Source organism: Nicotiana tabacum, chromosome 12 (assembly GCF_000715075.1).
Source record: "Nicotiana tabacum cultivar K326 chromosome 12, ASM71507v2, whole genome shotgun sequence".
Lineage (NCBI taxonomy): Eukaryota > Viridiplantae > Streptophyta > Magnoliopsida > Solanales > Solanaceae > Nicotiana > Nicotiana tabacum.
Genome location: NC_134091.1, coordinates 113,865,907 through 113,937,995, shown reverse-complemented (window position 1 = coordinate 113,937,995; position 72,089 = coordinate 113,865,907). Strand labels below are relative to the sequence as shown.

At 37.9% G+C, this 72,089-nt stretch overlaps 3 protein-coding genes and 1 pseudogene across 3 annotated transcripts; 1 reads left to right on the top strand and 3 right to left on the bottom strand.

The window, feature by feature from the left end:
• Nucleotides 1-18,986: 18,986 nt before the first annotated feature.
• On the bottom strand, nucleotides 18,987-19,601 carry LOC142167337 (uncharacterized). The gene has a single exon (XM_075227499.1). It carries the CDS (start codon nucleotides 19,599-19,601, stop codon nucleotides 18,987-18,989), a length of 615 nt encoding a protein of 204 aa, XP_075083600.1.
• A 464-nt stretch (nucleotides 19,602-20,065) lies between these two features.
• Nucleotides 20,066-20,737, top strand: LOC142167336 (uncharacterized). The gene has a single exon (XM_075227498.1). The coding sequence runs from the start codon at nucleotides 20,066-20,068 to the stop codon at nucleotides 20,735-20,737; it is 672 nt and encodes a 223-aa protein (XP_075083599.1).
• A 4,571-nt stretch (nucleotides 20,738-25,308) lies between these two features.
• Nucleotides 25,309-56,480, bottom strand: LOC142167335 (uncharacterized). The gene is made up of 9 exons (XM_075227497.1): nucleotides 56,421-56,480; nucleotides 52,809-52,846; nucleotides 51,962-52,758; nucleotides 51,354-51,595; nucleotides 51,062-51,248; nucleotides 50,598-50,672; nucleotides 49,969-50,117; nucleotides 48,336-49,915; nucleotides 25,309-25,717 (listed from the first exon to the last, which is right to left on the bottom strand). The coding sequence occupies exons 1-9, from the start codon at nucleotides 56,478-56,480 to the stop codon at nucleotides 25,309-25,311; spliced, it is 3,537 nt and encodes a 1,178-aa protein (XP_075083598.1).
• A 217-nt stretch (nucleotides 56,481-56,697) lies between these two features.
• On the bottom strand, nucleotides 56,698-57,423 carry LOC107800684 (F-box protein PP2-B11-like; annotated as a pseudogene).
• Nucleotides 57,424-72,089: the final 14,666 nt, after the last annotated feature.

The following is a 72,089-nucleotide window of genomic DNA, read 5'->3' as shown; positions in this document are numbered from 1 at the left end:
ATGTACCAAAATATAAATTATTAAAATAACTATTATAATCAGATATAAATTATTTTAATATTTACAGTTATTATACTCATTAATCGACATCAAATTCTAAAAATACTTTCTAAATGACACTTAACATTGCACGTTAGGTATTCAAATTTTAATAATATTTATATAATTTTTCTAAAGTTCTAAACTTCAAAATATGTGGTACACACGTAAAGCGCGTACGCTAAAGCTAGTACTATATTAAAAGAACGAAGATCTTATTGAAATATCGTTCATTTTTTTTACCCTTTTAAAATAGAGTTCACACTCGAAAAATAGTCATTTACTTAATTTATCTACTACTTGAGAATATTAATTAATTTCCTATTATTTAAGAATAGTCATTGAGATATAGTAGGAGTATATCTACTATATACAAAAGTTTAAACCCATCAGGAACCTAGAGGAGACAAAATGGGTATTGTTTAAAAGATTAATTCCTAGGACATCTTTTTTTTCAACGATCCCTAACCCCTCACACCCAAATATATAACAATAAGCAAAACGGTGAATTTGTTATTCTATCTCCCTGTTGTTATTTATTCATTGTATTATGGTAAGGGAGAGTGTTAATACACGAAGGATGATGCCGTGCCTTATTGTGAGTGTTAATGCACGAAGGGTGATGTCGTGCCATATTATGAGTGTTAATGCACGAAGGGTGATATCGTGCCTCGTTATGAGTGTTAATACACGAAGGGTGATGTCGTGCCGTATCTATTGATTTATATTATGAGGCTGAGAGTAAAAGCACGAAGGGTGATGCCGTGCAATTTTCTTCATTGTGTTTAGTTGTTTTTTTTCACTGGTTAAAATCATGTTGATTGTTCTGGTTATCATTTCCGTTGTTTTTCCTATATCATGTGCTCCTTTAGCATGTTCCCCCTCCCAATAGTACATGTTTAGCTGTTACTGTTATTTTCTTGTACATATACTATTATCTGCACAAGTTTATTATGTGGGTGTCTTGTCATAGCCTCGTCACTATTTCGTCGAGGTTAGGCTCGACACTTACCAGTACATGGGGTCGGTGTACTGATACTGCACTCTGCACTTCTTGTGTAGATTTTGGTACCGGTCCTAGCTGATCGTGAGGCTTAGCAGCTTGGATTTGCTGTCAGGAGACCCAAGGTAGATCTGCTGGCATCTGCAGACCTTGGAGTCTCTTTCTAGTTTTATCATTTACTGTTTCCTTACTTCAAAATAGTGTATTTTTCCTTTTCAGACTCTGTTTTTAGTAAATCATAGTAGCTCGTTAGTTGTGACTCCAGATTCGGGTGGTAGTAATTAATGAAGTATTTATATTATTCCGCACTCGATATACTCCATTTTAGCTTATTTGTTCTTATTTACTGAATTGAATAAGGATTGGCATAATAATTCTCTAATGCTGGCTTGCCTAGCAAGTGGAATATTAGGCGCCATCACGATCCCGACGGTGGGAATTCCAGGTCGTGACAGCTTCTGAAAAGCTTTGCAACCTTTAAGAAACAGCCATAGCTGTTGGAACAGGTGGGAACCTTTCTGTTGAAATATTACGGGAAAACAGAAAACGGATTTAAAATAATCCGGAAAAGAAAATGGTCCGGATCGGGTCGCGTCGCGGTTCCTGGGTTAATCCGGATTGAATTTTCGTTAATTAATTAAATAATTGAAAGGAATTTTGTCCAAAAAGATTAATCATTCAATCTTTGACCAAATCCGAAGCCGAAGCCGAGCGAGAGACGACGATGACGGCAGGAGGCTTGCCTTCTTCTTAACCCTTTAAGAGCTAGAAGAAGAGCAATTATATACATACCCATCAAAAGTCTTTTCTTCCTCCAATATGGGACAATGTCCCTTTGCCAAAGAGGGAAACTCAAATATTTCATTTTTCCTCCATTTCCCATTCACCCTCTTTAAACTACACCGAGCTTAAAAGCCCAACAACTCCCCCTTCGCGAACGGGAAGGCCAAACCCCCAGGCCGCAGTCCCTTCTTCGTGAACACGAGCCAAGCTCCGCGATCGCGAAGCACACCAAAGACTATCAATAGCAGCCATCTCAAACATGTTTCGGGTTGTCCGAAACTCACCCGGGACCCCGTTCAATCGTATAACCACCTGAGGCATCATGGGATGCCTGGATTGCTGAATGAAATGGCCTGGGAGGATGGCCTCTACCAAAAGTACCCCTACCTCCAGATGAGGCACCACTGAATGCCCCGGAATGACATGGTATCTTGTCAGACCCTTGACCTCCCTGAGCAAGAACCATTTCCACTCGTCTGGAGACATTGGCAGCGGCCTAAAAAGAAATCTCACTACCAGTCTCCTTAGCCATCTGCAATCTGATAGGCTGAGCAAGTCCGTCAATAAACCTTCTCACCCTCTCTCTCTCTCTCGGTAAGAAGCAGAAGAAGAGCATGACAGGCCAAATCCACAAAACGGGTCTCATACTAAGTAACAGTCATACTGCCCTGCTGGAGACGCTCTAACTGACGATGTTGCTCCTCTCTCGTGTGATAGGGAGTAACTTCTCTAGAAAGAGGTGAGTGAACTGGTCCCAAGTAAGATCAGGCGACCCCGCTGGTCTGGTCAACAAATAATCTCTCCACCATTTCTTGGCAGAACCAGTCATCTAAAATGCAGCAAAATCGACCCCATTGGTCTCCACTATACCCATAATCCGTAGCACCTCATGACAACTGTCAAGATACTCTTGGGCATCCTATGAAGGAGCACCACTAAAGTGAACCGGGAAGAACTTGGTAAACCTGTCCAATCTCCATAAAGTTTCAGAAGACATAACTGACCCATCACCGGTCTGTGCCGTAAAAACCGGCTGAACTACTGCGACTGGATGAGCGACTGGAGTTTGATGTTGGGGAGCCATCTTCTCCGGAGTGTGAGTAGCAAGAGTCTGTGCTCCTCCTCCAGCCTGAGAGACGGCTGGTACCATAGGAAATGCACCAGTCTGGGCTACACTCTCCATAAGGCCCACAAAACAGACCAAAGCGTCCTGGAGCACTAGTGTGGAAATGAACCCCTCCGGAACCTGAGCTAGTCTGACAGGCACAGCCTGAGCTGGAACCTCCTCATCAAACTCTACCTGAGGATCCACCACTGGTGCTGCTGCTCGGGCTCTGGGCTGAGCCCTGCCCCTGCCTCGGCCTCTGGCATGGCCTCGGCCTAGACCTCTGCCCCTCGTAGCAGCTGCCACTGGAGGATCTGGCTACTGCTGGCTGAAGATGCAGTACGTGTTCTCTCCATCTATGAGAGAATTGGAGTAGAAGATTTCAATTAGCATTGTGAGAACAAAATTGCACGACAGAGAGGAATAGAAGTAAAATTTGTTCCTAAACTTCATAGCCTCTGGGAGATAAGTACAGACACCTCCGTACCGATCCCCCAGACTCTACTAAGCTCGCTTGTGAATTGTGAGACCTAGGCAACCTAGTGCTCTGATACCAACATGTCACGAACCGGAATTCCCAACGCCGAGATCGTGATGGCGTCTAACATTCCACTTGCTAGGCAAGCCGACATTAGAGAATTATTAAGCCAATCCTTATTCAATTCAGTAAATAAAAAAAATAAGCTAAAATGGAGTACAACGAGTGTTGAATAATATAAATATTTCATTAATTACTATCACCCGGATCTGGAGTCACAACTCAGGAGCTACTATGATCTACTACAAAAAGAGTATGAAAAGGAAAAATACACTGTTTTGAAGTAAGGAAACAGTATATGATAAAACTAGGAAGAGACTCCAGGGTCTGCGGGCACCAACAGATCTACCTTGGGTCTCCTGACAGCAAATCCATGCTGCTAAGCCTCACGATCAGATAGGACCAGTACCAAAATCTGCACAAAACATGCAGAGTGCAGTATCAGTACAACCGACCCCATGTACTGGTAAGTGTCGAGCCTAACCTCGACGAAGTAGTGACGAGGCTATGAGAAGACACCCATATAATTAACCTGTGCAGATAACAATATATGTATAAGAAAATAACAGTAACAACTAAACATGTACTATTGGGAGGGGGAACATGCTAAAGAAGCACATGATATAGGAAAAACAACGGAAATGATAACCAGAATAGTCAACATGCTTTTAACCAGTTAAAAAAACAACTAACCACAATGAAGAAAATTGCACGGCATCACCCTTCGTGCTTTTACTCTCAGCCTCATAATATAAATCAATGAATATGGCACAACATCACCCTTCGAGCATTAATTCTCATAACGTGGCACGACATTACCCTTCGTGCATTACCACTCATAATATGGCACGACATCACCCTTCGTGCATTAACACTCACAACATGGCACGACATCACCCTTCGTGCATTATCACTAACAATATGGCACGGCATCACCCTTCGTGCATTAACACTCTCCCTTACCATAATACAATGAACAAATAACAACAGGGAGATAGAATAACAAGGACAAGCCTTACTTCAACATTTGGTTCCACAATACCAACCTCAACTTCGAAATCAATACTCAATTATCACCAGAAAATCCGTAAACATGATAAGAACGATCAATTTAACAATACTAATCTAAACATGGATAACATGAACAAAGGAAGATATAATTTGAAGAAACTAAGCACCCACCCGCATGCTTTAACCTGATTATAACGTATAAGTACTCGTCACCTCACATATACGTTGTTCCCCAACATCTAAACATGTAGCATATAGACAAACAAGTCCTATTCCCTCAAGTCAAGGTTAGACACAACACTTACCTCTCTCCAAATGCCACTCAATGCTCAATTATAACTTTTCCTCTAGAATCCACCTCCAAACCACTCGTATATATCCATAAAATACTCAATAGAATCAAATATTGCTAAAGAAATAAATTATAATGCATAAATTTAGATTCCCCAAACTTTCCCCCAACAAGTCAAAAATTAACCCCGGGCCTGCTTGGTCAAAACCCGAGGTTCGGACCACAATCCATTCACCCCCGAGCCTGATTATATAGTTTATTTCGAAATCCGACCTCAATTCGAGGTCTAAATTACAATTATGCAAAAATCCCTAATTCTACCCAAACCCCCCATTTCCACCATGAAAATACTAGAGATTTGGTTTAAAACTCATGAAATGTTATGGGTAATTGAAAGAAAGTAGGTTAGAATCACTTACCAACAAATTGGGGAAAACAATCTTTTAGGAAAATCGCCTCTAGGTCTTCTAGTTTTGAAATTTTTGAAAGAATGGCAAAATCCCGTAATTGGGACTGTTTTAAGTCACTGGCGTCAGGTGTTCATCGCGTTCGCGTGAAACCTGACACGTTCGCGAAGAGCATGTCTCAACTGGCTTACGCGATCGCGAGTAACTCCACCCGTTCGCGAAGGTCTAGCCCGCCTCACCTCCACGTTCGCGAGACTTGTCTCGCGTTCGCGTAGAGTTACCTCAACTCCCCTGCCCCATCTATCTAACGCTACACGTTCGCGTAGAGCAGGCCCCCCAATGCTTTGTGTTCGCGACCAAGGTTTCGCATTCACGTAAAACAAAATCTCCCCCAGCCCATTTTACCCTTCGCGATTGCGGGAGTATATTCGTGACCGCGAAGAGGGAAACACCAGAAACCAGCAGAAGTAAAAACCAACAAACTTTCTAAGTTCAAATAATCTCGTAGCCTATCCAAAACTCACCCGAGCCCTCGGAGCTCTAAACCAAAAGTGCACACAAGTCCAAAAACATCACACGTACTTTCTCGCGTGATCAGACACCAAATCAAATGAAATTTTCAAGAAAACTTTAAAACTTCTATTTTCACAACCGAACGTCCGAATCACGTCAAACTAATTCCATTTCTCACTAAATTTCCCAGACAAGTCATAAATATAATAATGGACCTGTACCGGGCTCCGAAACCAAAATACGAACCCGGTATCAACAAAATCAAACATCAGTAAATTCTTAAAATCATTAAACTTTCAAACTTTTAATTTTTTATCAAAATTCCATATCTCGAGCTAGAGACCTCAGAATTCGATTTCGGGCATACGCCCAGGTCCCAAATTACAATACGTACCTACTGGGACCGTCAAAACACAGATTCAGGTCAATTCACTCAAAACATTGACCAAAGCCAACTCAAATCATTTTCAAAGCAAAATTTCATATTTTTCATAGTTTTTAACATAAAAGCTTTCCGAAAACACGCCCCGACTGTGCACGCAACTCGAGGAGGGTAAAAATGAGATTTTTAAGGCTTCAGACCATAGAATTATGTTTTAAAACATAAGTGACCTATCGGGTCATCACAGAAACAATGCCAAATAGTCTATAAATATGCCTTGAATCTCAGATTCTTTACTTACTAAATTTTCTGATTATCTTCTTCTTGTTCTTCTTCTGCAAAACATTTTCCAGTGTGTTTTACGACTATTGAGTGGTTTAAAGTTCACCCGTAGTTTTGGTACCAATACACTGGTGAGTTGAATCGTTCTATCCTGGGAGGATAATATTCTAGCATCTCGGGTACTTGAGGGGAATAATTTCCTTAAGGACACATTGTGCATTCAGTGGGCTCAATTTATTCCGATATTATTTTTCAGAATTTATTTCGTCAAACTGGTTCTACTAACTTTCTGTTTCTATTTCTATTTCATAAATTTTAATATTTTTATTGTTTATTACATCAATACAGATTGAATAACAATCTTAAGGAAATTAATTTATTGTATTCTGTTTGTGGAGATTAAAACCTGTGTGGTTTTCTACTCCTTCTGAATTTTACTATTATGATTTGAAGATATAAAAACATCATCAGAGTATTGAAATTCAAAAACGATTTGAAGAACATAAAAACTTCATCGTTTTCTGTAAAACAAATATAAAAACTTTGGTTTTTTTAAATTTATTAAATGTACTGTTTATTGTAAATTACAGTATTCTTTACTGTTCTATTTTCTTCCATTAACTGAACTATTCTATTATTGACAGTGAGAAATGGCAATTGATAACGGAAATCCTTCTGCAACTGTTGCGGAAACGACGATTACCTCGTCAAGCCGAACTGTTGTTCTACCAGCCGAGAACCCGGGGAAATTTTGTGGAGCCAACTTCGAATGATGGAAGCGAAGGGTGTTCTTTTGGCTTACCACACTTGGTATGCAAATATTCACTAGTGAAGAACCTCTAGTGCCGGCTTTGGACAAGCCGGATAACGAGAAATTCATGATTGTTGAGGCGTGGAAACAGACAAAATTGCTTTGCAAAGGCCATATCTTAAGCGCTTTAGATGATAACTTGTACAATATGTATAGTGCGATGAATACTTTGAAATAATTATGGGACACACTTGAGAAGAAGTACAAGACTGAAGATGCATGCTTGAAGAAGTTCGTGGTTATCAAGTTTCTGGACTATAAAATGATAGACAACAAAACAGTTGGAACCCATGTTCAGGAGCTTCAACTTATTTTTCACGACCTTATTGTTGAAGGTATGGTTGTGAATGAAGCATTTCAAGTGGCTGCAATGATTGAAAATTTTCCTCCTTCATGGAGAGATTTCAAGAACTATCTTAAGCACAAGCGCAAAGAAATGAAGTTGGAAGATCTTGTGATTCGTCTCTAGATTGAGGAAGACAACAAAATAGCCGAGAAGAAGTCTCATGGAAATTCAACGATCATGGGAGCTAATATCGTTGAGGAGACTGCTCCAAAAAGTAAGAAGAGGAAGAGGTCTTCTGGACAGGCTAAGGAGTAGAATAAAAAGAAATTCAAGGGCAACTGCTACAATTGTGGAAAAGTTGGTCACAAAGCCCCTGATTGTCGTCTCCCGAAAAAGGATAATAAGAAGGGACATGCCAACATAGTGGAGAAGAATGATGATATTGATGATCTATGTGTAATCCTTTCGGAATGCAACCTAGTTAGAAATCTGAAGGAGTGGTGGATTGACTCTGGAGCCACTCAACATGTTTGTGTTGTCAAAGAAGCATTTGCGACTTACTCTACTGCTGGTCCCCAAGAAGAGCTTTCCATGGAAAATACTGCAATAACCAAGATTGAAGGTTATGGGAAGATATTCCTGAGGATGACTTCCGGCAAGGTGTTAACGCTCAACAACGTTCTTTATGTTCCTACTATTAGGAAGAATTTAGTGTCTACTTCTTTACTTGTGAAGAATGGATTCAAATATGTATTTGTTTCTTATAAAGTTGTTGTAAGGAAGAATGAAACGTATGTTGAAAATGGCTACCTCACCGAGGGCCTTTTCAAACTCAATGTAATGGTTGTTGATAGTATCAATAAAATTTCAGCTTCTTCTTATTTATTGGAGTCAAATGATTTATGGCATATTCATTTAGGACATGTCAATTACAAAACCTTGCGGAAGTTAATTAATTTAAAAGTATTACCTAAATTCGAGTGTAATAAATCAAAATGTCAAATATATGTTGAATCTATGTTTGTAAAGCATCCTTATAAGACTGTTGAAAGGAATTCAAATCCTTTAGACTTAATTCATACTGACATTTGTGATATGAAGTCGACACCATCTCGAGGTGGGAAAAAGTATTTTATTACTTTTATTGACGATTCCACTCGATATTGTTATGTTTATATGCTTAATAATAAGGATGAAACAATTGAAGCATTTAAGCAATACAAGAATGAAGTGGAGAATCAATTGAATAAAAAGATCAAAATGATTAGAAGTGATAAGGGTGGAGAATATGAATCTCTGTTTGTGGAAATATGTTCGAAATATGGAAATATCCATCAAACTACTGCACCTTACACACCTCAATCCAATGGAATTGCGGAAAGGAAAAATCGGACATTAAAGGAAATGATGAATTCTTTATTAATAAGTTCCGGATTACCGCAGAGTTTGTGGGGCGAAGCTATCCTTACAGCTAACCGAATACTCAACAGAGTACCCCACAGCAAAACGCAATCTATTCCATATGAAAAATGGAAAGGAAGAAAATCCAACTTGAAATATTTCAAAGTGTGGGGGTGTCTAGCAAAGGTACAAGTTCCTTTACCTAAAAGGGTTAAAATCGGACCAAAAACTGTAGATTGCATTTTCATTGGATATGCAACAAACAGTAAAGCATGTCAGTTTTTGGTTCATAAATCCGATAATCCCGAAATTCATGCTAATATGGTAATGGAATCAGATAATGCTGAATTCTTTGAAAGCATCTATCCGTATAAAACTGAATGCGAGTCGTTAAGTGAAAGACCTAAACGACTCGGGAAGAACTAAAGGAAAATACTCCAAGTGTAGAAGATCCAAGGCATAGCAAACGTCAAAGAACATCTACTTCCTTTGGACCAGATTTTGTGACATTCTTGCTTGAAAATGAGTGTCAAACTTTTAAAGTAGCTATATCATCTTCTGATTCAGCGTTTTGGAAAGAGGCAGTCAATAGTGAGATTCAATCAATTTTGGATAACCATACATCAGAATTGGTTGATCTTCCTCCGGGAAATAAGCCTTTAGGTTCGAAATGGATCTTAAAACGAAAAATGAATGTCGATGGCACTATTGACAAATATAAGGAAAGACTTGTTGTCAAAGGTTATAGACAAAAGGAAGGCCTTGATTACTTTGACACTTACTAGCCAGTAACGAGGATAACATCGATTAGGGTGTTAGTGGCACTAGCGGTCGTGTATGGTCTTGAAATCCATCAAATGGATGTTAAAATAGCTTTCCTAAATGGAAAATTGGAGGAAGAGATCTATATGGAACAACCTGATGGTTTTGTGATTCCTGGTAAATAAAAGAAAGTGTGCAAACTTGTTAAGTCGCTTTATGGAGATAAACAAGCGCCCAAACAATGGCATGCCAAATTTGACCAAACAATGTTGGCAAGTGGGTTTAAAATCAACGAGTGTGACAAAAGTATTTACATTAAAAATACTCCAAGTCATGAAGTCATTGTTTGTTTATATGTTGATGACAAGTTGATAATGAGCAAAACTATGGCAGATATAAATGCTACTAAGCGCATGTTGGCTAGAAAATTCGACATGAAAGACTTAAGAGTTGGTGATGTGATCTTAGGAATCAGAATTCACAAGACTCCACAAGGTCTAGCATTATCACAGACTCACTACATTGAAAAGGTACTTGACAAGTTCAAGTATTTAGATTTCAAAATTGCCAAGACTCCAATTGACGTGAGTTATGCACTTCAAAAGAATGAAGGTGAAAGTGACTCACAACTGGACTATGCAAGAGTATTGGGAAGTTTGATGTATATCATGAATTGTACGCGACCAAATATATCATGTGCTATTATCAAACTGAGTCGGTTTATAAGTAATACCAATCAAATACATTGGATGGCAATGAAACGAGTTTTGGGGTATCTGAAACATACCCAAAATTATGCTTTGCATTATAACAAATATCCCTCAGTGATCGAGGGATATAGTGATGCAAATTGGATCACCGGATCATCTGAAGTTAAATCCACGAGTGGATATGTTTTCACAATTGGGGATGGAGTGGTGTCTTAGAAATCATCCAAACAAACATGCATCGCACGTTCTACAATGGAATCTGAATTCATAGCTTTAGATAAGGCCAGTGAAGAAGCTGAACAGTTCCGGAATTTCTTGGAAGATATTCCATTTTGGCCCAAACCTTTGGCACCTATTTGTATACATTGTGATAGTCAAGCGGCAATAGGCAGGGCAGGGAGCGTTATGTATAACGGAAAATCTCGTCATATACGACGGAGACACAATACCGTTAGACAACTACTCTCTAGTGGTGTTATCACAATTGACTACGTAAAGTCAAGAGATAACGTGTCGGATCCACTTACAAAAGGCCTATCTAGAGAGGCAGTTGAAAGATCATCAAAGGGAATGGGGTTAAGGTCTAGGACAAGTCATCATGGCGGTAACTCTACCTAGCAGACTGGAGATCCCAAGAGCTAGGTTCAAAGAGATCAAACAACGATATGAATGACGGTTCAATATTGTCAAATAACTCAAACCATTCTCGTGATGAAGACAATGTTCAGAAATCATGGTAAAGCATTAAGGCTTTTTGATGAGTCAATAAGGCTTGAAGCTTTTTAATGATTTGCTAACTCTGGCAGGATATGACCAAATAGTGTGTCTATAGGATTACACATTTAGAAATCACCTATGTGAGTGTGAAGTGTAAGCCGCTTCAAGGGGAATGAAGGTAAAGGCCCATTCTCTAAGCACTCATGAAACAGGTGGTGTTCATGGCTGAAACGAACACAACCGTGAGAACCATAGATGATTAAGGGTTAATTGTGTGACTTATGTTGTCTAGGTATACAACAAAACTCGACGGTTCAAAGATATCAAATGTACCGATTGACCGAGTATATCCGATATAAGTTCACTACGGAAAATTCAAAGGGAAACCTACTTATCCAGAAGCAATTAATTCTTGCATGTAAAACACACACGTGTCTGTGCATTCCTTTATTTTATAGCCATTCCCCATTCATGTGGGGGAGTTGTTGGGCTTTTATGCTTTGTGTAGCTTAAAGAGGGTGAATGGGAAATGGAGGAAAAATAAAATATTTGAATTTTCCTCCTTGGCAAAGGGACATTGTCCCATATTGGAGGAAGAAAATATTTTTGATGGGTATATATACAATTTCTCTTCTTCTAGCTCGTAAAGGGTTAAGAAGAAGGCAAGCCTCGTGCCATCATCGTCGTCGCTCACTCGGCTCGGCTCGGCTCGACTCGACTCGGCTTCGGCTTCGGATTCAGATTTGGTTAAAGATTGATTGATTAATCTTTTTGGACAAATTTCCTTTCAATTCTTTAACTAATTTATTTAATTAATTAACAAAAATTCAATCCGGAATTACCAAGTACTCGCGATGCGACGCGACCCGGTCCGGACCGTTTTCTTTCCTGGATTATTTTAAATCCATCTTCTGTTTTCCCGCAATATTTCAATAGAAAAATTTCCACATGTTCCAACAACTATAGTTGTTTCTGAAAGGTTGCAAACCTTTTCAGAAACAATGCCAAATGGTCTATAAATATGTCTTGAATACCAGAATCTTTACTTACTAAATTTTTCGATTATCTTCTTCTTCTTCTACACAATATTTTCCAGTGTGTTTTACGACTATTGAGTGGTTCGAAGTTCACCCGCATTTTTGGTACCAATACACTGGTGAGTTGAATCGTTCTATCATGAGTGGATAATATTCCAGTACCTCGGGTACTTGAGTGGAATCATTTACTTAAGGACACACTGTGCATTCAGTGAGCTCGATTTATTTCTATATTGTTTTTCCAGAATTTATTTCGTCAAACTGGTTCTACTAACTTTCTGTTTCTGTTTCTATTTCAGAAAGTTTAATGTTTTTATTATTTATTACAGCATTACAGATTAAATAATAGGAGTCGCATTCACGGAAGGGGTTGGGTCCTTAGCCTTCGCATTCGCGGAGAAGCTGGTCGCGTTCGCGATGAAGGCGAGGTAGATGGTCTTCGTGATTGCATGACTCTTCGGTTTCGCGATAAAGGATTTCAGGCGATGGATTTGTGTTTCGCGAATGCGAAGGTTGGGTCAATTCGCGAAGGGTATCATTGGCAGGGTTATATCTATAGGAAACATTATAGGAATAAATTATTATTTATTTCCTCTATAGAGAAACCTTTCTTCCAAGTTACACCATAAGAGCCATTAATTAATATCTTTCTTTGATTCTAGATCGAAGACTTATTATGAAATATACTAGCTCTCATGTTTTAAGATTAATTCTCTATAATGGGTCATGTTATCAAAATTCTATATATCAAAGGTATTAGCATAGTTTGATGTCAACTATTTAGCACATCTTTGGATAACTGTAATAGCAAACAATTGAGTGCTTCTACTTGCACCTCTCTAACATAAGAAATCGAATTAAAAGATGGGACCCATCTACTATCATTTATCAAAAATAAAAGAGAGAATTAATTGATTACACGTTCGATAAATGCTCTAATAAAACACGACTGATATTGAACAAGTTTGCTCCTGATTAAAATTTTGGCTTAATATTACCTTCTTGTTAGGAAAAAAAATTATTTTTCTATTGGCTTCATGATTTCAAATTATTCGTGTGCTGAAACGATGGGATGAACAATAATCATCGCTTCTCCACGACGTTTCCTCGTTTTTGATGTTTTAGGGTCATAAAATAGGATTCCGTGATATTTCTAATTTTGCATGTGATAATGTCCATATAATCTTCATAAATTCATGCAATGGGATCTGAATTGCCGAAAATATAATGGGGCCATTAAAAACGACCTAATAAATAATAGTCATCGCTTCTTCATGACTATTCCTCATTTTTTGGCATTTTAGGGCCATAAAATAGGAATCCATGATGATTTTAATTTTTTTGTGTGCTAATGTCCATATCATCGTCATGAATTCGTGTGACGGGCTCCGAATTCTCTAAACTTTTGTGGGCATATTAGAATCGACCTAATGAACTATAGTCATTGCTTCGCTACGACCGTGCACGTTTTTGGCATTTTAGAACAATAAAATAGGAATTCTGGATGATTTCTAATTTTTCGTGTACTAATGTCCATGCAATCTTCATGAATTCGGGCGACGGGCTCCGAATTGCCTAAAATTTTGTGGGCCCATCAAAAACAACCTAATGAACAATACTCATCACTTTGCCATGAATGTTCCTTGATTTTTGACATTTTCGGGCCATAAAACATGAATCTATGACGATTTCCAATTTTTCGTGTGCTAAAGTTCGCGCATCTTCATGAATTCTGGCAACGGGTTTTGAATCGCCTAAAATTTATTGGCCCATCATAAACGACCTAATGAACAATAGTCATAGCTTCGTCATGGTTGTTCCAAGTTTTTTTTAGCATTTTAAGGCCTAAACAATTCAAGATGATTTTTAATTTTTCGTGTTCTAACGTCCACAAAATCTTCATGAATTCGGACGAGGGGCTCTAAATCGCCTAAAGATTTATGGGCCCATATGAAATGACATAATGAATAATGGAAATTTTACCTCCTATAGCAAAGCTTTATACCCTATTTATTGTAAATAAAACCCCTTTTAAAATATTATTTTCGATAGCTACCTTTTAGTTTTTATAGCAAAATATGTATTTTTGGTCACTTCCTACTATTAAGCCATTAAATACGGTGTCTAATATTTTTCTATCTCATTCTTTAAGTTTATTCTCTCCCAAAATCACGCATAGTATCTTATTTCTCTCTCCACGATCTCTCTATCATTCTTTCCTATATGAACCATAAAACTAGTTTCCTCCAACAGACGGCGGGCTTTTTCATGGTTTCCATTGTTATCACTACTCTTCAGCCATGAAAACAATGAATTTTTCCATGATTTCCTGCAAGTTTTCTTAATATCCTTTTCAAAATTGTTCTTTTCAGATTCCACAGGACGTGGAGGCGTGACACCAAAATTTTTCCCTTCTAATTCATGATTTCTTGCTTCTGTCAGGAACTGTGAAATTGTTCAAGTCGTAAATCATCAACACAGATTTTCACCACTCACCACTAAAGTTTGTGCAAGTTTTTTTTAAGCAACTATACCACTCGGCGGCACTTGCCTAGTGGCTAATAGATAAATAAAACTCCAAAATGGGTCCAAAGCTTACAAGATGTCCAAACCAAAGTAGAAGTTGCATGAAGTTACTAGCTATTAAAAAGATAGAAAAGCTAAAATCTAATGAACTAGCTATTACAGCATAATAAGTTGAATGCTTCCTTCTCCTATTAGTGTATGTGAATCCAATTGTCATTGGCAAATACCAAGCAGCACCTATCAAGCTCTCACCAGGTGCCAGGGTATACTGTCCATAGGCTAAAATGAATTCCAAACATCTCCACCACAGAGTTGAAGCCAGCATAGTCTTCCAAGTGTAGCTACTATATGATCTCCATATGTAGTGGACTGATTTTGTCCAAGTATTAATCATGTGTTCACTCATTAAAATTAATGTGTAGAAGAGGAGCCTGGCTTTAGGCAGGCTTTGCAGGGCAAAAGCCAGGCTTGAGCTGGCTTTAGGCAGGCTTTGCGAGGCAAAAGCCAGGCTTGAGGCAAAAGCCAGGCATGAGCTGGCTTTAGGCCGGCTTTGCAAGGTAAAAGCCAGGAATGAGCGGGCTTTAAGCAGGCTTTGCAAGGCAAAGGCCAGGCTTTGAAACTGTGCCTTTTTGCGATCTTGTAAGCTCAGATCCTTCCCTACTAGAAATTTTAATGTAGTCATCATTCTAAACATTGCTAAACCATCCTCAGATTGAGCATGAAAGCATGCTAATAACACTGAGAAATGATTCAACAATCTCTAGAAATACCATATGATGGGTTCAGTATTTTCCTCAGCATTTGGACATATCAAAAGTAGGGTAAATTGTACCATCCCACACCTGCTTATCGCATTTTTCTGTACACTATCAAAGCACCCCGAGAGTGAGCATGGGACCATGCTAATACCATTGGAAAGTACCTTAATAGCATACTGAATGAGACAAAAAAACATACAGGTTTGTGCAGAGTCCAATCCTTTGAAGCCATCAGTCTGGGGTTCTTCTCTTTGCTATCCTAACTCTAAGGTTAGGTGATTGAGATTTGTCTAGATTGATCAACCTCCTCCCTGCACTAGGCAATTCAGAGAATGAATGAAACTCAGATGTACCTGCAAAAGAAAACACAATGTTAGCTATAAAATCCGCCACTGAGTTTCCTTCTCTGAACATATGTTGAAAGATCACATTGAAGTTGTCCTTCATCTCTATAATTTTCTTCACATCCTGTGAAATTACCCAAGGAGGATCACATTCCTCTTCTATCACCTTCTTCATCACCAATGAATCAGTCTCCAATATGAGAGGGTGAAGATCATGCTCCCCACAGTATTCCAACCCTTGAAGAATAGCCTTAGCTTCAGCTACCACATTAGTTGTCACTCCCAGTTCTACTGCCCTAGCATACACCACATCACCTTCATCATCCCTCACACAAAAGCCTAGGAAGCTAGGTCCAGGATAGCCCTTTGAGGCTCCATCAGTATTACATTTGTACCAACCATGAAAAGGAAGTTGCCATATTACTCTTGTAGGGATCAATATAGGTTTATATCCTTCAAAGTATTGAATCATGTCTAGCCATAACAATAGAATATTAGGCATCCAAGCATACCTCACCCTTGCCAGTTGATGCAATGTCCTATTTATCTCATGAATCACCCTATTTTGTGGACACTGAACCCCCATGTTTACCTGCATTTCTACTCCTCCAAAGCTCCCAAGTGATGATAGCTGGTACTGCTTGAAACAATGGCTTTAATTTTGGACAACACTGAGCATACCACCAATGCCTAATAACCTGCTTCAATTGAATCAATGGCACAGTAATTCCAGCTGCCCCCCCATGAACAAGTTCCATACCTTAGAGGCAGTAGGACTTGTGAAAAATATATGCTGAATGGATTCTTCTTGGGGCTGCTGATAACACCAACACCTAGACACCACCATTTGCCCTTGCCTCCTCGACATGTTATCAGGGGCTATTTTCTACCTCCACAATCTCTACAAGAAGAAGGATATCTTGAATGGCAAACCTTTAATCCACATTAACTTGAATTCCTGATTAGAATCAGCCCTATGCCTTAATATTTGCCAAACACTGCTAACACTGAACTTGCTTGAAGGAGTTGGCATCCAGTATGGCCTATCCCAATATCCCTCACTTCCTTCATGATTCACATTTAGCCTTATATGTTCTACAATTTCCTCATTGAAAGTTTTATCTAGCAGTTGATCATCCCATGCTTCCCCTTGCCGCACTTCTGCCACCTCCTGAAGATCTTCATTGACTGGAAAGTCTTCAGGTAATATGTGATACAGTGCACCCAATCCAGTCCAATTTTCATGCCAAATATTAGTCATTCCACTCTGCAATTCCCATACGATCTCATGTTTTACTTCTTTCCTAGCATTCAGGATTTGTCTCCAAACATGAGACCCTCCCCTAAAATGCACCACTATTGGTAGCTCTTTCTTGGAATACTTATTCCTCATGAAATTAGACCACAAAGATTTTGTGGTCCGAAACCTCCACCATAATTTAGCAAACAGTTCCCTTGAGACATCATGTAAGGACCTAAAACCTAGGCCCCCTTCCTCTGTAGGAAGGCATAGATTCTGCCATGAAGCCCAGTGCCTGCTTCTCCCTTCTTCCTTTGTGCTCCAAAAGAACCTAGCAAAAATCTTGTGTAGATGCTCCAGGATGTTGTTTGGTGGATCAAGGACTAATAACATGTGAACTGGCATACTTTGCAACACACTAGAGATGAGTGTTGCCTTTCCTCCAAATGACAGCAACTTTCCTTTCCATGAATGCAATTTAGCCTTCATCTTCTTGATAAGATCCTCATAATAGTCCCTCCTCCTTCTAGTGTAAAAAATAGGACATCCTAGATATGTGAAGGGGAATTTACCTCTTGCAAATCTTGTAATAGCTCCAACAGCCTAAAACAATCCATTAGCAACCTTTGAATGCATGTAGTATGAACTCTTATCGTTGTTGATCATCCGACCTGATATCTTCTCATAGTTCCCCAAAACTGCCATAATCTTGCTCAAGGAGGGAGGATGAGCAGATGCAAATATTATGGTATCATCAGCATATGCCAAGTGGTTTAAAGGATCAGACCACTTAGGTATTCCAAATCCCACAAATGACTTGTCTTCAAAGAGCTTATTCAAAGACCTGGAAAGTACCTCAGCAGCTAGAATGAACAATGCTGGAGATAGGGGATCCCCTTGCTTCACACCCCTTGTAGACTTAAAGAACCCTGAGGACTGTCCATTCACCAATATTGAATACTAGTTATTTGACATCAAGTTCCACACCATGTTGATGAAGTGCTCAGAAAATCCCATCTTCCTTAGCACATGCAAAAAGTACTTCATGAAACCCTATCATAGGCCTTTGACATATCAAGATTGATCACCACATTAGCTGGCTTTCCCCTTAACCTTATGTCAGTGACAATTTCTTGAGCCAATAAGATGTTCTCAAATATACTCCTACCCTTTACATATACGGATTGATTAGGAGATATTAGAGATGGCAGAAAACTCTCCAATCTGTCATGTAACACCCTAGACAAGACCTTGTTAGTGAAGTTGCTCAAACTAATAGGTCTTAAGTCAGAGAAGGTCTCAACTCTAGGTTTCTTGGGCAGCAACACTAGATTGGTGTGACTGATAGATTTAGGCAATACAGCTCCTCCATAGAAGTGTAGCACCATGTTGTGTATATCAGCACCAATAACATCCCAGCATGTTTGATAAAACATGCCATTGAATCCATCAGGACCACTAGCACTCTCCCCACTAAGCTCAAAAATTGTTGCCCTTACTTCTTCAATTGTTGGCAATCTGCTAAGTTTTAAATTCTGATCCATAGTGACCATTGAAGGTACATTATTGAGCAAGGAAAATTCAGAAGCATCACCTTCATTTGTGAACTGTTTTTGATAGAAGTCCACTGCAGTTGCAGCCAATTACTCATGGTCTTCAATCCATACCCCACTGCCACTTTTAATCCTCTTCAGTTGCAATTTCTTTCTTTTGCCATTGGCATGATTGTAAAATAAACTTGTATTCCTATCTCGTTTAGCAAACCAAATCATCCCAACTTTTTGCTTTCAATACTTCTCCTCAATACTCAAGTATTTCTTTAATTCAGATTGAGCCTTTTGAAGCACAATCATATTCTCAATTGTAGGCTCTTCTTCAAACAACATCTCCTTCACCCTAATAATGTCCTCCAAAATAGCCAATTGCTTGAAGATATCACGAAATGTTTCCCTACTCCATTTTGAAAGTGCTTCCTTCACCCTCATGATATTCTGCTTGAACATCAAAAATGGATCCCCTATGAAATCAGCTTCCCAATTCTACCTCACCACATCCATAAATGTAGCATGCTTTGTCCAAAAGTTCAAGAACCTGAAAGGCTTGACAAAATTGGTTGTCTTCTCCCCACATGTCATTAGCAATGGTGCATGATCTAATCCAGTTCTTATTAGATGCTCAACTTCAATAGTTGGCAACATGTTCTGAAATGGCAAATTCACAAAAATCCTATCCAATCTCTTGAATATACACTCAGCATTAGATCTCCCATTCCACCATGTAAATGGACTTCCTTTGTACCATTGCTCAAACAAACCACAAGAGTTTACACAAAATGCATAATCCTCATATTCAGGAGGGTGTACTGGAAGTCCCCCTATTTTCTCATCTTCATGCAATACCACATTGAAATCCCCTCCTACCAACCATGGTAATTCCATATCACTTGCTAAGAAATACAAGTGATCCCACAATTCCAACCTCTCCTTTGCTGAACATTTTGCATAAACAAATGTCATCATCATGTGCTGCCCCAGGTCATGGTGAAACACTCTCATAGTCACATGTTGCTCAGTATCCTCCACTAATTCCCATTCCACCATTGCATCGAAGAACAACCATATTTGCCCATTAATATTTGTATAAGCAGTCTCCATATTCAACCTCCTTCTATATCTATGAATGAGTCCCTTCTTTTCTCTTTACTGCATAAGCTAGGGTTTCCTCTATTGAAACCTTTTGCATGATCTCAGTCTAAGCTTCTAACATGGTATCAGAGCGGGTGAGTAAACTCCGTTCGTTCTCCTCTTTTTTTCGATCCTAACCTAGAAGTCAGATTATGTGGTTTCCGACAAGTTCGAAGAAACCCTAACTTCCGAAGAAGGTTCATTCACTGATGAGATTCCAAAGTATCTGCTGCCATCTATGGTGAAATAGTAGCTGAGGATTTCTTCTACTGTTCATTTCGTTAACTCGTCAAGAGTTTTGCTGCTGATTTGAATTTGTTAAAGCAAAACCGGTATTATCTCCTTCAAGCTTCAATTATTTTGTATTTTCCATCAATCTTAGTCTTATAGCCTTTTATTTCCGTGATTGTGATATTACAATTTGAGTTTTGCTTATGGCTATTGACAAAGTTAATTCATCAGAGGGTTTTCCAACTTTCACCTTAGATTTTTCACATCCTTTCTATGTGCATCCTTCTGATAGTCCCGGTGCTCATTTAGTCTCCCTTCCTTTTGATGGTACTGGTTTTGTGGCTTGGAGGAAGAGCATGCTTGTATCTCTTTCTACCAAAAACAAATTAGAGCTAATTAATGGCCGTCATGATAAACCTACCGAGGATTCTCCTTATTATCCCTATTGGGAAAGGTGTAACGATATGGTGATTTCTTGGATCACAAATTCTTTGTCTAGAGAAATGGCTACCAGTGTCTTAGGGTATGACACTGCTAGAGAAATATGGTTGGATATAAATGAGAGGTTTGGTCAATCAAATGGGTCAAAATTCATTCAAATCCAAAGGGAGATTGGTTCTATCTCCCAAGGAACATCAGACATAGATTCATATTTCACCAGACTACGCAGTCTTTGGGATGCGATGAACACAACTTATGTCGGACATATTTGCTCATGTGGAGCCCTTCCTAAATTCCTAGAGGAACTCAAACTATTCTGGTTCCTTGTTGGGCTAAATGATTCATACTCCAAAGTCAAGATCAGCATTCTTATGATGGCCCCTCTCCCAACTGTCAGCAAAGCCTACTCTATTCTGCAGCATGATGAAAAATAAAGAGAGAAAGCACCTTCTCTAGTTTTTTCTGCTGATTCTGTCTCTTTTTCTGCCTCTGTTGCACCTAACAATGGTCAGAGGTCTTTCAATCAGAGAATTCAATTTGAGACAAAGAGACCTAATCAGTCTGTATCTTTCAAATACTGTAAGAAACCTGGACACACTATTAAAAAGTGCTACAAACTCATGGATTCCCCCCTGATTTCAAGTTCAACAAGAACAAAAGATCAGCCTCTTATGTGCATGCTGATGGTTCTTCCTCTGGACTTCTATCAGCTTCTCCCCAAGGTCCCACAACTCCTGAAATTTCTTCACAAGGCTTCACTCAAGAACAATATCAACACCTTCTGAATTTATTGCAAGAATCTCATATCTACCCTGGGGCCAGCAACAATAACCTGTCTTTTGGAGAAAACACTGCTTATGCCAATTTTGCAGGTTTGTTCTATAGTTCTGTAGTTAACTCTGTGGACTTTCATGCTTGTGCATCATCTCAATTCACCATAGACACTTGGATCTTAGACTCAGGGGCCACTAATCACATGACCTCTCACAAACATTTACTTCACAATTTAACTCCACTAGCTAGACCTTACTTGATAATTTTACCAAATGGATACAAAGTGAAAGTTATCTCCACTGGTTCTCTACACCTTAGATCTGACATAATTCTTCACAATGTTCTTCTTGTTCCCTCTTTCCAATTCAATTTAATTTCCATTTACCATCTCCTTTTACAGTTTAACTGTTATGCAGTTCTTACCATTTCTAAATATTTTTTACAGGGCCCTTCTCTGAAGAGGCCACTGGAAATTGGTATAGTTGATAATGGGGTCTATTTCCTCCATCTTGCTGATGATGTTCAATCTCTTTCTTGTGTTTTACCTTCACCATCTAATGTTTCTAATTCTACTGTTTTTACATGTTCTAGTTCTACTTCTGTTAATGATCCCATTCCCCTAAGTCCCTGTTGTAATTCACACACTCACATCAATAAAACAGACTATTTTTGGCATCAAAGAATGGGTCACATGCCTTATAATAGGATGAAATACATTTCTTTCATTTCTGATAAAATCTCTTCCAAACAGCATTTCATATGTCCTGTTTGTCCCATGGCTAGACAACAAAGACTTCCCTTCCCTGACAATACCATTCACTCTTCATCACCTTTTTAGTTGGTTCACATTGATATTTGGGGCCCCTATCACACCCCAACATATAATGGTTTTAAATATTTTCTAGCTCTAGTAGATGATTACACTAGGGTAAATTGGACACACCTACTCTCTTCTAAAAGCAATGCTTTTTTGTTCTAAAAGCTTTCACCTCTATGGTTCAAACTAAATTTTACACTTCAGTCCAATCTTTCAGGTCTGATAATGCTTTTGAACTAGGAACTAGTTCTGAGTCCAAATCTTTCTTCACTGCTCAAGGTATACTACACTAAACTACCATTCCACACACTCCTCAATAGAATGGCGTTATGGAAAGAAAGCACAAACACCTCTTAAAAACTTCTAGAGCTTTACTTTTCTAATCACATTTACCTACCAAGTATTGGGGTGAATGTGTTCTCACAGCCACATACCTCATCAATAGATTTCCCTCCAATGTTCTCAACAACATATCCCCCTATGAAAAATTTCATGGTCATCCCCCTCACTATGATCATCTTAGATCTTTTGGATGCTTATGATATGCCACCACACCCAAATCTGGAAGAGACAAGTTTCAGACAAGAGCACTGCCTTGTATGTTTCTTGCCTATCCCTGTGGCAAGAAAGGTTACAAGTTGCTAAATCTTTCCACTCATGCTATCCTCTACTCTAGGGATGTTGTATTTCATGAGCATGTATTTCCTTATTCACCTCCTTCTTCAAAAATTTTTCCTTCTTCTCCTACTCCTTTTGTAGATTTACCTAACAAACCTCCTCCTTCCATTTCCCTTCATCCTGTTTTTTCTCATTCTCCTCCCTTTATCACTGATCTTCCTTCTCCTTCTCCACCTGTTATCCCCCCTGCTCCTCATGCTTCTCTCCTATCAGACAATCCTCTAGTATCAGAAATCCTCCACCCCATTTAAGGGATTATGTTTGTCCATCTCTTGCTCTCAAGGCTCCTGCTTCTCTAGCTTCTAAGGTTTCTTCCTCTGTTTTGCACATGCATGAGCCCCTGTTTTATCAACAGGATGCATCTCACCCTGCTTGAAAGGAGGCCATGCTAAAGGAATTTCAAGCTTTAGATGCAAATCACACTTGGGACATTGTTCCCCTTCCCCCTCACAAGAAGCCTATACCTTGTAAATGGGTCTACAGGATCAAACAAAGGTCCGATGGTTCCATTGAAAGGTACAAGACCAAATTAGTGATAAGGGGTGACACTCAAAAAGAAGGCATTGATTACAATGAGACTTTTTCCCCTGTGGTCAAATTCACCACTATTAAGTGCCTTCTTACCATTGCTTCTTTAAGGAATTGGACTGTTTATCAACTAGATGTCAACAATGCCTTTTTACATGGTGATTTCCATGAACAAGTTTATATGAAGATCCCTCCTGGTTTGCACCTTTCTTCTACATCTTCCTCTTCATCTTCCTCATTGGTATGCAAGGTAGGGAAGTCTCTATATGACCTCAAGCAGGCCTCTAGACAGTGGTTTTCTAAGCTGTCTGAGGCCTTGCTCAGTAGAGGCTACATTCTAGCTGGTGATGATGTTTCTGAGCTGGATAATGTCAAGGCTTTCCTTGATGCTCAGTTCAAAATCAAGGACCTTGGCTCTATTCACTATTTTTTGGGCCTGGAAGTCACTAAAGTTGATACTGGTTTTCATATGACTCAACACAAAATTACATCTGATTTACTTTTAGAGTTTCATTGCCAGAATATTTCCTCTGTGGTCACTCCTCTTGATGGTTCTGTCAAACTCTCAACTGATATGGGGGAGCCACTATCTGATCCTAGTACTTATAGGAGGATAGTTGGCAAACTTAATTTTCTACAACACACAAGACCTAACATTGCTTTCTCAGTACAACATCTCAGTCAATTCCTCCAAGCTCCTCAAGTCCCTCACATGCTTGCTTCTATCCATGTTCTAAGATACTTCTCTGCTGCCCCAGCTATGGGTATTCTCCTCTCCCCTGATGCTGACTTTACTCTCAAGGCTTATTCTGATACAGCCTGGGCAGCTTGTGCCATGTCCAGGAAGTCTATCTCTAGTTATTTTATCACTCTTGGTGGCTGCCATATTTCCTGGAAGAGCAAGAAGCAACAAACTGTATCACTATCCTCTGCTGAGGCTGAATATAGAGTCCTTCAACAAGCAGTTGTTGAGGTGTCATGGTTAAATAGATTACTTGTTGATTTTGGTGTTTCTATTACTTATTATGTTCCTGTTTTTTGTGACAACCAGGTTGCTCTACACATTGCTAAGAACCCAGTCTTTCATGAGCACACAAAACACATCGAGATTGACTTCCATTATGTGCGTGACAGTGTTACTTCTGATTTGGTCTCCCTTCATTATGTTGCAAGTGTTGATCAACTAGCCGATATCATGACCAAGCCCCTTACAGACCTCTCTCACAATCATCTACTAGGCAAGCTTAGAGTGTTATCACCCCCAAGCTTTTGGGGGGGGGGGTGTTAAGCAGGTTGGGCCTTAAGTTTGGACTCCCTCAGACCAGGCCCACTGATATCCCAACGGCCCACATAATAATACACAGATATAGCAACTTAGCCCTTCTATTCTTTAGCCATCATTACCTTTGTAAATATAGACACATTGTAACACAAGTATAAATACTTGTATTGCTGGAATAAGAGGTTACGGATGAGTAATGAAACATTTCAATTTGCACAATCTCCTTTTTTCTTTTCTCTTTACTGTATAAGCTAGGGTTTCTCCATTGAAACCTTTTGCATGAGCTCAGTCTGAGCTTCTAACATGGTATCAGAGTGGGTGAGTAAATTCCGTTCGTTCTCCTCTTTCTTCCGATCCTAACCTCGAAGTCAGATTCTGTGGTTTCCGACAAGTTCTCCTCTCCTCGTTCTCCTCTTTTTCCATAAAGTCTTCCGACAAGTAAATTCCTTTTCTCTTTTGTTATATATATATATATATATATATATATATATATATATATATATATATATATATATATACTCCCTCTGTTTTAATTTATGTGAACTTATTTTCTTTTTAGTCCGTGCCAAAAAGAATGACCTCTTTTCTTATTTGGAAAGAATTTACATTTATGCAATGATTTATAGCCGCATAAAATATATGTGCTTCATTCTACACCACAAGTTCAAAAGTCTTCTCTCTTTTCTTAAACTCCGTGCCGAGTCAAATGGGTTCACATAAATTAAAACGGAGGGAGTATTTTTTTTTCCTTACTTTTTATTGATCCAAGGCCGTACACCAACCTAACTAGTAAAAAGGATAGATCATATATAAGATCACATACACTTACAACACGCTCACTCTTATCATAGACAGAGATTTTATTAGAAAATCTGAAAAGACAAACACAACAACATGCAGAATAGAAAGGCTAGAGATCTATCCAATTAATTTGGACGAATGTCGAAGCCCTTAACAATGATGCCAGATTTCGAAGTGGCGTTATTGATTTCCATCAACCTCATTTCGACTTCACCATCCTCTCCTAAGTTGTTGAAAAACTCACCAAGCTTGATTTCTAACCAGCCATCGCTTCGAAGATGTGGAAACCGGCCAAGTTCTCCTGGTAATTCCTTTTTCTTCGAGATGAAAACAGTGGTACCCTCAATGCCTGCGTCCTTTGCCACCTCCTTCACAAATCTTAGCGATGCAATGGATCGTTCAAGTCCACGAGGGTTATCTGTTAACTTGAACACTAAATATACTGCATAACTAGTCATTTGAATAAGATCTTTTGTCTCTATCTTTCCATAAATGTCAAGCCAATTTACGCTACGAAGCTCCGCCACTTCAATACTGTACAAAATGTTGAGATGTAAATAATTAAAATATATATTTCTCTTTTTAAAGAAAAAGAAAAGTTGAAAAAACAAAGAGAAAAAACTGGAAAAAAGGAAAAATATAGATGAATAAATTGTTGTCTTGTTCTTGCTGGTGGATATGAATTAAAGTAGTGCTTAAAGAAGAATGGAACGTTTTTGGGGGTGATATTGTTTGTGAAAATAAAGTGGTGTTGAAGAAATACGCTTAAGGTGGTTATGTGATGTGTTAAAGTGCTTAGGAGGGTGAGTCACTATTCCTAAAATATATCCTACCCGTCCCTTAGCCGGTATTACAACCATGAAAAAGTCCTAATTGATTTTAGATCGACCGAGCCTACATTAGTAGAGATTTACATTAAGGGTAAGCCTATGGTGCTGATTGCATGCGACTTCTTTGTGAGAGTGATAGATTTTCTTTGATATATGTGAGTCCTTAAAGAATATTTGATCACGAGATTCGAATGTGTGGATTCTACTTACTCTCTTTGATTTTGTTGTGAGGGCACATGGTTGCAAGAGAATAGGTAACGTTATTAGGCTTCTCTGTGATGTTGAGTATTCAAGCCTTGAATGCATTGTGACATTGAGTCGGTTTTGAGGCTTGAATTGTTATGAGCACGTTGTCTTTGTTGTGAATATCTTTTAAGAATGACATAAGTAAAGGCAAGTGTAAGTGATTTCATATGCTACTGTTTAATTGTTGCTATCAACCATGTTCTTTGATGTAGTGTACCTCAAATGTATAAATATAAAGTGCTCAAGAATAATGTGAATTGTTAGTTGACTAGAGAACGAGTAACGTTTAAGTGTGGGGTGGTGATGTTCAGCCAAAATATACATATATTTAACTATTATTGCCTTACGTTCTTGTAATTTTAATCATCTTTTGAGTATTAATTATATTTTTTATGCTTAATATTATAATTTAACTGTGTAGGAATAAAACGATGTGAAGATGCAGAGATTTAAGGCAAAATTGAGTAAAATATTGAAGCAAAAGAAAAGAGATAAACTAATAGAGGAAGAAGACAAAGGGGGGGACACCCTTTGGTGTTTATCCCCCCAAGTGGAGACAACAATATACAAGGTAAAGGAATTGAGTTAGGAAGCCAACAATTGAATGATCGCCTAAGTTGAGCGTGAAAACTCATTGGATTCCGACAGGGCTAGCTTAGCGCTTCCCTGGACGCTCGAATCAGGGACTAGAATTATTTCGCATGGGACTTGGTTATTTCGGCTCTACACACTCCCAATTCATATAAAAGGGGGTTTAAACATATTTTGAAAGGGGGGACATTTTTGAGAGCAACTTTTGACACAGGGAGAGCACAGAGCCGTCGTGGAGACCGGGTTTCATATTTCTTCTACCAAACTTATTAATTTTTATGTTTCTTTGTTTGATTTGTTGATTGGATACCATGTCTATGTAGAGCTAAACTTCATGTTCTAGGGTTGTGGTTCTTTCATGACTATTGTTATTCGGATATTGGTTTTGCTTTCTTGATTTATCATATTGGTTTATTTACTCAATCATACGCTTAATTATTTGATTGCTTGATCACAAATTAAATACTATCTACGAATCTAGAATTGAACTCCAAAGTGGGAATTCTAGATTGCATATAGGATTAAGTAGAACAAGTTCTTGAACCCGAGCATTGGGGAACAAATTCGCGGTTAGGATAGACATATACCTAATTGCCTTGCTTGGTTAATGTACATGAATTATAAATGCATTCTTATTAGTTCTAATTCCATAGACATATAGGCGTTAGGTTAGCTTGAATAGGCGAGTAAGAACTCGGCAGATTCTTATGAGAAATATTAACCCAGTCAACCAATAAGCTAAATAAATTAGTTAGTCAATTTAATTAAAAAATACAATAGGAATGTTCGATAGCCCATAACCCTGGATCGTTTTCATGAATTCGGGCGAGGGGCTCTAAATCGCCTAAACATTTATGGGTCCATATGAAATGAAATAATAAATAATAGCCATCACTTCACCATGAATGTTCCTCATTTTTTGTTGTTTTAGGGCCATAAAATAGGAATTCAAGACGATTTTATATTTTTCGTGAGCTAATATCCATGCACCTTCATTAATTTTTGCGACGGGCTCTGAATCGGATAAAATTTTGTGGGTCTATCACAAACAGCCTAATGAACAATATTCATAGTTTCTCCCTGACCATACCTTAATTTTTAGAGTTATAGGGCAATAAAATAGGAATTCAGGGATTTTTAATTTTTCATATGCAATGTCCACGCCATCATCATGAATTCGGGCGATGGGCTATGAATTGCCTAATATTTTTGTGTGCCCATCAAAAAAGATGCAATAAGAAACATTCATTATTTCTCTATGATCGTTCCACATTTTTAGCGTTTTAAGGCCATAAAAAAGGAATTCGGCACGATTTCTGATTATTTGTGTGCTAATGTTCACGCCATCTTCATGAATTCTGACGACGGGTACGGAATCACCTAAAATTGTGTGGGCCAATCAGAAATGACCTAATGAATAATACTCATTGTTTCTCCATGGTCGTTCCTCGTATTTTACCGTTTTATGGCCATAAAAGAGGAATTTAAGATGATTTCCAATTTTCCTGTGCAAATGTCTACAAAATCTTCATGAATCTAGCCGACGGGCTCCGAATCGCCTAAAATTTAGTGGGCCCATAAAAAAGACCTAACGAGCAATAGTCATTACTTTTTCATGATTGTTCTTTATTTTATGGTATTTTAGGACCATAAAACAGGAATCCATCATGACTTTTAATTTTTCGTGCCACTACTCTACCGAGATTAGTGTTGATACTTACTAGGTTTGGTAAATTCACCTACGTGGAATGGTCATATCATATTCTGTGGAGTTGTTACTAACGTCACAATTCCATTTTATAAAAAGCAAATTGCTATTATGCTTTACTTTATTTGGCTCTTGAAACAATATTTCTTGAACATTTTATTGGTAATTAGCACGGATACGATATACGTAGTGGCATGAGGTCTTTGTCGTGAAGTTGTTGTATTTGTTGAGGCACGAGGTCTTTGCCATTCGGTTGTGGTATTTGGTGAGGCACGAGATCTTTGCCGTGTGAGTATTACTTATACTATGGCACGAGGACTTTGCCGTGCGAGTGTGACTTATACTGTGGCACGAGGTCTTTGCCGTGCAAAGGTGATTGATAATTTGGACACGAGGTGTCATATGTATAGGATTCGTAATTTGTGACTTGTGATTTTTGATTACGAGGTCTGGTACCTCAAGGTGATTTTTTTTGTAAATCTTGTGTCGGAACAATTTAATTATTGGAACAGTCATTGTTTTACCTTAATTTCTTTCACTTGTATTTTATCTATGCATTGATTATTTTGTTGTTTTATCACATGATTACTCTTTGTTGTTGAAAATTTATTTTGCTTTCCGTTGTTAGCTTTATTGTGATATTCTGCACATGTTATTTGATTAGTGAGTGTCTTGACATGAACCTCGCCACTACTCTACCGAGATTAGTCTTGGACTTACCAGGTTAGGTAAATTCACCTACATGGAATGCTTATCTCATATTCTGTGGAGTTATTAGTTATTACTAACGTAACAACTCCATTTTGTAAAAAGGAAATTGCTATTATGCTTTACTTTATTTGGCTCTTGATAGAAATTTTCTTGAACATTTTATTGGTAATTAGCACGGATACGATATACGTGGTGGCATAAGGTCTCTTTCGTGCAGTTGTTGTATTTGTTGAGGCACGAGGTCTTTGCCATGCGGTTGTGGTATTTCTTCAGGCACGTGGTCTTTGTCGTGCGAGTGTGACTTATAGTGTGGCACGAGGACTTTGCCGTGTGAGAGTGACTTCTAATGTGGCACGAGGTCTTTGTCGTGCAAAGGTGATTGATAATTTGGACACGAAGTGTCATATGTATAGGATTCGTAAATTGTGACTTGTGATTTTTGCTTATGAGGTCTAGTACCCCAGGGTGATTCTTGTTGTAAATCTTGTGTCCGAACGATTTAATGATTGGAACAGTCATTGTTTTACCTTAATTTCTTTCATTTGTATTTTATCTGTGCATTGAATATTTTGTTGTTTTATCACATGATTACTCTTTGTTGTTGTATATTTATTTTTCTTTTCGTTGTTAGCTTTATTGTGATATTCTGCACATGTCATTTGATTAGTGAGTATCTTGACATGAACCTCGCCACTACTATACCGAGATTAGTCTTGATACTTACTAGGTTTGGTAAATTCACCTACGTGGAATGGTCATCTCATATTCTGTAGAGTTGTTACTAACGTCACAATTCCATTTTATAAAAAGGAAATTGCTATTATGCTTTACTTTATTTGGCTCTTGAAAGAACATTTCTTGAACATTTTATTGGTAATTAGCACGGATACGATATACGTGGTGGCATGAGGTCTTTGTCGTGAAGTTGTTGTATTTGTTGACGCACGAGATCTTTGTCATTCGGTTGTGGTAGTTGTTGAGGCACGAGGTCTTTGCCGTGTGAGTATTACTTATACTATGGCACGAGGACTTTGCCGTGCGAGTGTGACTTATACTGTGGCACGAGGTCTTTGCCGTACGAAGGTGATTGATAATTTGGACACGAGGTGTGATATGTATAGGATTCGTAATTTGTGACTTGTGATTTTTGATTACGAGGTCTGGTACCTCAGGGTGATTTTTTCTGTAAATCTTGTGTCTGAACAATTTAATTATTGGAACAGTCATTGTTTTACATAAATTTCTTTCACTTGTATTTTATCTATGCATTGATTATTTTGTTGTTTTATCACATGATTACTCTTTGTTGTTGTAAATTTATTTTGCTTTCCGTTGTTAGCTTTATTGTGATATTCTGCACATGTTATTTGATTAGTGAGTGTCTTGACATGAACCTCGCCACTACTCTACCGAGATTAGTCTTGGACTTACTAGGTTAGGTAAATTCACCTACACGGAATGCTTATCTCATATTCTGTGGAGTTGTTAGTTGTTACTAACGTAACAACTCCATTTTGTAAAAAGGAAATTGCTATTATGCTTTACTTTATTTGGCTCTTGATATAAATTTTCTTGAACATTTTATTGGTAATTAGCACAGATACGATATACGTGGTGGCATAAGGTCTTTGTCGTGCAGTTGTTGTATTTGCTGAGGCACGAGGTCTTCGCCATCCAGTTGTGGCATTTCTTCAAGCACGTGGTCTTTGTCGTGCGAGTGTGACTTATAGTGTGGCACGAGGACTTTGCCGTGCGAGTGTGACTTCTAATGTGGCACGAGGTCTTTGTCATGCGAAGGTGATTGATAATTTGGACACGAAGTGTCATATGTATAGGATTCGTAATTTGTGACTTGTGATTTTTGCTTATGAGGTCTAGTACCTTAGGGTGATTCTTGTTGTAAATCCTGTGTCCGAACGATTTAATGATTGGAACAGCCATTGTTTTACCTTAATTTCTTTCATTTGTATTTTATCTGTGCATTGAATATTTTGTTGTTTTATCACATGATTACTCTTCGTTGTTGTATATTTATTTTTCTTTTCGTTGTTAGCTTTATTGTGATATTCTGCACATGTTATTTGATTAGTGAGTGTCTTGACATGAACCTCGCCATTACTCTACCGAGATTAGTCTTGATACTTACTAGGTTTGGTAAATTCACCTACGTGGAATGGTCATCTCATATTCTGTGGAGTTGTTACTAACGTGACAATTCCATTTTATAAAAAGGAAATTGCTATTATGCTTTACTTTACTTGGCTCTTGAAAGAACATTTCTTGAACATTTTATTGGTAATTAGCACGGATACGATATACGTGGTGGCATGAGGTCTCTGTCGTGAAGTTGTTGTATTTGTCGAGGCACGAGGTCTTTGCCATTCGGTTGTGGTATTTGGTCAGGCACGAGGTCTTTGCCGTGCAAGTATTACTTATACTGTGGCACGAGGACTTTGCCGTACGTGTGTGACTTTTACTGTGGTATGAGGTCTTTGTCGTGCGAAGGTGATTGATAATTTGGACACGAGGTGTCATATGTATAGGATTCTTAATTTGTGACTTGTGATTTTTGATTGCGAGGTCTGGTACCTCTGGGTGATTCTTGTTGTAAATCTTGTATCGGAACAATTTAATTATTGGAACAGTCTTTGTTTTACCTTAATTTCTTTCACTTGTATTTTATCTATGCATTGATTAATTATTTTGTTGTTTTATCACATGATTACTCTTTGTTGTTGTAAATTTATTTTGCTTTCCGTTGTTAGCTTTATTGTGATATTCTGCACATGTTATTTGATTAGTGTGTGTCTTGACATGAACCTCGCCACTACTCTACCGAGATTAGTCTTGGACTTACTAGGTTAGGTAAATTCACTTACATGGAATGCTTATCTGATATTATGTGGAGTTGTTAGTTGTTACTAACGTAAAAACTCCATTTTGTAAAAAGGAAATTGCTATTATGCTTTACTTTATTTGGCTCTTGATAGAAATTTTCTTGAACATTTTATTGGTAATTAGCACGGGTACGATATACGTGGTGGCATAAGGTCTTTATTGCGCAGTTGTTGTATTTGCTGAGGTACGAGGTCTTTGGCATGCGGTTGTGGTATTTCTTCAGGCACGTGGTCTTTGTCGTGTGAGTGTGACTTATAGTGTGGCACGAGGACTTTACTGTGCGAGTGTGACTTCTACTGTGGCATGAGGTCTTTGCCGTGCGAAGATGATTGATAATTTGGACACGAGGTGTCATATGTATATGATTCGTAATTTATGACTTGTGATTTTTGCATATGAGGTCTAGTACCTCAGCGTAATTCTTGTTGTAAATCTTGTGTCCGAACGATTTAATGATTGGAACAGTCATTGTTTTACCTTAATTTCTTTGACTTGTATTTTATCTGTTCATTAAATATTTTGTTGTTTTATCACATGATTACACTTTTGTTGTTGTATATTTATTTTTCTTTTCATCGTTAGCTTTATTCTGATATTCTGCACATGTTATTTGATTCGTGAGTGTCTTGACATGAACCTCGCCACTACTCTACCGAGATTAGTCTTGACACTTACTAGGTTTGGTAAATTCACCTACGTGGAATGGTCAACTCATATTCTGTGGAGTTGTTACTAACGTCACAATTCCATTTTATAAAAAGGAAATTGCTATTATTCTTTACTTTATTTGGCTCTTGAAAGAAAATCTCTTGAACATTTTAGTGGTAATTAGCACGGATACGATATACGTGGTGGCATGAGGTCTTTGTCATGAAGTTGTTGTATTTGTCGAGGCACGAGGTCTTTGCCATTCGGTTGTGGTATTTGGTCAGGCACGAGGTCTTTGCCGTGCGAGTATTACTTATACTATGGCACGAGGACTTTGCCGTGCGAGTGTGACTTCTACTGTGGCACGAGGTCTTTGCCGTGCGAAGGTGATTGATAATTTGGACCCGAGGTGTCATATGTATAGGATTCGTAATTTGTGACTTGTGATTTTTGCTTAGGAGGTCTAGTACCTCCGGGCGATTCTTGTTGTAAATCTTGTGCCCGAACGATTTAATGATTGGAACAGTTATTGTTTTACCTTAATTTCTTTCACTTGTATTTTATCTGTGCATTAAATATTTTGTTGTTTTATCACATGATTACTCTTTGTTGTTGTATATTTATTTTTCTTTTCGTTGTTAGCTTTATTGTGATATTCTGTACATGTTATTTGATTAGTGAGTGTCTTGACATGAACCTCGCCACTATTCTACCGAGATTAGTCTTGGACTTACTAGGTTAGGTAAATTCACCTACATGGAATGCTTATCTCATATTCTGCGGAGTTTTCAGTTGTTACTAACGTAACAACTCCATTTTGTAAAAAGGAAATTGCTATTATGCTTTACTTTATTTTGCTCTTAATGGAAATTTTCTTGAACATTCTATTGGTAATTAGCACGGATACGATATACGTGGTGGCATAAGGTCTTTGTCGTGCTGTTATTGTATTTGCTGAGGCACGAGGTCTTTGCCATGCGGTTGTGGTATTTCTTCAGGCACGTGGTCTTTGTCGTGCGAGTGTGACTTATAGTGTGGCACGAGGACTTTGCCGTGCGAGTGTGACTTCTAATGTGGCACGAGGTCTTTGTCGTGCGAAGGTGATTGATAATTTGGACACGAAGTGTCATATGTATAGGATTCGTAATTTGTGGCTTGTGATTTTTGCTTATGAGGTCTAGTACCTCAGGGTGATTCTTGTTGTAAATCTTGTGTCCGAACAATTTAATGATTGGAACAGTCATTGTTTTACCTTAATTTCTTTCACTTGTATTTTATCTGTGCATTAAATATTTTGTTGTTTTATCACATGATTACTCTTTGTTGTTGTATATTTATTTTTCTTTTCGTTGTTAGCTTTATTGTGATATTCTGCACATGTTATTTGATTAGTGAGTGTCTTGACATGAACCTCGCCACTATTCTACCGAGATTAGTCTTGGACTTACTAGGTTAGGTAAATTCACCTACATGGAATGCTTTATCTCATATTCTGCGGAGTTTTCAGTTGTTACTAACGTAACAACTCCATTTTGTAAAAAGGAAATTGCTATTATGCTTTACTTTATTTGGCTCTTAATAGAAATTTTCTTGAACATTTTATTGGTAATTAGCACGGATACGATATACGTGGTGGCATAAGGTCTTTGTCGTGCTGTTGTTGTATTTGCTGAGGCACGAGGTCTTTGCCATGCGGTTGTGGTATTTCTTCAGGCACGTGGTCTTTGTCGTGCGAGTATTACTTATACTATGGCACGAGGACTTTGCCGTACGAGTGTGACTTTTACTGTGGCATGAGGTCTTTTTCTTGCGAAGGTGATTGATAATTTGGACCCGAGGTGTCATATGTATAGGATTCGTAATTTGTGACTTGTGATTTTTGCTTATGAGGTCTAGTACCTCAGGGCGATTCTTGTTGTAAATCTTGTGTCCGAACGATTTAATGATTGGAACAGTTATTGTTTTACCTTAATTTCTTTCACTTGTATTTTATCTGTGCATTAAATATTTTGTTGTTTTATCACACGATTACTCTTTGTTGTTGTATATTTATTTTTCTTTTCGTTGTTAGCTTTATTGTGATATTCTGCACATGTTATTTGATAAGTGAGTGTCTTGACATGAACCTCGCCACTATTCTACCGAGATTAGTCTTGGACTTACTAGGTTAGGTAAATTCACCTACATGGAATGCTTATCTCATATTCTGCGGAGTTTTCAGTTGTTACTAACGTAACAACTCCATTTTGTAAAAAGGAAATTGCTATTATGCTTTACTTTATTTGGCTCTTAATAGAAATTTTCTTGAACATTTTATTGGTAATTAGCACGGATACGATATACGTGGTGGCATAAGGTCTTTGTCGTGCTGTTGTTGTATTTGCTGAGGCACGAGGTCTTTGCCATGCGGTTGTGGTATTTCTTCAGGCACGTGGTCTTTGTCGTGCGAGTGTGACTTATAGTGTGGCACGAGGACTTTGCCGTGCGAGTGTGACTTCTAATGTGGCACGAGGTATTTGTCGTGCGAGTATTACTTATACTATGGCACAGGGACTTTGCCGTACGAGTGTGACTTTTACTGTGGCATGAGGTCTTTTTCGTGCGAAGGTGATTGATAATTTGGACACGAGGTGTCATATGTATAGGATTCTTAATTTGTGACTTGTGATTTTTGATTACGAGGTCTGGTGCCTCAGGCTGATTCTTGATGTAAATCTTGTGTCGGAACAATTTAATTATTGGAACAGTCATTGTTTTACCTTAATTTCTTTCACTTGTATTTTATCTATGCATTGATTATTTTGTTGTTTTATCACATGATCACTCTTTGTTGTTGTAAATTTATTTTGCTTTCCGTTGTTAGCTTTATTGTGATATTCTGCACATGTTATTTGATTTAGTGAGTGTCTTGACATGAACCTCGCCACTACTCTACCGAGATTAGTCTTGGACTTACGAGGTTAGGTAAATTCACCTACATGGAATGCTTATCTCATATTCTGTGGAGTTGTTAGTTGTTACTAACATAACAACTACATTTTGTAAAAAGGAAATTGCTATTATGCTTTACTTTATTTGGCTCTTGATAGAAATTTTCTTGAACATTTTATTGGTAATTAGCACGGATACGATATACGTGGTGGCATAAGTTCTTTGTCGTGCAGTTGTTGTATTTGCTGAGGCACGAGGTCTTTGCCCTGCGGTTGTGGTATTTCTTCAGGCACGTGGGCTTTGTCGTGCGAGTGTGACTTATAGTGTGGCACAAGGACTTTGCCGTGCGAGTGTGTCTTCTAATGTGGCACGAGGTCTTTGTCGTGCGAAGGTGATTGATAATTTGGACACGAAGTGTCATATGTATAGGATTCGTAATTTGAGACTTGTGATTTTTGCTTATGAGGTCTAGTACCTTAGGGTGATTCTTGTTTTAAATCCTGTGTCCGAACGATTTAATGATTGGAACAGCCATTGTTTTACCTTAATTTCTTTCATTTGTATTTTATCTGTGCATTGAATATTTTGTGGTTTTATCACATGATTACTCTTCATTGTTGTATATTTATTTTTCTTTTCGTTGTTAGCTTTATTGTGATATTCTGCACATGTTATTTGATTAGTGAGTGTCTTGATATGAACCTCGCCATTACTCTACCGAGATTAGTCTTGATACTTACTAGGTTTGGTAAATTCACCTACGTGGAATGGTCATCTCATATTCTGTGGAGTTGTTACTAACGTGACAATTCCATTTTATAAAAAGGAAATTGCTATTATGCTTTACTTTATTTGGCTCTTGAAAGAACATTTCTTGAACATTTTATTGGTAATTAGCACGGATACGATATACGTGGTGACATGAGGTCTTTGTCATGAAGTTGTTGTATTAGTCGAGGCACGAGGTCTTTGCCATTCGGTTGTGGTATTTGGTCAGGTACGAGGTCTTTGCCGTGCGAGTATTACTTATACTATGGCACGAGGACTTTGCCGTGCGAGTGTGACTTCTATTGTGGCACGAGGTCTTTGCCGTGCGAAGGTGATTGATAATTTGGAACACGAGGTGTCATATGTATAGGATTCGTAATTTGTGACTTGTGATTTTTGCTTATGAGGTCTAGTTCCTCAGGGTGATTCTTGTTGTAAATCTTGTGTCCGAACGATTTAATGATTGGAACAGTTATTGTTTTACCTTAATTTCTTTCACTTGTATTTTATCTGTGCATTAAATATTTTGGTTTTTTATCACATGATTACTCTTTGTTGTTGTATATTTATTTTTCTTTTCGTTGTTAGCTTTATTGTGATATTCTGCACATGTTATTTGATTAGTGAGTGTCCTGACATGAACCTCGCCACTACTCTACCGAGATTAGTCTTGGACTTACTAGGTTAGGTAAATTCACCTACATGGAATGCTTATCTCATATTATGTGGAGTTGTTAGTTGTTACTAACGTAACAACTCCATTTTGTAAAAAGGAAATTGCTATTATGCATTACTTTATTTGGCTCTTGATAGAAATTTTCTTGAACATTTTATTGGTAATTAGCACGGATACGATATACGTGGTGGCATAAGGTCTTTATTGCGCAGTTGTTGTATTTGTTGAGGCACGAGGTCTTCGGCATGCGGTTGTGGTATTTCTTCAGGCACGTGGTCTTTGTCGTGTGAGTGTGACTTATAGTGTGGCACGAGGACTTTGCTGTGCGAGTGTGACTTCTACTGTGGCACGAGGTCTTTGCCGTGCGAAGGTGATTGATAATTTGGACACGAGGTGTCATATGTATAGGATTCGTAATTTATGACTTGTGATTTTTGCTTATGAGGTCTAGTACCTCAGGGAGATTCTTGTTGTAAATCTTGTGTCCGAACGATTTAATGATTGGAACAGTCATTGTTTTACCTTATTTTCTTTGACTTGTATTTTATTTGTTCATTAAATATTTTGTTGTTTTATCACATGATTACTCTTTTGTTGTTGTATATTTATTTTTCTTTTCATTGTTAGCTTTGTTTTGATATTCTGCACATGTTATTTGATTAGTGAGTGTCTTGTCATGAACCTCGCCACTACTCTACCGAGATTAGTCTTTATACTTACTAGGTTTGGTAAATTCACCTACGTGGAATGGTCAACTCATATTCCGTGGAGTTGTTACTTACGTCACAATTCCATTTTATAAAAAGGAAATTGCTATTATTCTTTACTTTATTTGGCTCTTGTAAGAACATCTCTTGAACATTTTAGTGGTAATTAGCACGGATACGATATACGTGGTGACATGAGGTCTTTGTCGTGAAGTTGTTGTATTTGTCGAGGCACGAGGTCTTTGCCATTCGGTTGTGGTATTTGGTCCGGCACGAGGTCTTTGCCGTGCGAGTATTACTTATACTATGGCACGAGGACTTTGCCGTGCGAGTGTGACTTCTACTGTGGCACGAGGTCTTTGCCGTGCGAAGGTGATTGATAATTTGGACACGAGGTGTCATATGTATAGGATTCGTAATTTGTGACTTGTGATTTTTGCTTATGAGGTCTAGTACCTCAGGGTGATTCTTGTTGTAAATCTTGTGTCCGAACGATTTAATGATTGGAACAGTTATTGTTTTACCTTAATTTCATTCACTTGTATTTTATCTGTGCATTAAATATTTTGTTGTTTTATCACATGATTACTCTTTGTTGTTGTATAGTTATTTTTCTTTTCGTTGTTAGCTTTATTGTGATATTCTGCACATGTTATTTGATTAGTGAGTGTCTTGACATGAACCTCGCCACTACTCTACCGAGATTAGTCTTGGACTTACTAGGTTAGGTAAATTCACCTACATGGAATGCTTATCTCATATTCTGTGGAGTTGTTAGTTGTTACTAACGTAACAACTCCATTTTGTAAAAAGGAAATTGCTATTATGCTTTACTTTATTTGGATCTTGATAGAAATTTTCTTGAACATTGTATTGGTAATTAGCACGGATACGATATACGTGGTGGCATAAGGTCTTTGTCGTGCAGTTGTTGTATTTGCTGAGGCACGAGGACTTTGCCATGGGGTTGTGGTATTTCTTCAGGCACGTGGTCTTTGTCGTGCGAGTGTGACTTATAGTGTGGCACGAGGACTTTGCCGTGCGAGTGTGACTTCTAATGTGGCACGAGGTCTTTGTCGTGCGAAGGTGATTGATAATTTGGACACGAAGTGTCATATGTATAGGATTCGTAATTTGTGACTTGTGATTTTTGCTTATGAGGTCTAGCACCTCAGGGTGATTCTTATTGTAAATCTTGTGTCCGAACAATTTAATGATTGGAACAGCCATTGTTTTACCTTAATTTCATTCACTTATATTTTATCTGTGCATTGAATATTTTGTTGTTTTATCACATGATTACTCTTTGTTGTTGTATATTTATTTTTCTTTTCGTTGTTAGCTTAATTGTGAGATTCTGCACATGTTATTTGATTAGTGAGTGTCTTGACATGAACCTCGCCATTACTCTACCGAGATTAGTCTTGATACTTACTAGGTTTGGTAAATTCACCTACGTGGAATACTTATCTCAAGTTCTGCGGAGTTGTTACTAACGTCACAATTCCATTTTATAAAAAGGAAATTGCTATTATGCTTTACTTTATTTGGCTCTTGAAAGAACATTTTATTGTTAATTAGCACGGATACGATATACGTGGTGGCATGAGGTCCTTGTCGTGAAGTTGTTGTATTTGTCGAGGCACGAGGTATTTGCCATTCGGTTGTGGTATTTGGTCAGGCACGAGGTCTTTGCCGTGCGAGTATTACTTATACTGTGGCACGAGGACTTTGCCGTACGAGTGTGACTTTTACTGTGGCATGAGGTCTTTGTCGTGCGAAGGTGATTGATAATTTGGACACAAGGTGTCATATGTATAGGATTCTTAATTTGTGACTTGTGATTTTTGATTACGAGGTCTGGTACCTCAGGGTGATTCTTGTTGTAAATCTTGTGTCGGAACAATTTAGTTATTGGAACAGTCATTGTTTTACCTTAATTTCTTTCACTTGTATTTCATCTATGCATTGAATATTTTGTTGTTTTATCACATGATTACTCTTTGTTGTTGTATATTTATTTTTCTTTTCGTTGTTAGCTTTATTGTGATATTCTACACATGTTATTTGATTAGCGAGTGTCTTGACATGAACCTCGCCATTACTCTACCGAGATTAGTCTTGATACTTACTAGGTTTGGTAAATTCACCTACGTGGAATGGTCATCTCATATTCTGTGGAGTTGTTACTAACGTCACAATTCCATTTTATAAAAAGGAAATTGCTATTATGCTTTACTTTATTTGGCTCTTGAAAGAACATTTCTTGAACATTTTATTGGTAATTAGCACGGATACGATATAGGTGGTGGCATGAGGTCCTTGTCGTGAAGTTGTTGTATTTGTCGAGGCACGAGGTCTTTGCCATTCGGTTGTGGTATTTGGTCAGGCACGAGGTCTTTGCCGTGCGAGTATTACTTATACTGTGGCACGAGGACTTTGCCGTATGAGTGTGACTTTTACTGTGGCATGAGGTCTTTGTCATGCGAAGGTGATTGATAATTTGGACACGAGGTGTCATATGTATAGGATTCTTAATTTGTGACTTGTGATTTTTGATTACGAGGTCTGGTACCTCAGGGTGATTCTTGTTGTAAATCTTGTGTCGGAACAATTTAATTATTGGAACAGCCATTGTTTTACCTTAATTTCTTTCACTTGTATTTTATCTATGCATTGATTATTTTGTTGTTTTATCACATGATTACTATTTGTTGTTGTAAATTTATTTTGCTTTCCGTTGTTAGCTTTATTGTGATATTCTGCACATGTTATTTGATTAGTGAGTGTCTTGACATGAACCTCGCCACTACTCTACCGAGATTAGTCTTGGACTTACTAGGTTAGGTAAATTCACCTACATGGAATGCTTATCTCATATTCTGTGGAGTTGTTAGTTGTTACTAACGTAACAACTCCATTTTGTAAAAAAGAAATTGCTATAATGCTTTAATTTATTTGGCTCTTGATAGAAATTTTCTTGAACATTTTATTGGTAATTAGCACGGATACGATATACATGGTGGCATAAGGTCTTTATTGCGCAGTTGTTGTATTTGCTGAGGCACGAGGTCTTTGGCATGCGGTTGTGATATTTCTTCAGGCACGTTGTCTTTGTCGTGCGAGTGTGACTTATAATATGGCACGAGGACTTTGCTGTGCGAGTGTGACTTCTACTGTGGCACGAGGTCTTTGCCGTGCGAAGGTGATTGATAATTTGGACACGAGGTGTCATATGTATAGGATTCGTAATTTGTGACTTGTGATTTTTGCTTATGAGGTCTAGTACCTCAGGGTGATTCTTGTTGTAAATCTTGTGTCCGAACGATTTAATGATTGGAACAGTTATTGTTTTACCTTAATTTCTTTCACTTGTATTTTATCTGTGCATTAAATATTTTGTTGTTTTATCACATGATTACTCTTTGTTGTTGTATATTTATTTTTCTTTTCGTTGTTAGCTTTATTGTGATATTCTACACATGTTATTTGATTAGTGAGTATCTTGACATGAACCTCGCCATTACTCTACCGAGATTAGTCTTGATACTTACTAGGTTTGGTAAATTCACCTACGTGGAATGGTCAACTCATATTCTGTGGAGTTGTTACTAACGTCACAATTCCATTTTATAAAAAGGAAATTGCTATTATGCTTTACTTTATTTGGCTCTTGAAAGAAAATTTCTTGAATATTTTATTGGTAATTAGCACGGATACGATATACGTGGTGGCATGAGGTCTTTGTCGTGAAGTTGTTGTATTTGTCAAGGCACGAGGTCTTTGCCATTCGGTTGTGGTATTTGGTCAGGCACGAAGTCTTTGCCGTGCGAGTATTACTTATACTGTGGCACGAGGACTTTGCCGTACGAGTGTGACTTTTACTGTTGCATGAGGTCCTTGTCGTGCAAAGGTGATTGATAATTTGGACACGAGGTGTCATATGTATAGGATTCGTAATTTATGACTTGTGATTTTTGATTACGAGGTCTGGTACCTCAGGGTGATTTTATTTGTAAATCTTGTGTCCGAACAATTTAATTATTGGAACAGTCATTGTTTTACCTTAATTTCTTTCACTTGTATTTTATCTATGCATTGATTATTTTGTTGTTTTATCACATGATCACTCTTTGTTGTTGTAAATTTATTTTGCTTTCCGTTGTTAGCTTTATTGTGATATTCTGCACATGTTATTTGATTAGTGAGTGTCTTGACATGAACCTCCCCACTACTCTACCGAGATTAGTCTTGCACTTACTAGGTTAGGTAAATTCACCTACATGGAATGCTTATCTCATATTCTGTGGAGTTGTTAGTTGTTACTAACGTAACAACTCCATTTTGTAAAAAGGAAATTGCTATTATGCTTTACTTTATTTGGCTCTTGATATAAATTTTCTTGAACATTTTATTGGTAATTAGCACGGATACGATATACGTGGTGGCATAAGGTCTTTATTGCGCAGTTGTTGTATTTGCTGAGGCACGGGGTCTTTGGCATGCGGTTGTGGTATTTCTTCAAGCACGTTGTCTTTGTCGAGCGAGTGTGACTTATAGTGTGGCACGAGAATTTTGCCGTGCGAGTGTGACTTCTACTGTGGCACGAGGTCTTTGCCGTGCGAAGGTGATTGATAATTTAGACACGAGGTGTCATATGTATAGGATTCGTAATTTGTGACTTGTGATTTTTGCTTATGAGGTCTAGTACCTCAGGGTGATTCTTGTTGTAAATCTTGTGTCCGAACGATTTAATGATTGGAACAGTCATTGTTTTACCTTAATTTCTTTCACTTGTATTTTATCTGTGCATTAAATATTTTGTTGTTTTATCACATGATTACTCTTTGTTGTTGTATATTTATTTTTCTTTTCGTTGTTAGCTTTATTGTGATATTCTGCACATGTTATTTGATTAGTGAGTGTCTTGACATGAACCTCGCCACTACTCTACCGAGATTAGTCTTGATACTTACTAGGTTTGGTAAATTCACCTACGTGGAATGGTCAACTCATATTCTGTGGAGTTGTTACTAACGTCACAATTCCATTTTATAAAAAGGAAATTGCTATTAAGCTTTACTTTATTTGGCTCTTGAAACAACATTTCTTGAACATTTTAGTGGTAATTAGCACGGATACGATATACGTGGTGGCATGAGGTCTTTGTCGTGCAGTTGCTGTATTTGTTGAGGCACTAGGTCTTTGCAATGCGGTTGTGGTATTTCTTCAGGCACGTGGTCTTTGCCGTGGGAGTGTGATTTGTACTGTGGCACGAGGACTTTGCCGTGCGAGTGTGACTTATACTGTGGCACGAGGTCTTCGCCGTACGAAGGTTATAGATAATTTGGTACGAGGTGTCATATGTATATGATTTTTGATTATGAGGTCTGGTACCTCAAGCTGATTCTTGTTGTAAAACTTGTGTCGAAACGATTTAATGATTGGAACAGTCATTGTTTTACCTTAATTACTTTCACTTGTATTTTATTTGTGCATTGATTATTTTGTTGTTTTACCACATGATTACTCTTTGTTGTTGTATATTTATTTTTCTTAAAGTTGTAAGCTTTATTGTGATATTCTGCACATGTTATTTGATTAGTGAGTGTCTTGACATGAACCTCGCGACTACTCTACCTAGATTAGTCTTGATACTTACTAGGCTAGGTAAATTCACCTATGTGGAATTGTTATATCATATTCTGTGGAGTTGTTACTAACGTAACAACTTCATTTTGTAAAAAGGAAATTGCTATTATGCTTTACTTTATTCTGCTCTTGATATAAATTTTCTTGAACATTTTATTGGTAATTAGCACGGATACGATATACGTGGTGGCATAAGGTCTTTATTGCGCAGTTGTTGTATTTGCTGAGGCACGGGGTCTTTGGCATGCGGTTGAGGTATTTCTTCAAGCACGTTGTCTTTGCCGTGCGAGTGTGACTTATAGTGTGGCACGAGAATTTTGCCGTGCGAGTGTGACTTCTACTGTGGCACGAGGTCTTTGCCGTGCGAAGGTGATTGATAATTTAGACACGAGGTGTCATATGTATAGGATTCGTAATTTGTGACTTGTGATTTTTGCTTATGAGGTCTAGTACCTCAGGGTGATTCTTGTTGTAAATCTTGTGTCCGAACGATTTAATGATTGGAACAGTCATTGTTTTACCTTAATTTCTTTCACTTGTATTTTATCTGTGCATAAAATATTTTGTTGTTTTATCACATGATTACTCTTTGTTGTTGTATATTTATTTTTCTTTTCGTTGTTAGCTTTATTGTGATATTCTGCACATGTTATTTGATTAGTGAGTGTCTTGACATGAACCTCGCCACTATTCTACCGAGATTAGTCTTGATACTTACTAGGTTTAGTAAATTCACCTACGTGGAATGGTCAACTCATATTCTGTGGAGTTGTTACTAACATCACAATTCAATTAATTGCTATTATGCTTTACTTTATTTGGCTCTTGAAACAACATTTCTTGAACATTTTAGTGGTAATTAGCATGGATACGATATACGTAGTGGCATGAGGTCTTTGTCGTGCAGTTGCTGTATTTGTTGAGGCACTAGGTCTTTGCAATGCGGTTGTGGTATTTCTTCAGGCACGTGGTCTTTGCCGTGGGAGTGTGATTTGTACTGTGGCACGAGGACTTTGCCGTGCGAGTGTGACTTATACTGTGGCATGAGGTCTTCGCCGTGCGAAGGTGATAGATAATTTGGTACGAGGTGTCATATGTATATGATTTTTGATTATGAGGTCTGGTACCTCAAGCTGATTCTTGTTGTAAAACTTGTGTCGAAACGATTTAATGATTGGAACAGTCATTGTTTTACCTTAATTACTTTCACTTGTATTTTATTTGTGCATTGATTATTTTGTTGTTTTATCACATGATTACTCTTTGTTGTTGTATATTTATTTTTTTTTCCGTTGTTAGCTTTATTGTGACATTCTGCACATGTTATTTGATTAGTGAGTGTCTTGACATGAACCTCGCGACTACTCTACCTAGATTAGTCTTGATACTTACTAGGTTAGGTAAATTCACCTATGTGGAATGGTTATATCATATTCTGTGGAGTTGTTACTAACGTAACAACTCCATTTTATAAAAAGGAAATTGCTATTACGCTTTACTTTATTTGGCTCTGAATAGAACATTTCTTGAACATTTTATTGGTAATTAGCACGGATACGATATACGTGGTGGCATGGGGTCTTTGTTGTGCAGTTGTTGTATTTGTTGAGGCACGAGGTCTTTGCCATGCGGTTGCGGCATTTGTTAAGGCACGAGGTCTTTGCCGTGCGAGTGTGACTTATACTGTGGCACGGGGACTTTGCTGTGCGAGTGTGACTTGTACTGTAGCACAAGGTCTTTGCCGTGCGAAGGTGATGGATAATTTGGTACGATCTGTCATATGTATATGATTCGTAATTTGTGACTTGTGATTTTTGGTTATGAGGTCTAGTACCTCAGGGTGATTCTTGTTGTAAAACTTGTGTCCGAACGATTTAATGATTGGAACAGTCATTGTTTTACCTTAATTTCTTTCACTTGTATTTTATCTGCGCATTGATTATTTTGTTGTTTTATCACATGATTACTCTTTGTTGTTGTATATTTATTTTTCTTTCCGTTGTTAGCTTTATTGTGATATTCTGCACAAGTTATTTGATTAGTGAGTGTCTTGACATGAACCTCGCCACTACTCTACCGAGATTAGTTTTTATACTTACTAGGTTAGGTAAATTCACCTACGTGGAATGCTTATCTCATATTCAGTGTAGTTGTTAGTAATGTCACAACTCCATTTTATTAAAAGGAAATTTCTATTATGCTTTACTTTATTTGGCTCTTGATAGAACATTTCTTGAACATTTTATTGGTAATTAGCACGGATACGATATACGTGGTGGCATGAGGTCTTTGTCGTGCAGTTGCTGTATTTGTTGAGGCACGAGGTCTTTGCCATGCGGTTGTGGTATTTCTTCAGGCACGTGGTCTTTGCCATGCGAGTGTGACTTGTACCATGGCAAGAGGTCTTTGCCGTGCGAGTGTGACTTGTACTGTGGCACGAGGTCTTTGCCGTGCGAAGGTGATGGATAATTTGGTACGATCTGTCATATGTATATGATTCGTAATTTATGACTTGTGATTTTTGCTTATGAGGTCTAGTACCTCAGGGTGATTCTTGTTGTAAAACTTGTGTCCAAACGATTTAATGATTGGAACAGTCATTGTTTTACCTTAATTTCTTTCACTTGTATTTTATCTGTGCATTGATTATTTTGTTGTTTTATCACATGATTACTCTTTGTTGTTGTATATTTATTTTTCTTTCCGTTGTTAGCTTTATTGTGATATTCTGCACAAGTTATTTGATTAGTGAGTGTCTTGACATGAACCTCGTCACTACTCTACCGAGATTAGTCTTTATACTTACTAGGTTAGGTAAATTCACCTACGTGGAATGCTTATCTCATATTCGGTGTAGTTGTTAGTAATGTCACAACTCCATTTTATTAAAAGGAAATTTCTATTATGCTTTACTTTATTTGGCTCTTGATAGAACATTTCTTGAACATTTTATTGGTAATTAGCACGGATACGATATACGTGGTGGCATGAGGTCTTTGTCGTGCAGTTGCTGTATTTGTTGAGACACGAGGTCTTTGCCATGCGGTTGTGGTATTTCTTCAGGCACGTGGTCTTTGCCGTGCGAGTGTGACTTGTACCATGGTAAGAGGTCTTTGCCGTGCGAAGGTGATGGATAATTTGGTACGAGGTGTCATATGTATATGATTCGTAATTTGTGACTTGTGATTTTTGCATATGAGGTCTAGTACCTCAGGGTGATTCTTCTTGTAAAACTTGTGTCCGAACGATTTAATGATTGGAACAGTCATTGTTTTACCTTAATTTCTTTCACTTGTATTTTATCTGTGCATTGATTATTTTGTTGTTTTATCACATGATTACTCTTTGTTGTTGTATATTTATTTTTCTTTCCATTGTTAGATTTATTGTGATATTCTGCACATGTTATTTGATTAGTGAGTGTCTTGGCTAATGTCCATGACATCTTCATGAATTAAGGCAATGTGGTCTGAATCCCCTAAAATTTTGTGGGCTTATCAAAAAAGACCAAATGAACAATAGTTAGCTTATCCATAACTTTTTTCTCATTTTTTGGCACTTTAGGGCCATAAAAAAGGAATCCATGACGATTTCAAATTTTTCACGTGAAAATGTTTACTCCATCTTCATGAATTTGGATTGATGAGCTCTGAATCGTTTAGAATGTTTATGGTGTCTATTAAAAATGATCTAATAAACCATAGTCATGCTTTTCCATGAGCGTTCCTCATTTTTTGACGTTTTAGGTCTATAAAAAAAATGAATAAGATTTTTAATTTTTCATGTGCTATTGTGCACGCTATATTCATGAATTTAGGCGACGAGCTTTGAATCGCCTAAAATTTTGTAGGCCTATAAGAAACGGCCTAATGAATAGTAATCTTGCTTCACTAAAACCGTTCTTCATTTTTTGGTATTTTAGGGTCATAAAATAGGAATTCAGATTGATTTCTAATTTTTCGTGTGCTAATGTCCATGTAATCTTCATGAATTTGGGTGACGGGCTCCAAATCGCCTAAACTTTTGTGGGCCCATCAAAAATGACCTAATGAACTATAGTAATCTCTTCTCCATGATTCTTCTTCGTTGTTTTTCATTTTATGTTTTAAAAAAGAAATCCAGGACGATTTTCAATTTTTCGTGTGCTAATGTCCATGCCATCTTCATGAATTCGGGCTCCGGGCTCTGAATCGCCGAAAATTTTCTGGGCAAATCATAAATGACCTAATGAAAAATAGTCATCCCTTCGCCATGACCATTCCTTATTTTTTGGCATTTTAGGGCCATAAAAGAGGAATTTAAGACGATTTGCACTTTTTCGTGTGCTAATGACCACGTCATCTTCATGAAATCGACAGCGGGCTCCGAATTGCCTAAAATTTTATGGGCCTATCAGAAACCACCTAATGAATAATAGTCATCAATTTGCCATGACCCCGCTCTGATACCATGTTAGAAGCTCAGACTGAGCTCATGCAAAAGGTTTCAATGGAGGAAACCCTAGCTTATACAGTAAAGAGAAAAGAAAAAAGGAGATTGTGTAAATTGAAATGTTTCATTACTCATCCGTAACCTCTTATTCCAGCAATACAAGTATTTATACTTGTGTTACAATGTGTCTATATTTACAAAGGTAATGATGGCTAAAGAATAGAAGGGCTAAGTTGCTATATCTGTGTATTATTATGTGGGCCGTTGGGATATCAGTGGGCCTGGTCTGAGGGAGTCCAAACTTAAGGCCCAACCTGCTTAACACCCCCCCCCCCAAAAGCTTGGGGGTGATAACACTCTAAGCTTGCCTAGTAGATGATTGTGAGAGAGGTCTGTAAGGGGCTTGGTCATGATATCAGCTAGTTGATCAACACTTGCAACATAATGAAGGGAGACCAAATCAGAAGTAACACTGTCACGCACATAATGGCAGTCAATCTCGATGTGTTTTGTGCGCTCATGAAAGACTGAGTTCTTAGCAATGTGTAGAGCAACCTGGTTGTCACAAAAAACAGGAACATAATAAGTAATAGAAACACCAAAATCAACAAGTAATCTATTTAACCATGACACCTCAACAACTGCTTGTTGAAGGACTCTATATTCAGCCTCAGCAGAGGATAGTGATACAGTTTGTTGCTTCTTGCTCTTCCAGGAAATATGGCAGCCACCAAGAGTGATAAAATAACTAGAGATAGACTTCCTGGACATGGCACAAGCTGCCCAGGCTGTATCAGAATAAGCCTTGAGAGTAAAGTCAGCATCAGGGGAGAGGAGAATTCCCATAGCTGGGGCAGCAGATAAGTATCTTAGAACATGGATAGTAGCAAGCATGTGAGGGACTTGAGGAGCTTGGAGGAATTGATTGAGATGTTGTACTGAGAAAGCAATGTTAGGTCTTGTGTGTTGTAGAAAATTAAGTTTGCCAACTATCCTCCTACAAGTACTAGGATCAGATAGTGGCTCCCCCATATCAGTTGAGAGTTTGACAGAACCATCGAGAGGAGTGACCACAGAGGAAATATTCTGGCAATGAAACTCTGAAAGTAAATCAGATGTAATTTTGTGTTGAGTCATATGAAAACCACTATCAACTTTATTGACTTCCAGGCCCAAAAAATAGTGAATAGAGCCAAGGTCCTTGATTTTGAACTGAGCATCAAGGAAATCCTTGACATTATCCAGCTCAGAAACATCATCACCAGCTAGAAGGATGTCATCAACATAAACAGCTATGACTATAAGGGAACTGCCAGTGGACTTGAGGAATAAAGAGTAATCATTTTTACTAGGAATGTAGCCTCTACTGAGCAAGGCCTCAGACAGCTTAGAAAACCACTGTCTAGAGGCCTGCTTGAGGTCATATAGAGACTTCCCTAGCTTGCATACCAATGAAGAAGATGAAGAGGAAGATGTAGAAGAAAGGTGCAAACCAGGAGGGATCTTCATATAAACTTCTTCATGGAAATAACCATGTAAAAAGGCATTGTTGACATCTAGTTGATAAATAGTCCAATTCCTTAAAGAAGCAATGGTAAGAAGGCACTTAATAGTGGTGAATTTGACCACAGGGGAAAAAGTCTCATTGTAATCAATGCCTTCTTTTTGAGTATCACCCCTTATCACTAATCTGGCCTTGTACCTTTCAATGGAACCATCATACCTTTGTTTGATCCTGTAGACCCATTTACAAGGTATAGGCTTCTTGTGAGGGGGAAGGGGAACTATGTCCCAAGTGTGATTTGCATCTAAAGCTTGAAATTCCTTTAGCATGGCCTCCTTCCAAGCAGGGTGAGATGCATCCTGTTGATAAAACAGGGGCTCATGCATGTGCAAAACAGAGGAAGAAACCTTAGAAGCTAGAGAAGCAGGAGCCTTAAGAGCAAGAGATGGACAAACATAATCCCTTAAATGGGGTGGAGGATTACTGATACTGGAGGATTGTCTGATAGGAGAGAAGCATGAGGAGCAGGGGGGATAACAGGTGGAGAAGGAGAAGGAAGATCAGTGATAAAGGGAGGAGAATGAGAAAAAACAGGATGAAGGGAAATGGAAGGAGGAGGTTTGTTAGGTAAATCTACAAAAGGAGTAGGAGAAGAAGGAAAAATTTGTGAAGAAGGAGGTGAATAAGGAAATACATGCTCATGAAATACAACATCCATAGAGTAGAGGATAGCATGGGTGGAAAGAGTTAGCAACTTGTAACCTTTCTTGCCACAGGGATAGCCAAGAAACATACAAGGCAGTGCTCTTGTCTGAAACTTGTCTCTTACAGATTTGGGTGTGGTGGCATATCATAAGCATCCAAAAGATCTAAGATGATCATAGTGAGGGGGATGACCATGAAATTTTTCATAGGGGGATATGTTGTTGAGAACATTGGAGGGAAATCTATTGATGAGGTATGTGGCTATGAGAACACATTCACCCCAATACTTGGTAGGTAAATGTGATTAGAAAAGTAAATCTCTAGAAGTTTTTAAGAGGTGTTTGTGCTTTCTTTCCACAACGCCATTCTGTTGAGGAGTGTGTGAAATTGTAGTTTGGTGTAGTATACCTTGAGCAGTGAAGAAAGATTTGGACTCAGAACTAGTTCCTAGTTCAAAAGCATTATCAAACCTGAAAAATTGGACTGAAATGTAAAATTTAGTTTGAACCATAGAGGTGAAAGCTTTTAGAACAAAAAAGCATTGCTTTTAGAAGAGAGTAGGTGTGTCCAAGTTACCCTAGTGTAATCATCTACTAGAGTTAGAAAATATTTAAAACCATTATAAGTTGGGGTGTGATAGGGGCCCCAAATATCAATGTGAACCAACTAAAAAGGGGATGAAGAGTGAATGGTACTGTCAGGGAAGGGAAGTCTTTGTTGTCTAGCCATGGGACAAACAGGACATATGAAATGCTGTTTGGAAGAGATTTTATCAGAAATGAAAGAAATGTATTTCATCCTATTATAAGGCATGTGACCCATTCTTTGATGCCAAAAATAGTCTGTTTTATTGATGTGAGTGTGTGAATTACAAGAGGGACTGAGGGGAATGGGATCATTAACAGAAGTAGAACTAGAACATGTAAAAACAGTAGAATTAGAAACATTAGATGGTGAAGGTAAAACACAAGAAAGAGATTGAACATCATCAGCAAGATGGAGGAAATAGACCCCATTATCAGCTATACCAATTTTCAGTGGCCTCTTCAGAGAAGGGCCCTGTAAAAAATATTTAGAAATCGTAAGAACTGCATAACAGTTAAACTGTAAAAGGAGATGGTAAATGGAAATTAAATTGAATTGGAAAGAGGGAACAAGAAGAACATTGTGAAGAATTATGTCAGATCTAAGGTGTAGAGAACCAGTGGAGATAACTTTAACTTTGTATCCATTTGGTAAAGTTATCAAGTAAGGTCTAGCTAGTGGAGTTAAATTGTGAAGTAAATGTTTGTGAGAGGTCATGTGATTAGTGGCCCCTGAGTCTACGATCCAAGTGTCTATGGTGAATTGAGATGATGCACAAGCATGAAAGTCCACAGAATTAACTACAGAACTACAGAACAAACCTGCAAAATTGACATAAGCAATGTTCTCTCCAAAAGACAGGTTATTGTTGCTGGCCCCAGGGTAGATATGAGATTGTTGCAATAAATTCAGAAGGTGTTGATATTGTTCTTGAGTGAAGCCATGTGAAGATATTTCAGGAGTTGTGGGACCTTGGGGAGAAGCTGATAGAAGACCAGAGGAAGAACCATCAGCATGCACACAAGAGGCTGATCTTTTGTTCTTGTTGAACTTGAAATCAGGGGGGAATCCATGGAGCTTGTAGCACTTTTCAATAGTGTGTTCAGGTTTCTTGCCGTATTTTCAAGATACAAACTGATTAGGTCTCTTTGTCTCAAATTAAATTCTTTGATTAAAAGACCTCTGACCATTGTTAGGTGCAGCAGAGGCAGAAAAAGAGACAGAATCAGCAGAAAAAACTGGAGAAGGTGCTTTCTCTCTTTGTTTTTCATCATGCTGCAGAATAGAGTAGGCTTTGCTGACTGTTGGGAGAGGGGTCATCATAAGAATGCTGCTCTTGACTGTGGAGTATGAATTATTTAGCCCAGCAAGGAACCAGAATAGTTTTAGTTCCTCTAGGAATTTAGGAAGCGCTCCACATGAGCAAACATGTCCGACATAAGCTGTGTTCATCTCATCCCAATGACTGCGTAGTCTGGTGAAATATGAAGCTATGTCTGATGTCCCTTGGGAGATAGAACCAATCTCCCTTTGGATTTGAATGAATTTTGACCCATTTGATTGACCAAACCTCTCATTTATATCCAACCATATTTCTCTAGCAGTGTCATACCCTAAGACACTGGTAGCAATTTCTCTAGACAAAGAATTTGTGATCCAAAAAATCACCATATCGTTACACCTTTCCCAATAAGGATAATAAGGAGAATCCTCGGTAGGTTTATCATGACAGCCATTAATTAGCCCTAATTTATTTTTGGCAGAAAGAGACACAAGCATGCTCTTCCTCCAAGCCACAAAACCAGTACCATCAAAAGAAAGGGAGACTAAATGAGTACAGGTACTATCAGAAGGATTCACATAGAAAGGATGTGAAAAATCTAAGGTGAAATTTGGAAAACCCTCTGATGAATTAACTTCATCAATAGCGATAAGTAAAACTAAAACTGTAATATCACAATCATGGAAATAAAAGGCTATAAGGCTAAGATTGATGGAAAATACAAAAAAATTGAAGCTTGAAGGAGATAATACCGGTTTTGCTTTAACAAATCCAAATCAGCAGCAAAACTCTTCACGAGTTAACGAAATGAACAGTAGAAGAAATCCTCAGCTACTATTTCACCATAGTAGGCAGCAGATACTTTGGAATCTCATCAGTGAATGAACCTTCTTCGAAAGTTAGGGTTTCTTCGAACTTGTTGGAAACCACAGAATCTGACTTTGAGGTTAGGATCGGAAGAAAGAGGAGAACGAACGGAATTTACTCACCCGCTCTGATACCATGTTAGAAGCTCAGACTGAGCTCATGCAAAAGGTTTCAATGGAGGAAACCCTAGCTTATACAGTAAAGAGAAAAGAAAAAAGGAGATTGTGTAAATTGAAATGTTTCATTACTCATCCGTAACCTCTTATTCCAGCAATACAAGTATTTATACTTGTGTTACAATGTGTCTATATTTACAAAGCTAAAGATGGCTAAAGAATAGAAGGGCTAAGTTGCTATATCTTTGTATTATTATGTGGGCCGTTGGGATATCAGTGGGCCTGGTCTGAGGGAGTCCAGACTTAAGGCCCAACCTACTCAACAGTATTGCTCTTAAAAAATTTATTGAATACATACACATTATTAATTTAGAGCCTAATAACTTAAGATGACTAGAATTTCGAACTCATAAATTTCAAATCATGGTTCTATCCCTGCATTCTTACATTGTTAAAATGAGTTCACAACTCAATATGGAGTAAACTGTACTTCTAATTTGACCAAAATAAATAAATAAATTGAACAAGATTTTTCTTATTCAACGACCCTTGAAATTATCTTAGCTTTTAATTTCCTTTGGTTACAGTTGCACTATCTTTAACTAGATAACTGGATAATCTGTTGTCGTAGCTTAAAGAAGCTTGAAGAGTTCGTATCTACTGAACCATATACTACTTATATAATAATTTTCCTTCGCAATTCCCTTTGGTAATCAATTAGCGGTTTGCATTCTCAATATTTCTTCAAAAAGAAAAAAAAAATAATATTAGGTTGTTTCTAATGGGCCTAGAAAAAATTTAAGCGATTCGAAATCGGTCGCCCAAATTCCTGAAGATTGCATGAACATTAGCACACGAAAAATTTGAAATCAACCTAAATTCCTTATTTTGTGGTCCTAAAACGCCAAAGAATGAGGAACGCTCATGGCATAGCGTGACTATTATTCATTAGATCATTTCTAATGGGAGCGATTCGGAGCTAATCACCCGAATTCATGAAGATGGCGTAAACATTATCATAAAAAAAATTGGAAATCGCTATGGATTCCTTTTTTATGGCCCTAAAGTGCCAAAGAATGAGGAAAAGTCATGGAGAAGAGATGACTATTGTTTATTAGGTCATTTTTGATAGGCCCACAAAATTTTAGGCTATTCAGAATCTGTCGTCCGACTTTATGAAGATGACGTGGACATTAACACACGTAGAATAGAAAATCTTAATGGATTCCTATTTTATGGCCCTAAAATACTAAAAGATGAGGATCGTGGAAAAGTGATGTCTATTGTCCATTAGGTCATTTTTTATTCTGTGGTTTCCGACAAGTTCTCCTCTCCTCGTTCTCCTCTTTTTCCATAAAGTCTTCCGACAAGTAAATTCCTTTTCTCTTTGGTTATATATATATACTCCCTCTGTTTTAATTTATGTGAACCTATTTCCTTTTTAGTCCGTGCCAAAAAGAATGACCTCTTTTCTTATTTGAAAACAATTTACCTTTATGCAATGATTTATAGCCGCATAAAATATATGTGCTTCATTCTACACCACAAGTTCAAAAGTCTTCTCTCTTTTCTTAAACTCCGTGCCCAGTCAAATGGGTTCACATAAATTGAAACGGAGGATATCTCATTTCCTGTGGAGTTGTTACTAACGTCACAACTCCATTTTATAAAAACGAAATTTCTATTATGCTTTACTTTATTTGGCTCTTGATAGAACATTTCTTAAACATTTTATTGGTAATTAGCACGGATACAATATACGTGGTGGCATGAGGTCATAGTCGTGCAGTTGCTGTATTTGTTAAGGGACGAGGTCTTTGCCATGCGGTTATGGTATTTCTTCAGGCACGTGGTCTTTTCCGTGGGAGTGTGACTTGTATTGTGGCACGAGGACTTTGCCGTGCGAGTGTGACTTATACTGTGGCACGAGGTCTTTGCCGTGCGAAGATGATGGATAATTTGGTACGAGGTGTCATATGTATATGATTTTTGATTATGAGGTCTGGTACCTCAAGTTGATTCTTGTTGTAAATCTTGTGTCGAAACGATTTAATGATTGGAACAGTCATTGTTTTACCTTAATTTCTTTCACTTGTATTTTATTTGTGCATTGATTATTTTGTTGTTTTATCACATGATTACTCTTTGTTGTTGTATATTTATTTTTCTTTCCGTTATTAGCTTTATTGTGATATTCTGCACATGTTAATTGATTAGTGAGTGTCTTGACATGAACCTCGCTACTACTTTACAGAGATTAGTCTTGATACTTACTAGGTTAGGTAAATTCACCTACGTGGAATGCTTATCTCATATTCTGTGGAGTTGTTACTAACGTCACAACTCCATTTTATAAAAAGGAAATTTCTATTATGCTTTACTTTATTTGGCTCTTGATAGAACATTTCTTAAACATTTTATTGGTAATTAGCACGGATACAATATATGTGGTGGCATGAGGTCTTAGTCGTGCAGTTGCTGTATTTGTTGAGGGACGAGGTCTTTGGCATGCGGTTGTGGTATTTCTTCAGGCACGTGGTCTTTTCCGTGGAAGTGTGACTTGTATTGTGGCACGAGGACTTTGCCGTGCGAGTGTGACTTATACTGTGGCACAAGGTCTTTGCCGTGCGAAGATGATGGATAATTTGGTACGAGGTGTCGTATGTATTTGATTTTTGATTATGAGGTCTGGTACCTCAAGCTGATTCTTGTTGTAAATCTTGTGTCGAAACGATTTAATGATTGGAATAGTCATTGTTTTACCTTAATTTCATTCACTTGTATTTTATTTGTGCATTGATTATTTTGTTGTTTTATCACATGATTACTCTTTGTTGTTGTATATTTATTTTTCTTTCCATTGTTAGCTTTATTGTGATATTCTGCACATGTTATTTGATTAGTGAGTGTCTTGACATGAACCTTGCCACTACTCTACCTAGATTAGTCTTGATACTTACTAGGTTAGGTAAATTCACCTACGTGGAATGATTATCTCATATTCTGTGGAGTTGTTACTAACGTAACAACTCCATTTTATAAAAAGGAAATTGCTATAACGCATTACTTTATTTGGCTCTGGATAGAGCATTTCTTGAACATTTTATTGGTAATTAGCACGGATACGATATACGTGATGGCATGGGGTCTTTGTCGTGCAGTTGCTGTATTTGTTGTGGCACGAGGTCATTTCCATGCAGTTGTGGTATTTGTTGAGGCACGATGTCTTTTCCGTGCTAGTGTGACTTATACTGTGGCACGCGGATTTTGCCGTGCGAGTGTGACTTATACTGTGGCACGAGGTCTTTGCCGTGCGAAGATGATGGATAATTTGGTACGAGGTGTCATATGTATATGATTTTTGATTATGAGGTCTAGTACCTCAAGCTGATTCTTGTTGTAAATCTTGTGTCGAAACGATTTAATGATTGGAACAGTCATTGTTTTACCTTAATTTCTTTCACTTGTATTTTATTTGTACAAGATTATTTTGTTGTTTTATCACATGATTACTCTTTGTTGTTGTATATTTATTTTTCTTTCCGTTGTTAGCTTTATTGTGATATTCTGCACATGTTATTTGATTAGTGAGTGTCTTGACATGAACCTCACCACTACTCTACCTAGATTTTTATTGATCCAAGGCCGTACACCAACCTAACTAGTAAAAAGGATAGATCATATATAAGATCACATACACTTACAACACGCTCACTCTTATCATAGAGAGAGATTTTATTAGAAAATCTGAAAAGACAAACACAACAACATGCAGAATAGAAAGGCTAGAGATCTATCCAATTAATTTGGACGAATGTCGAAGCCCTTAACAATGATGCCAGATTTCGAAGTGGCGTTATTGATTTCCATCAACCTCATTTCGACTTCACCATCCTCTCCTAAGTTGTTGAAAAACTCACCAAGCTTGATTTCTAACCAGCCATCGCTTCGAAGATGTGGAAACCGGCCAAGTTCTCCTGGTAATTCCTTTTTCTTCGAGATGAAAACAGTGGTACCCTCAATGCCTGCGTCCTTTGCCACCTCCTTCACAAATCTTAGCGATGCAATGGATCGTTCAAGTCCACGAGGGTTATCTGTTAACTTGAACACTAAATATACTGCATAACTAGTCGTTTGAATAAGATTTTTTGTCTCTATCTTTCCATAAATGTCAAGCCAATTTATGCTACGAAGCTCCGCCACTTCAATACTGTACAAAATGTTGAGATGTAAGTAATTAAAATATATATTTCTCTTTTTAATGAAATTTAGAGAGAGATAGAGAGACAAACTTAGGATCAACAGTTTTCCATGTTCAGAACTGAGGATTGTTCACCCATGTAATTGTAAGGTCTCTTGCCGCTATCCACTGGCCTTGCTGATTTAATACAATATGTAAAACAATATATTAGGGTTCCTTAACATTTGATGAGTTGTTAAACACAAGAAGAATAAAAATATATCAAAGAGAAGAATAACTTACCATCTTTCTTTTATTGCTATGTATGATATGATGCTCTTTATATCTTTTTAGTTGGCTCAACTCCCTTTTGCTTCGTCCTCATATTTATAGAGCATTATTGGACTCCAAAATTTGTCACCATATATAGTACTACTATTTATAGAGCATTATTGGACTCCTGATTAAATTTTTGGCTTAACATTACCTTGTTGTTAGGGAAAACAATTATTTTTCTATTGGCTTCACGGAGCTCCAACCTCAGAATACTTTTAAATCATAAAGTAATGGGTAAATTTAGTCCGTTTTGTTTTGGAGAATTTTGATATGTGACGTCTACATATTTCATATTTGAGCTTAGTTCATGGCAAAGGCAATACAAGACAATTTGCTAAATGTGATAACAAAGGATCCTTAGCATACAACCTAGTCTGTTGCCAAATAAAAGAGCATTTACTCTTGTTATACTAACTAGGTTAAGTTGGGCTCAGGTTAAATGGATGAACTAACATAAACTAAGTTAATAATGATTTGGTTTTATTTTCTGCAAATTTTAGGGACAGTGCTCTTGCCCAGTTTAAACATTGTTGGTTGTATTGCAATGACTGAGTTTATTGTCTCAAGGGGAAAAACATTAATTGTTGTTGTGATTATATACATTTGATTCACCATATTTCTGTTGGGTGATGTTCATGGTACATATTGTTAAAACGGCAAACGTATTGTCACAACCCAAAACCCACTATAGGTCGTGATGGCACCCAATGTAACCGTTAGGCAAGCCAACGGTGAACTAATATGATGACCCGATAGGTTTTCTAGAGCTTTAACCCCTAAATTATGTGTTTCGAAACCTCAAATATCTCCTTTTAGCCTTTCTCGACTCGCATGCACAGTCCGAGTTTTTTTCGAAAAGTTTTTATGTGAAAAACTAATTAAAATATGAAATCGTGCCAAAACAAAAAAAAAATCATTTGAGTTGACTTCGTTCAACGTTTTGAGCAAATGGACTTGGGTCCGTATTTTGATGGTCCCGGTGGGTCCGTATCATGCTTGGGACTTGGGCGTATGCGCGGATTCGAATTCGGAGCTCCCTAGCTCGAGTTATTGCAATTTGCTAAAATTTTGAAGTTTTAAGGTCTAGAGAACTTATGAATTTGACCGAAGTTTGAATTTGTTGCTACCGGGTCCGAATTCTGGTTTCGGAGCTTGGTATAGGTTTATTACTATATTTATGACTTGCCTCCAAAATTTGGTGCAAAACGGAGTTGGTTTGATGTGATTCGGACGTCCGGTTGTTAAAATGAAAATTTTTAAGTTTCATTGAAAATTTTATTCTTTTTGGTGTCCGATTCGTAGTTCTAGGTGGTATTTTGGGGTTTTGATCTTGCGAGCGAGTTTGTATGATATTTTTGGACTTATGTGCATGTTTGGTTTGGATCCCCTAAGGCTCGGATGAATTTCGGATAGACTACAGAGTGAAGTTGGAGTTAGAATCATAGCTAATGCCTTTTTGCTTCTGGTTTTTGTTGAAGATCTCGCATTTGCGAGCATGGACTGGGGGCTGGTTTCATTTTACAGTCTCCTTTTCCCTTTTCTCTTCTAGGGTTTTCTCCATTGAAACATTTTGCATGAGCTCAGTCTGAGCTTCTAACAAATACAAAGTTTGGACCACAATTACTGGGTTTGACCGATTCTCTCCTCCAGATTCTAGCTCTGTCCCTGGTAAGAAGTTTTTGAAGGTGTAAATTTCTGCAAATTGAACTGTAGATGGTGCATATATTGAAGTTTCTGGATAGAGCTTTACAGATTACATTGCATCAATATGGGGTTGAGAACAAGATAACCTCAAGTGACAGAGCTTTTATTTGTTATATATTTCTTATTTCTTACTTTTTATTGATCCGAGACCGTACACAAACCTAACTAGTAAAAATCGTAGAATCTCTTTATTATAATTTTATTAATAAGGTAAAAAGGATAGATCATATATAAGATCACATACTATTACAACACGCTCACTATTATCATAGAGAGAGATTTTATTAGAAAATCTGAAAAGACAAACACAACAACATGCAGAATAGAAAGGCTGGAGATCTATCCAATTAATTTGGACGAATGTCGAAGCCCTTAACAATGATGCCAGACTTTTTAAAAATTTATAGAGCATTATTGGACTCCAAAATTTGTCACCATATATAGTACTACTATAGTAGGTAGGTTTAACTAGAATAAATGTTTTTTTTTTTAAAACTTGAATGTTAAAAACGTGTCTATTGGCAAAACCCTTAAGGTTGTCTTTCTAGGAACAGACAAGTTACTCCAAAAATTTGTCACAATAGAGTGATAACATAAGTGTTTTTTTTTATTGGAGAAAACGTGTCTATTGATATTAAACCTCTTTTAGGACCATTTGGACCATTCATGAAGAAAACATGACTGATATTAAACCTCTTCTTTCACGAGTCACGAGAGGAGTAGAGCTCTGGTAAATTTCAAATTTGTATTTTTATTATAGGAAATTGAACAAGCTTGCTCCCGATTAAATTTTTGGCTTAACATTACCTTGTTGTTAGGGAAAACAATTATTTTTCTATTGGCTTCACGGAGCTCCAACCTCAGAATACTTTTAAATCATAAAGTAATGGGTAAATTTAGTCCGTTTTGTTTTGGAGAATTTTGATATGTGACGTCTACATATTTCATATTTGAGCTTAGTTCATGGTAAAGGCAATACAAGACAATTTGCTAAATGTGACAACAAAGGTTCCTAAGCATACAACCTAGTCTGCTGCCAAATAAAAGAGCATTTATTCTTGTTATACTAACTAGGTTAAGTTGGGCTCAGGTTAAATGGTTGAACTTGTTTACCCGTAAAACGGTACAGTTGAATTTGTTCGTGGTTTCTAGACAAGTAAATTAATTTGATCCGAAAAGTAACAAAATAACTGATGAAATATAAAATACTTAGCCTTAGAATGTAGATGGAACAACAAAGCTGATGTGTCCGGGAACAGGGTTCTCGGGCACAGCAATGATAAGATCAAAAGCGAGAGAATAAAATTATATTAAAATGCTGTATAGAATGATGTATACAATGTAGTATTAAAATGCACTTTTCACATTTTCGTACTAGTGATGCAAGTCTTTAGCATCTTGTTCCATACGGGGCTAGTGATACCCTGCCCGAACTAATTTTAGCACTAAAGAATCTGCACCTGAGTGGTTGCCGCACATCCCTTCGTGTACTTATCTCATGACATAGTTAGCTTCTGATGCTCTTAAGCACCGGGCCAACGGGCCTTGAAAAGATTTTCTGTATAATTGTCCTTTCTTGAAGCTATAACGTGCAACTTTGGAGCACAACGCTCTTGATGCTTTGGGACCTTCGGGCAACTTTCTACTCTCCGGGTTGTCACGCTTGCGAGGTTGAATCCGGCAAGTAGTTTTACTGTCGGGATAATGCTTCCAGTCAGTTTAGCTTGCTCTAGTACTCTACATTATATGAGATCAGCTGAACTTCTTGGATCCACTAAAACACGTTTAATTTTAAAATCTAACACACTTAAAGAAATTATCAGTGCGTCATTGTGCGATAGTAGTAATCCGTCCACATCTTCGTCCGTGAATGTGATATCGTCTTCCCAGAGCCTCTTACTATGAGTTATCGACACTTTTATCTTCTTTGCTGCTGAAAAGGTGACCCCGTTCAGTTATTTTGGGTAGATTTGAGTCGTTCGAAGATTTTTTCATACGAGAATGTCATTTTAGAATATCGGTGTAGCTTCTTTGAGGAAAGTATCTTGCCTAACTTTGTGTAGGGGAACTATCCCTTAGGACTTGAGTCGTATTTGCTATTTGCGTCATGTGAAAGCAGTGTACGCGAGGTGACAAGTACGTACTCGGTCTTATATGTGGAAATTGACTAGTCTAGACTCTTAAGCATCTTTTATGTACTTATTTTAAATTGTTAGAACATGTTATATCCTTTATTTGTCATGTCTACTATCACACACTTTATTGGATGTTGTCGTTACATGTTACATTCTTTACTTGTCGAGTTTGCTCTTATATGATTTATTTGGAGTTGTTATCACTTTGTGTCATTATGTGATTTTTTTATTGTGGAGCTACTCTTAGTTGAAATTGTCATCACATGATATCCTTTGTTGCCGGGTAGTTCTCATGCATTTAGATGTAGTACTAGTTCGTGCCATCTCATTCATTGTTAGCCTAATTCATACACTAGAGTCTGAAGTTAGCCATTTCATGGAAGTACTTTCACTATCGAGGTTATCCTTCAACAATTAATTGGAATTGAAGTTATCGAGAGTCATTAATATATTCTAATTAAAGTTTTGTTTAAAAGGATTGTTGTTCTTTGTTGAGTTACTTTTCCGTTCATTTTTTTGCTATTGAGATTCTATATACGTTGTGCTGAGTCGTGGGCTATTTATTGTAAAAATATTGATATTGTTGGATCTTTGAAAAGGTTTTGGCCAACAGACACTTGTGATACGATTTGATATGTTGTATTTTTGACATGATAGCACATGGGAATTGTTGTGTGGTTTGGTTATTGTTATGCGGACAATAAGGGTGGCATTTCACCATTGTTGTTATACGGAGTATAAGAGTGGCATTTCACCGTTGTTGTTATACGGAGTATAAGGGTAGCATTTCACCGTTGTTGTTATGCGGGGCATAAGGGTGGCATCTCATTGTTGTTGAATGTACGGAGTGATACGGGTGGCTATTGTGTTATTGGCCGGGCTAAGTGATACGGGTGGCTATTATACAGAGTGATACGGGTGGCTATAGGAGAGATAACGGTGGAAATGTCAAGGATGATGTGTGATGGTTGGAGACATTGTGTTGGTAATTTTCGTGTGATGGTATGTTTTTCCTGGTGTTTGTCATAACCTTTCATGACTTGCTTTGTTGTTTTGATTTTCCTGGTGTTTGTCATACACTTTTCATGACTTGCTTTGTTGTTTCGATGAGCTATTCAATGTCTTTGATATTACTAGTTGACTTGGGCTGCAGTAGTACACTCGCACAAGCATACACTATAGCATGCCACTTATACTAGCTCAGGAGTATGAAACTTGACATTTATTTATCATGCCCCTGTGTTCTTGTCTTATTTGTTTCCATGTTGATATTGAGCCTTTGACCATGCCAGGCGGATTGTGATTTGTGAGCCTGTGACCATACCAGGCAGATTGTGGATGTGAGCTTGAGATCATACTAGGCGGATTGTGATTGTGAGCATGGACCATGCAGGGCATATTGTGAATGTGGGCCTGTACTCATGCCGGGCGGATTGAGATTTTGGAACATGAGTTGTCCGTGCGGTTGTGATGCAAGATGTGGGAATGAGGTGTCGTGAGTATATGATGGTGGGTTGAGACCCGTGACTTGTGACTATGAGATGAAGTACCACAGAGTGATTTAGTTGCAAAACTTGTGTTACAGCGGCTTGATTAATTGATCATCCTTAGTGTTTCATTAGTTGGTTTTAATGATACTTCATGGTGTTCTCATTGATTTACTGTTTATATCACTTGTTGGTTCTTGTTGCCATTTACCGATTTTCGCTTTCCATTATTAGTTTTATACTTATATACTGCACAGGTTATTTTGTCTAGTGAGTATCTTAACTTATACCTCGTTACTACTCTACCGAGGTTAGTCTTGATACTTACTGGGGTACCAACCGTGGTGTACTCATATTACACTTTTGCATATTTTTGTGCAGATGCAGCTACTTCAGAGTCTGTTGGTTGTTAGATAGCAAATCAGATATTGCAATGGAGACTTCAAGGTACACCTTCTGCCACGTTCGCAGGCATTGAAGTCACCTTCGGAAGTTATTTTTGTACAGTTTATTTCTATTCTGGAACAATTATACTTATAGATTTTCTAGTAAACTCAATAGAGCTTATGACTTGTACTACCGGTTTTGGGATTGTTGGCTTTGTATAGAAATTTCTGTTTCATATTTAATAGTTGTTGGTGCTTGAATTTTTTCATTAATTCAGTAACTCTTAGGCTTACTTAGTCTTAAAGACTTGGTGTCATCACGACATCCCACAAATGGAAATTAGGATCGTGAGAAGTTGGTATCAAAGCTCTAGGTTAATAGGAGCTACGGGTCATAAGGGGGTTTAGTAGAGTCTTATGGATCGGTACGGAGACGTATGTACTAATCTTTGAGACGATACGAAACTATTAGGAAAAATCTTCACTTCTTTCATTCATGTCATACGAATTTGTTGATTTCAAAGTTTGAGCCTTTTTATCTTTATTCTCTCACATATGGTGAGGACACGTGCTACCGGATCAGCTGAGTAGACACCCACACCCCCTGCTAGAGCCGTGAGAGGCCGGGGCCGAGGTAAAGGCCGAGGAAAGGCACACAACGCAACTAGAGCACTTGTCAGAACAGGAGTTGAAGAGCCATAGTAGTTCCTGTTAGGGGACAGGCACAAGAGGCGCCTGTTGTTACCCCCATACTTCAGGAGACTTTAGCGAAGTTCCTGAGCATGTTGGTACATTGGTTGGGGCGGGATTGATCTCTGTTTCCCCAGCTACTTCGTAGGTTGGGGGAGGAGCTTAGACTCCCACCGCCCATATGCCTTAGCAACGGGCTTACATTGGTCCAGTTCCAGGTGTGGTACCAGTACAACCTGTTATTACGGTTCAGCCTGAGGTCAGGCCAGGGGCATTAGAGGAGGAAAAGCTTAGACTTGCGAGGTTCAAGAAGTATCACCCTCCTACTTTCAATGGTTTGGCTTCAGAGGATGCACAAGGTTTTCTAGAGGAGTGCCATCGTATTCTCTGCACCATGGGTATTGTGGAGGGGAGTGGGGTTGAATTTACTACATTCCAGCTGTCAGGGTAGCGTATCAGTGGTGGCGGGTTTACGAGGAGGGTAGCCTTGCTGATGCAGCTTCACTTTCATGGACTTCATTTTCAAAAATGTTCTTGATAGAGTTTGTTCCCCAGACCCTTCGGGATGCATGGCGCGCAGAGTTTGAGCAGTTGCATTAGGGCACCACGACGGTGTCGGACTATGCCATCAGGTTCAGTGAGTTATCCCGTCATGCACCTATTTTGGTTCCTATAGTTAGAGAGTGATTTCGCATATTCATTGAGGGGATCAGTTATGATATTAGATTCTGCATGGCTCGAGAGTTGCATATTGATACCCCATTTCAGTAGGTGGTGGAGATTGCTAGGATGTTAGAGCATATTCGGGATGAAGAGAGGGAGGATAAGGTGACCAAGAGGTCTCGAGGATTTAGAGGGTTCAGAGGATTATACTCTTCAGTTATGGCCTATCATGGCGGAGGCTCGGGCAGTCGACCTGTTCAGTCCACACTCCAGACTGCTGGTGTTTCTCCAGTTAGTCAAGGTACACATGTGGAGCAGTGATCTTTTAGTGCACCACCGGCACGGGATTCTTACAACGGTTATTCCAGTTAGGGGTGTACATAGGTCGGTTTGGTTCGGATTTTCTAATTACCAAACCAAACTAATTATATCGGGTTATTAAATCTAAATACCAAACCAAACTAATAAAAGTTGGGATTTTAAATCTTGATTTTTCTTGAGTTTTTCAGGTTTTCGGGTTTCTTTTCCATAAAGTCTTCATAGCACAAAAAATAAATTTTGAGCTCCAAACACTTCCTTAATCCTACTAAGATAAGACTATATAAGGTATTTTTCAATAAAATAACATAAATATGAGATGAGTCATGACATTATACTAAAATATTCAACAATAAAGTTAATAAAATCGCATAAAATAAATATTATTAATAAGCCATAATTAAAATAAACATAATTTAAAATTACGACTAATAAGTACTATTATTTACATGAGTGACCACTAAAAGAAAAATAAGCTATACATTTTATCTAAACCATGAAAAAACTAGAAAATAGATATCCAACACTATTTTCATTCATAGTACAATTGAATTGAATGTCTTTTATTAACATTAGTATTGATTTGATTTTGGTTTAGGATTTATTTGACTTACTAACATTTATGGACGATAAAACTTATTGGAGCATCCAAAATTATAAGCCCTAGCTTGAAACAAACGTTAAAAGATAAAACTATGAAAAAGCTTAAGAAATATTTATAATCTACACTACAATAAATATTTTATGTATTAAATATATTTAAAACTTTTATTCATATAATTAACCCGCATTGGTTTGGTTTCGATTTGACCTTTTTTAGTTAAAACAAAACCAAACGAAATATGGTCGATTTATTTTTCCAACACCAAACCATAATCGGGGTTTTTTCTCGATTTGACTCGGATTATCGGGTTGGTGGGGTTTGTCGATTTTATTTGTACACCCCTAATTCCAGTTATTCGGCATAGACTCAGTAGCAGCAACCACGTCCGTAGAGGGGTTGTTATGAGTGTGGCGATACTAGGCACATCGTGAGAGATTGTCCCAGACTCGAGAGAGGCGGATTTCATCAGGGCACTCAGGCTACGGGCTCCGTTCCAGTTGCTACTTCACTTGCACAGCCAGTTAGGGGTGGAGGACAGGCAGGTAGAGGGCGCCCTAGAAGGGGAGGTCCGGCCCGTTGATATGCTTTCCGTGGTATGGCTCAGGCCGCTGCACCAGATGGTCTTGATACATGTATGGTTTGGGATTGTCATAGAGGAGCATCATTCTTATTTTTATTTGGTTTTGCTTATCGGGGTGAGTCCTCTTATCTTACCTCACATATCGGTGAGTTTCGTGATTTTGTACTCTACTTATGTGTCTACCCCTGTTGGGAGATTCTATAGTTGTAGCCCGTGTCTATCGTTTTGAATTGTTCACTATTGAAAGTTATGAAACTAGAAGTGACTTTCTATTACTCATTACGGTAGGTTTTGATGTGATTTCTAGATGGTTTGATTATGATTTGTGATTTAGATGCTTTACCGGTACGGGAAATCTGTTACGTGTCATGATTTTGTTTTGCGGAATTGAGTTAGTGGAAGTTTTCTATTGGTATGATGTGTACTCTACTTGTGTTTCAGAGCGGAGAATGGGATCCTCACATTTTATTGGATTTGATATGTTTGTACTAGGTTACATGTCCGGTGGAGTTATATTAGGATGAGATCCTTGTGATTAGTTCATATGCTTTTACCCACCCTTGTGGAATTGATTCATAAGTATGGTACTTATGGAAAGTTGTGTCTGTTGGGCTTGTTTGATAGTTCTCTCACGTGTTTCTCTTTGCATATTCAGTCATTTTCGCGTTGTGCTTATTGGGTTTTAACTTGCGAGGTGTGTGCCCAGGTTGTGTTAAATGCGACTTGTTGATTTGAGTGAATGGTTATGGGATCTTAATGCTTCTTTCATCGTTGTCAGTGTTGTGAAGGTTTGGAACAGGGTTCCAACTGATATGCAGTTAATTGCCGATGTTGGATTTGATAATGGCCAGCTATGGTGGCCAGAGATATTGTTATGGGCATATGTGCGATGTATTACGTCATGTGGTTGTACCTTATGATTGTAGGCATGAGTTGTGGCAGCCGGTTGAGGTTTATACGGTGTGTTGAGGTGGGAATCGGATCTTTGGGAAATGATTGGATGGTGAAACATTTTGGTTCTAAGGCTTATTAGTGTGAGTTAGAGGAGAATTTTCAGTTCAGATGGTATTGTCGGGCCTATGTGGATTAGGGTGACCAGGGATCACTCGCAAGCAAATGTATGGTAAGTTCATCCAGTGATTTGATGACTTTGGAACGGTTCTTGGCACGTTTAGGGAAGAACGTTTCATTAAGAAGGGGAGGATGTAACGACCCAACCAATTGTTTTGAGAATTAGCATCTCGTTCGGCAGCTTATGGTCTCGATCAACTTCGTATTATGTATTATGACTTACATATGTGTCCGAGTTCGGTTTTCAGATGATTCGGGATCAATTAGGAAGAAGGATTCTTGTTTTAGAAGCTTAAGAAATAAGAGTTGATCGAAGTTTGACTTTTGTATAGACAACTCCGGAATAGTATTTTGATGATTCCAATAGCTTCGTATGGTGGTTTTGGACTCATGTGTATGCCCGGATTTGGATTTGGAGGTCCGTAGGTTGATTTGATGCAGTTTGGCAAAAGGGTTTGACCGGGAGTTGAATGCGTGGAAGGTTAAAAGGTTTGACCGGGGGTTGAATTTGTTGATATCGGGTTCATATTTCGATTCCGGGAGTTGGTATAATTTCGTTGTGTCATTTGGAACTTGCATGCAAAATTTGACGTTATCCCAGGTTGATTTGATATGATTCGGCGCGAGTTGTAGAATTTGAAAGTTGATTAAGTTCGATTTGATGTGTGATTCATAGTTTTAATGTTGTTTGATGTAATTTGAGGCCTCGCGCAGGTCTGCGTTATGTTACGCAACTTGTTGGTATGTTTAGACGAGGCTCCAGGGGCCTCGGGTGTGTTTCAGATGGGCTACAGGCCATTTCTTCATGCTTTAGAGTTGCTGGTTTCTAGTGTGCCTGTTGTTCTTCGCGATCGCGAAGTGTTTTTGAGAAATCAGTGATTTGTTCATCGCAGACGCGATGATGGTCATACATTCGCGAAGCTTATGCAGTCATTTGTCCGCGTTCGCACCCGTCTCTCCTCGTTCGCGTAGTGGAGCTGGGAGTTAGTGGTCTTTTACTCATCGCCTTCGCGTGTCTCTATGTGCATTTGGGTAGCCCGTTGTCATTATTCATCGCGTTCGCGAGGTGTGTGCCGCAAACACGAAGCTTTATTTTTTCCGGGCAGCATTTAGTTCTTCTTGATCGCGAGGGTTATTCCGCGATCAAGTAAGAGGAATCACTAGGGCATATTATAAGAACTCTATTTCGAGGGCTTTTGTTATTTTATCACTCTTTGAGTTAGAGAGATCGGATTTGAGCGATTTTTGATGGGTTATTCACGTGTTGGATTGGATTAAGTGTTTTTTACCCGGAATTGATTATATTTCATGATTGCATAATTATTTTTTTCATTAAATTAGTGATTTGAATGGGAGAAAAATGGGAATTGTTGTGAAAACTTTCAAAAATATAAAATGATGAGTTGAAGGATGAATTGATGTTGGAATTGGATAAATTTGGTATGGTTGGACTCGTATAGGAATGGGTGTAAGGATTTTATGAATTTTATCGTGTTCCGAGGTGCGGGCCTTTTGGGTTGTCTTTTTAGTTTTCATTAAATATCAAAGCTTTTTTATCTAGAATTATTTCCTATGGTTTTTATTTATGGTATTAAGTTATTTTGGCTAGATTTGAGCCGTCTGGAGGTTGTTTCATACAAGAAGGTCATTTTAAAGTATCGGTCTAGCTTATTTAGGTAAGTATCTTACCTAACTTGGTCTGGAGGAATTACCCCTTAGGACTTAAGTTGTTTGTGCTATTTGTGTCATGTGAAAGCCGTGTACGCGAGGTGACGAGTACGTACTCGGGCTTATATGTGGAAATTGACCAGTCTAGACTCCTAAGCATCTTTTATGTACTTATTTTAAATTGTTAGCACATGTTATATCTTTTATTCGTCATGTCTACTATCATATGCTTTATTGGAAGTTGTCGTTACGTGTCACATTCTTTACTTGCCGAGTTTGATCTTATATGCTTTATTTGGAGATGTTATCACTTTGTGTCATTATGCGATTTCTTTTATTGTGGAGCTACTCTAAGTTGAAATTGTCATCACATGATATCCTTTTGTTAATGGGTTGTTCTCATGTATTTAGACGTAGTACTAGTTCGTTCTCTCTCCTAAATTGTTAGCCTAATTCATAGTCTGAAGTTTGCCATTTCATGCAAGTACATTCACTATCAAGGTTATCCTTAAATAATTAATTGGAATTGAAGTTATGGAGAGTCATTAATCTATTCTAATTGAAGTTGAATTTAAAGGGGTTGTTGTTTTTTGTTAAGTTACTTTTCTATTCATTTTGTTTTTATTGAGATTCTATATACGTTGTGCTGAGCCGCGAGCTATTTGCAGTGAAAATATTGATATCGTTGAATCTTTGAAAAGTTTGTGGTCTACGGGCACTTGTGATACGAGTTGATATGTTGTGTTGTTGTGATGATAGCACATGTGAATTATTGTGTGGTTTGGTTGTTGTTATGCGGAGTATAAGGGTAGCATCTCACTGTTGTTGAATATATGGAGTGATACGGGTGGCTATTTTATTATTGTCCTAGCGATGATATGGGTGGCTATTATATAGAGTGACACGGGTAGATATATGAGATATAAGGGTGGTTATTATACGGAGTAATACGTGTGGTTATAGGAGAGATAAGGGTGGCAATGTCAGGGATGATGTGTGATGGTCGGAGACATTGTGTTTGGTAATTTTCGTGTGATAGTGTACTTTTCTTTGTATTTGTCATACACCTTGCATGACTTGCTTTGTTGTTTTGATAAGCTATTCGATGTCTTTGATATTACTTGCTGACTTGGACTACACTAGTACACTCACACAAGCATACACCATAGCATGCCACTTATACTAGCTCAGGAGTATGAAACTTGACATTTATTAATCATGCCCATGTATTCTTGTATTATCTGTTTCCATATTGATATTGAGCCTTTGACCATGCCAGGTGGATTGTGATTTGTGATCCTGAAATCATATCGCACGGATTGTGATTGTGAGCCTGTGACCATATCGGGCGGATTGTGAATTTGAGCTTATCATCATGCCGGGCGGATTGAGATTTTGGCACGTGAGTTGTCTGTGCTATTGTGATGCGAGATGTGGGCACGAGGTGCCGTGAGTATATGATTGTGGGTTGAGACCCGTGACTTGTGACTATGAGATGAAGTAGCACAGAGTGATTTCGTTGTGAAACTTGTGTTCGAACGGCTTGATTGATTGATTGTCCTTTGTGTTTCCATATTTGGTTTTAATGATACTTCATGGGGTTCTTATTGCTTTACTGATTATATCACTTATTGGTTCTTATTGACATTTACTCATTTTCTCTTTCCGTTATTAGTTTTATAATTTTATACTGCATATGTTATTTTGTCTAGTGAGTGTCTTGACTTGTACCTCGTAACTACTCCACCGAGGTTTGTCTTGATACTCATTGGGTACCAACCGCGGTATACTCATTCTATACTTCTGAATATTTTTGTACAGATTCAGGTACTTCGGAGTCTGTTGGTTGTTAGATAGCGGATCAAAAAGTGCTGTGGAGAATTCAAGGTACACCTGTCGTCGCGTTCGCAAGCCTCAGAGTCACCTTCGGAAGTTATTTTTGTACAGTTTATTTCTATTCCGGAACAGTTATACTTAGAGATTTTTTAGCGATCTCAGTAGAGCTTATGACTTGTACTACCGGTTTTATGATTTTTTGTTTTGTATAGAAATTTCCGTTTTATATTTAATAGTTGTTGGTTGAATTTTGCCATTAATTCAGTAAGTGTTAGGCTTACCTAATATTAAAGACTAGGTGTCATCACGATATCCCACAGAGGGAAATTAGGGTCGTGACACTACCCTAATTTTGTGGGCCCATCAGAAACGACCCATTGAGCAATAATCATTGCTTCTCTATATTTTTACTAATTTTTTGGCGTTTTAGGACCATAAAAAAGGAATTCGACACGATTTCTGATTTTTCGTGTGCTAATGCCCACGCCATCTTCCTAAATTCAGGTGACCATTCCCGAACCGCCTAAAATTATGTGGGCCCATCAGAAATGACCTAATAAACAATACTCATTGCTTCTCTATGACTGTTCCTCGTTTTTTCTATTTTAGGGCCATAAAACAGGAATTCAGGATGATTTCTGATTTTCGTGTGCTAATGTTTACAAATTTTCATGAATCTGGGAGACGTGTTCCGAATCGCCTGAAATTTCGTGGGCTCATAAAAAATGACTTAATGAACAAACGTCATTATTTTTCCATGACCGTTCCTTATTTATTTGTATTTTAGGGCCACAAAACAGGAATCCATAACGATTTTCAATTTTTCGTGTGCTAGTCCACGACATCTTCATAAATTCGGGCGACGGGCTCGGAATCGCCTAAACTTTTGTGGGCTTATCAAAAACGTCCTAATGAACAATAATTATCACTTATCTATGATCTTTCCTCTTTTTTGGCACTTTAGGGCCATAAAAAAGGAATCCATGACGATTTTTAATTTTTCGTGTGATAATGTTTACGCCATCTTCATGAATTCAGGTGACGGGCATTGAATCACCTAAAAAGTTTTGGGGCCCATTTAAATTGATCTAATAAACAATAGCCATGCTTTTCCATGACCGTTCCAATTTTTTGTGTGCTAATTTCCACGCCATCCTCATGAATTTGGGCGACGAGCTCCATATTGCCTAAAGTTTTTTGTGCCTATCAGAAACGACCTCATGAAAAATAGTTATCGCTTCGCCATGACCGTTCCCCAGTTTTTGGCATTTTAGGTCCATAAAAGAGAAATTCAATTTAAACATATGGTTCAATTTATTTATTTATTTTGGTCAGATTCGAAGTGCAATTTACTTCATATGAGTTGTGAACTGATTTTCATAATGTAAGAGC

Bases quoted from the DNA above. Each gene is read 5' to 3' on its own strand.
- LOC142167337 (XM_075227499.1), bottom strand. From the start codon at position 19,601: ATGGAGACTGCTTATACAAATATTAATGGGCAAATATGGTTGTTCTTC.
- LOC142167336 (XM_075227498.1), top strand. From the start codon at position 20,066: ATGGCTATTGACAAAGTTAATTCATCAGAGGGTTTTCCAACTTTCACC.
- LOC142167335 (XM_075227497.1), bottom strand. From the start codon at position 56,480: ATGACTGTTCCAATCATTAAATCGTTTCGACACAAGATTTACAACAAG. The intron at 52,759-52,808 runs GTATTATCTCCT...CATCAATCTTAG, and splicing joins GATTTGTTAAAGCAAAACCG to CCTTATAGCCTTTTATTTCC. The intron at 49,916-49,968 runs GTAATCCTCCAC...CTTGCTCTTAAG, and splicing joins CAGACAATCCTCCAGTATCA to GCTCCTGCTTCTCTAGCTTC.